The sequence below is a fragment of the Haliotis rubra genome, unplaced genomic scaffold (assembly GCF_003918875.1).
Source record: "Haliotis rubra isolate DU_JTF1 unplaced genomic scaffold, ASM391887v1 Scf606, whole genome shotgun sequence".
NCBI classification, from domain to species: domain Eukaryota; kingdom Metazoa; phylum Mollusca; class Gastropoda; order Lepetellida; family Haliotidae; genus Haliotis; species Haliotis rubra.
The window spans coordinates 1-63,224 of NW_025767309.1; the positions used below are offsets into that span (position 1 = coordinate 1).

At 39.9% G+C, this 63,224-nt stretch overlaps 3 protein-coding genes across 3 annotated transcripts; 1 reads left to right on the top strand and 2 right to left on the bottom strand.

The window, feature by feature from the left end:
- Positions 1-8: 8 nt before the first annotated feature.
- Positions 9-24,361, top strand: LOC124255704 (receptor-type tyrosine-protein phosphatase epsilon-like; the record flags this gene model as incomplete). The annotated part of the gene is made up of 26 exons (XM_046689612.1): positions 9-156; positions 1,209-1,340; positions 1,762-1,893; positions 7,428-7,565; positions 8,083-8,214; positions 8,307-8,444; positions 9,747-9,896; positions 10,316-10,459; positions 11,103-11,190; positions 11,468-11,496; positions 11,733-11,938; positions 12,292-12,379; positions 13,459-13,529; positions 13,969-14,005; positions 14,514-14,611; positions 15,029-15,157; positions 15,682-15,830; positions 16,623-16,758; positions 17,128-17,259; positions 17,586-17,679; positions 17,946-18,019; positions 18,402-18,536; positions 19,081-19,203; positions 22,189-22,337; positions 22,558-22,693; positions 23,705-24,361. Coding segments are annotated over 26 exons (3,063 nt in total), but the record flags the coding sequence as incomplete, so codon positions are not given.
- A 5,733-nt stretch (positions 24,362-30,094) lies between these two features.
- Positions 30,095-30,823, bottom strand: LOC124255682 (adenosine receptor A3-like). The gene has a single exon (XM_046689573.1). It carries the CDS (start codon positions 30,821-30,823, stop codon positions 30,095-30,097), a length of 729 nt encoding a protein of 242 aa, XP_046545529.1.
- Positions 30,824-35,120: 4,297 nt separating this feature from the next.
- LOC124255683 (protein draper-like) lies at positions 35,121-56,618 on the bottom strand. Its single transcript, XM_046689574.1, has 9 exons — positions 56,549-56,618; positions 50,564-50,758; positions 47,811-47,945; positions 46,959-47,096; positions 44,407-44,544; positions 41,916-42,053; positions 39,841-39,978; positions 36,378-36,515; positions 35,121-35,758 (listed from the first exon to the last, which is right to left on the bottom strand). The coding sequence occupies exons 1-9, from the start codon at positions 56,616-56,618 to the stop codon at positions 35,574-35,576; spliced, it is 1,275 nt and encodes a 424-aa protein (XP_046545530.1). The 3' UTR covers positions 35,121-35,573.
- Between the last annotated feature and the right edge of the window lie 6,606 nt (positions 56,619-63,224).

A 63,224-nucleotide genomic window follows, 5' to 3' on the forward strand; every position in this document is an offset into this window, starting at 1 on the left:
GTAGACATTGCTACTTCATCTGCAGCTTGTCGGGCAGGGACATACGGACCCGCTGTGCAAAGACGTGTAACGAGGGATGTAAACCAGGGTCGTGCGACCACGTGACCGGTGACTGTGACTGTAAAGATGGATGGACAGGTTGGCAATGCGAAAACCGTAAGTAGTGATAATTCAATCTACATCAATCACATGTTACTTTCCTTATGCTCTTCTTAAATGTGTTATTCATGAGTGAAACGATTGCTACTTAAGGATGCAAATCTCAGTACACGGTGTTTGCATTGAATAGATGGATTGGAAATACACGTGTGTTGTAAAATAATTTGAAAACTCTGTCCAGGCAATTCAATAGGAATATGTTTTATCTACATTAATAATCATACTCTCAGCATTACTCTCTAATAGCGGGTTAAGTGTTCATCCTGAATGTCTAGCTTGGAAATTCGCTGATAAACGTCTTTCGTTGCATGATAAGAGTATATTGATTGTGCCTCCATAAAGTGAGGTAGTGAGTATGATTTTACGCCACTGTTAGCAATATTCCAGCAATATCATTACGAAGGACAACAGAAATTGGTTGTACACATTGGACATAAATTCTGTGGGAAATCGAACCTGGGTCTTCAGCGCTTTCACCATTAGGCTACCCAACCGCCCTAATTTCGTGAAGATAGACATGAACGGGGCTGTACAGGATATGTAGGATATGGGATGTAGATGATATGTTGATATTATTAATATTTAAGAATTTGAAACTGCATGGTCTATATTTAAACATTTTGGTGTTGAACACCCCGCTGTTAGCTACCACAAATCATTTGGTATTGGTGGCAAAGGACGTTACGAGTGTATGTTGTTCACAAAAGCATGTTCTGTTTGGAATTATCCACGTTGATATGAAATACTCGATCCACTTTCAATGATACGTACATACTGCTATGGCAGTTATGATCTTCTGCCTTTAGTTTGGTGTGGGGAGATCTATTGTATCAACGTTTGTTCTGGTGGCTGTGCTGGGAATATCTGCTTGCTCAACCACAGATATGAGGGTACTTGGAAAGTGATGTCATCTTTCCGAGATGTTTGAGAATTTTGTACATTCGAATAACCGTCTCGTGTTTGAATTAGTGTAGCAGAAAGCAAACCATGGGTGTACACATTCTTGAATCCAGCAGTTTATACAGTAATGAACACAACTTGATCTGCAGACTGTGATACCGGGACATATGGACAAAACTGTAACGCGAGGTGTAACCCAGGATGTAAATTAGAGTCCTGCAACCACGTCACCGGTTACTGCAACTGTAAAGACGGATGGACAGGTGGTCGTTGTAAACAAAGTAAGCTTCCAGAATCAGTGATTGTGGTGAATGTCGTGTCTTTAAATGTTGGTTTATGACGAGAGTGTCATTCAGTAACGTAAGTCAATCTAATTATGGCATATCACTATTTAATCATTTATGTTTACGGTTAGGGGAGAGTCTGAAGTAATGAAGTCGGAAAATTGTATGAACTAATTATGCGGTAATCCCACTATCATGTGGGATACATACAGCGTGTTTCGCTGGTCATTCTTGATGGTGTAAAGTTTGTTGACATTTTTCTGTCAACTGTCATTGATTGATAGTGAGAGCGATGTACTCTCAGTGACTAAGAGAACGCTCTCCTTTCTAGAATGATAGATGTACGCACATTTGCCTACATTCGTTAAGCAGTCACACGTGACAGTGTCATCAGTAGACATTGCTACTTCATCTGCAGCTTGTCGGGCTGGGACATACGGACCCCGCTGTGCAAAGACGTGTAACGAGGGATGTAAACCAGGGTCGTGCGACCACGTGACCGGTGACTGTGACTGTAAAGATGGATGGACAGGTTGGCAATGCGAAAACCGTAAGTAGTGATAATTCAATCTACATCAATCACATGTTACTTTCCTTTCGCTCTTCTTACATGTGTTATTTATGAGTGACACAATTGCTACTTAAGGATGCAAATCTCAGTACACGATGTTGGTATTGAATAGATGGATCAGACAAAAACGTGTGTTGTATAATGGTTTGAAAACTCTGTCCAGGCAATTCAATAGGAATATGTTTGATTGATATTCAACAAGCATAATATCAGCATTACCCTCGAATTGTGGTTGAATTACTCATCGTGAATATCAAGCCTGGAAACTAGCCTGCAAACGCCTTTTTGTCGGATCTTATGATTAGATTGGTTGTGCCTCCAAACTCATAAGGTGAGTGAGTGAGTATGGTTTTACGCCCCTGTTAGCAATATTCACGGCGAGGGACACCAGAAATTGGCCATAAACATTGTACATATGTGGGAAATCGAACCCTGGTCTTCGGCGCTTTAACCATAAGGACTGTACACGATATGTAGGATATCGGATGTAGATGGTATGTTGATGTTATTAACATTTTAGGATTAGAAAATGCATGATCATTATTTAAACGTTTTGGTGTTGAACATCCCGCTGTTAGCTACCACAAATCATTTGGCATTGTGGCGAAAACCATTACGAGTGTGTGCTAGAGTTGATGGACAGGTGGGAGTTGAGTTGTGACGTTTTCAGAATCAGTCAGTGTGGTGATTGTCTTTTCTTTAAACTGTTGGTTTATGACGAGAGTGTCATTTTGGTAACGAAATGAAATTATTAAGTTTAGGCATATCGCTATCATGTAACCATTCATATTTACGGTTAGGGGAAAGTCTGAAGTGATGAGGTCGGACAATGGTATGGAACGATTGCACGATAATATCACTATCACGTGGAATACGTACAGCCTTTATAGCTACTCATTTATGACCTTGTTAAGTTTGTTGACATTTTTCTGCCAACTGTCATTGATTGATAGTGAGAGCGTTGTGCTCTCAGTGACTAACAGAACACTCTCCCCCTTTACAGAATGATAGATGTAAGCACATCTGCCTACATTCGTTAAACAATCACGCATGCATTGTCATTAGTAGACATTTCTCCTAACCCCCATCGTTCCACAACATCACAACACACTGCAATTTACTGGAATACGCTTGTGACTGGTGAGATATGCAAAGTCATAGGCCAAGAGTCCTATGCTCCATACTATCGTTAATATACCCGTCTTTAGCTTTTTCGTTTCTCCATCGTCCATGAGGTTTAAGCATTCGATCGGGTAATCCATTATTTGCAGCTGCCGTTGCTCCACCACTACTCAAGCTATGCAAACCAAACTGTTAGATGTTATCAACATAAGGCCGTATAGCATCAGTAAATATCTCTCTTAATCTTGTATATGAGGAACATTTCCTTTCTTGAGGACATATCCAAAAACACATTTTGTCACACCTCTGAAATATACTCATCCGAATCAGAATTAATAGCAGCCATAATGAAGATAATGTGGTAAACAAGCTACTGGACAAAGTTCAGGTTGTGTACGGCCTATAATGACCCATGCACAGTCTCTGTAAATGTCAGTCTTTATTTTTCAATGAAACGACGATAAAGGTAAATCACAAGAAATCTCATTACAAAAAGCCCACCCTTTCCAAGCAGCAGACCCGAACAGATACTTTCTGTTTGTCGAATCAGCTCTAGCTTCAGACAACATTGATGGGATATCATCAGCCAATGCTCCAACACCTTCTGGGAGATTACTCAACTCGTCTCTGTACACATGCTGGAAAGACTCTGTAAACACAGAAAACATAAATTAACGAAAATCAATGAACGGAGCAAGCATATTAAAATCTAAATCTTTCTGGCCGAACAAACCCCCTTGTAGCCTAGAAGCTATGTACGCTTCCTTAACTGTGGGAAGATACATCCAATCTTTGATCTGTGGAATGAACACATTTTTGCACATATCAACGGCCAGAAACATTGCAGAAGGCCATTCGGGAACCACTAAAGTACCAGCTGCACGACATTCCTTCAAATGCTTGATAACTCCTGGAATCAAACCATTAGGCGTAACGACCCAGCTCATAGTTCCTCTCCAGTTGACTGTGAAACAATCTACCGCTTAACATCCAGGATTACTGAACTTGCAATTGAAACGCTGCAACTTCGTACTGTAGAAAGAAGCAATCTATCCACATGATGAGGTCCCCAACTAGCATCGACTTTATAGAAAACATCCTGAGAAACACCCCAGTCATCACAATCAAGCAACCAACTCAAAAAAGTCAGCTTCTTGGTTAGTAAAACGGGGAATCCACTGAACCTCTAGTTCACCACTATACTTTATGCACAAATCGAAAATCTGTAGATGTTGCTTCATGCTACCCTTTGTTACAATGTTAACAACATTATGGTTACCAGTGAACCATTTAACTTTGAAATCAAACTTTCAAACACCAATTGCACAGTTTTGTGCTCTCTCCAAGTTGAACTGAGCCCAGCTTCTCCACTTGACCACTGACTACAACTCGGTACACAATCTACATTAACACGGTACTCTGCAAATCTAACGTCACTTGCATTTTAATTAACAACAGTTGTAGCAGTGGCTAATTGTACAAGGTATCTAAAATCATATTTTGCTATGTTCTTGTCATAGGTTGCGATACCGGGCCCACAACTAACTTCATGGCAATGATTTGACCAACTGACCTTACACAGACTGGCTTAGAAATACACTGAAGCAAAGTATTAATCGCAAGTTTAACCTTGTCGATCCTGCCTTTTGGGACAGAAATAGTCATCGGACTAGTGTCAATAACAAAACGTAACCATTCGATATTCCGGGATAGGACCCACAGGGATTTCTCAACTTTAGGTACAAAAACCTGTGATTACACAATGCCATCTAGAAAGTGGTCAAAGTCGCGGTAGCTGAGCGGGTTGGGCGGCTGACTTTGTGTGCTGGCGATTAGGTGCCTGGCTCTGAGGGTGTGAGTTCGAATCCCGGATGGGGCTCAATTCAGAAAGTACTAGAATTTGTACTTTACTATGAAAATGTAATCCCAAATATAACAAATGTTACGCACAAAAAACCTGCTGGAAATGTCATAGATGATGAGAATCCAGACAAAGTACTATCATCTAAAAAATGTCACTATTTTGTGTCCGTCTGACCTCCACTTTTTAACCAGTAGACACATGAGCCGCTGACATGAGTCCCAAGGGTAAAGCCATAAACTTATAGAAGCAAAGTTTTCGAGCTTTATCTGCCACGCGAAACCAAGGTAATCTGCTTGAACAGGTTAAATATCAATATGGTGATAAACCGAGTGGATGTCAATTTGTTTATGCTAATAACTGTTATTAATATAACACAAAGCAGTTTTCCAATCTTCACAGTTCACAGTTCTTTTAAAAACAAATACATTCACCCTGGACAAGTCAAGAATAAGTCGTTCTTTGCCCGATGGTTGAACAGAGAGTTAATGGATACACTGCGGTAGGTGATTCAAGGCAGGTCACGATGTACTGCTTCATCGGCAGCTGTTCAATAGCCTGCGTGACAAAATCATCGTATTTGAGAGCTGGCTCGTTATTGGGTGTCAAAATAGAAGCAGGAGTAGATATAAATGATTATTGATGCCCAAAAGTAATCAATTCAATAACAAATTTTGACGCACCAATTTGGCAACAAGAAAACAAGCTCTCTTTCAGCCGACCCTTGACAATTATTCCTGATATTCCCTGCTCATACTCATAATAGTCATCAGTTAGTTTGAATGAATTGATCTCAACATCAACACTGTGAGAATACTTAACTAACAAATGTTTACTGTTTGCTTATTGGGGTGAAGACTCCGCCTGTGACCCTCGGGGCTTGAGATGCGCTGACGTTTGTAGGAGCAATCTCGTCGGTAGTGAGAACTCGCCGGAGGTGAAGCATGAACCTGACCTTTGACTTTTGGCACGTCAAAGATGAGCAGGCTGGCTAGGCTGAAGAGCAGGAACAGGCTGGATAGCAAACTGTACAGGCCGAGTGACCGCCGACGAGCGGCGAGCTGACCTTGATGTGGAATATGGATTGACGTGCACGCTTCTAGCGAAGTTTCCTGACTGTCTTGTTCTCAGCCGAAGTAATCCTTTTGTCGTCGTAGGAGTTATGAGCGAGATCACTTGCAACATAATTTCTCACAGTTTTCCAGCCCCCTTCACTAGAATCCGCAATTTTAAAGTGTTTATTTCTTTTATGGACACATTGCTGACGTCAGAACCGTCTCAGCCTCTTCGTAACGTTGATTCTGATCCGCCAAAAGAGTATTCAAAGAGTCTATTGTCTCACTGTTGAAATTGAACTTTATTTTATTCCCTTCTCTTGACCACGTATAATCGTTCTTAGCTTTGTGTTTCTTCAAATCAGTAGAAGCTTGAGTAAACTCTTGTCGTAAAGCGCCAAGTTGGGAGTTGAACTATTCTTCCAATTGGTCAAAGTCAAAGTCAAAGATGTTTATTGTACAAAAGGCCTCGAGCCCATATACATTGGAGTTATACATATGCATTATACATATGGTGCAATAAGAAGTAATTAGTGATCCAAACAGCAAATCATGATACAAGCAGTAAATTATGTACAAGTAGTGAAATACGATGGACCTACAACACTTTTTATCAGATTGTTACGTTTAAAAGAGCATAATTGATATAGTACGACAGCTGTATTATTACATGCTGGTCAGTTGATGAAAGAAGTAGTTTAAATGCTAATGCAGGTGGCTTACATAGATAATATTCTGCTATATATTTCGTACGCAAATCTTTATACAAAGGACATACAAGTAAAAAATGGATTTCATTTTCCACATTTATATTACACAGTGGGCACATTCTCTTGCATCGTTCAATATAAAAAACGTCTTCCTTCGTTTACCATTATGTTGATCAAACCTAACCTAAAACGTATAAATGGATATCTTAATTTCTTTGAAGTTAAAAACGACAGATATTTCTCCGGCTGGAGTAGTGATTTGTATATTCTATAAGAGTCGTACCGTGAACTAGTATGTATTACTGAATATCATTCTTGATTAAACATATTAAGACTTCTTTCTCGAAACTGATTTAAAATCAAACTTGCATCACCAACTGACTGACTTAACCATACAAAACCATAACCATGTGAAAACAGAAGATTTCTTACATAAGATGCCCGCGTCACTTTACCAATGTTGTCCAAATGAACAAGCATGTTATAAGCCTTTTTGTGTAATCTATGTTCTTGCATACACAATATCTTAAACCAGAATTCAGCCGTTTCAAGATGGCGTCTGATTTGGCGTCGGTGTTCACTTTCAATATTCTTGCTTGCACAAGCGACAGCACGATAATTTGCCAACCTTATATATACCCTTAATCAACGCCACCTAGCGGAGTGACCAATCTCTTGACTGTAGTTACACACCGCTAGGACAAAGCAATTTCCAACTTCTTTATACATCAAACATTTGAAATTTCATTACTACTTGATCTGCAGGTTGTGTTGCTGGGACATACGGACGCAACTGTACAAAGACGTGTAACGAGGGATGTAAACCTGAACACTGCAACCGCGCCACCGGTGATTGTAACCACAAGTGTAAAGATGGATGGACAGGTTGGGAATGTCTGAACAGTAAGTAGTGATAATTAAATCTGTTATATCAAGCACATGCTACTTCCACTCCGCTCTTCTTACATGTGTTTGTTGTGAGTGAAACAATTTCTACTTAAGGATGCAAATCTCAGTGCACATTGTTAGTATTGAATGGATGGATCAGACATAAACGTGTGTCGTAAATGATTTGAAGACTCTGTCAAATCTATTCCAATAAGAAAAGTTTTGATCAACATTCACAATCATATTATCAGCATTATTCTATATTTGTGGTTTAATTGTCCATCCTGAATGTCGAGCTTGGAAATTCGCTTAGCACTCAACGCAATGGACTACTATAGTACTAACAAAGATCTGTTTGAGTGATGATTGGTAATACGTGTGTGATAATGACAGACAACTTCGGCTTCATGACAGCTTCATGAAGAATTATTATCTCTTACCGTAAGTCGTAAAGATTAAAAAAAATTTGGGCTAAGAAAGTTTTATGAATGTCACCCAGAATGTTTGTCTTTTTTATTTTCCTTTTGAAAAGAATGCAGGAACGGGCGGTATGGACCAAGATGTAACAACTGGTGCCGCAGTCAATGTAGGAGTTGCCACCATGTCACAGGGAAGTGTGCCGGTAACTGCCTTTCTGGGTGGCATGGGGAAAACTGCTCTTCACGTAAGTTTGTCTTTACCTAACGTAACAGCAATCAGTTTTCATAGGTATATTGTAACCTTGTCAGTCTTGTATGGTTCTGACTTTCTTTGCAGAATGTCGACCAGGCACATATGGCAAGGATTGCATGAATCAGTGTCATGAAGGATGTCAACCTGAGAAATGCGACTCAGACAATGGACATTGTGGCACTTCCTGTATAGCCGGATGGACTGGAGAAAACTGTGTTGATGGTACGATGAGTATGATCTATTGGCTTATTGTAGGGGTTTGTTGCATCAATTTTATGACACAGGTGACGATACTCTAAACAACAAACACAACATGCATACCTACATGAGGTTAAGTTTTCCCGAACCCACAGTCTTTTCACAAAATGTCGCCGCTGCTGAAATATTGCTTGACAGAGGGAAATTGACTGTTGGTGTGTTGAAGTCACCCTTCTTGTTATTCTGTCTTGTGTAGTGTTTCTATCGTTATGTATAGATCCAAATATCAAACATAATGAGGCTGTCTCACTGGTCTCCATTATTTCTAGCTCAGGTGGGTATATTAGTGGAAGTGTTCCCGGCTTTTTGTACCGTTAATGAACAATAGCAGATCATCGCTACTTTGACCTTCATTCAAAATTCCTTTGTTTTGTATCAGGCAAAGCAAGCAGAAACACCGACTGAACAGATCAGCAAGACGTGAAGCACAATTGGTGCCCTTGGGGGTGTTTACTTCTTGCATTATGCATTATCCCCAAATATGATGAATGATGAAGTCGAGCGTCTCACATATCGTTTTCTAAATAAACAGATCACGTATGCCTTCATATTTGGTAAACTGACTTGAATCTCTGAAAATATATAATGTAACTTTATCTGTGTTTACCTTGTTTGGTGGCAAATGTTATGTGTATCGTGTTTTTCCTGAAGGTAGTAATATTGGATGGTATTGTCTTTGCTTCCCGAAAAATGACTAACATTGTTAATCTTTGGGACATTGACTTTGCTGGGATATCTGTTGAACCAAGTTGCCATTTCTACGTGAACGAATTTCATAAAGCTTTCGAATCAAGTACATAATACGGAAAAGGTTTTATAATCGATTATAAGAATCGTTTTATAATTTGAGTGACGAGTGTGTGGAACAGGATGGGTGGGTTTTTTTCACACTGTTCGCTTTGTCAGGTTAAGAAGATAGACAGCCAAACATTCACGTCATAATGACAAGGTTAACCTTTTGTATCTTCAATCTACTTGGCAAAATTGTCAGTTCCAAAAGAATCTGATTATGAAATCAGAACTATTTTTAATGCCTCGTTTGTTAGAATTTATTGATGGATTTGTCAACGCATTTCGCTTTGGCCACAGATTTTTTGTGTGAATAATCCATTATCTATGTCTGTGTAACCAACAGTAAACACATCGCATAGTGTGACCTGATTGGAATATTGTATAGGACTGACATTGGTACACAAATTGCCAATTTGATCCCGGAACAGATACGTCTCTTATCCAATGTGAACATTTATTGTCACCAACATCTAGTCTGTTCCCCTTGGACATACGGAGAGAACTGTCTGCTGGACTGCTCCATGGGATGTGTCAACCAGACTTGTGACAGAACCACTGGGCGTTGTGACGTGTGTCTAGATGGATGGGAACACGAAGACCTGAACATAACGAGATGCGACAAAGGTAGTGATTAGGATACCCTCGAGGTACCTTTCCATATTGTTGATACACACTATATTAAGACTACAATATAGGAATTAAAACGTTTTACAACAAATCAGTTTTGCTGACTTTACCTTTAAAAAGGGTAAGGTCAATCACATGCATGTATCTATGACATGTTCATATTTCTTCCACACTGCCTAAATCGTGTATTCCTATTAAAGGGTAAATATCTGCAATTCAGAATGACACATTGATATCACCCACCATGGGAGCAACACATTAAAGAGCCTAAACTCTAGAATCAGTGTCAAGTGCGACTGATATCTGGAGTCCCCAAAGGGTCTTAGAGTGTGTCTGTTTGAAACATTGAATACATCGAAGGATGTGTTACGATGCATATAAGACGGCTTCTTTCAAAAGAATTGTTTGGGTTTCAGAGTGCGACAATGGAAGGTATGGCGAAAAGTGTAAGGAAGATTGCAACATCCACTGTATCAATGCCACGTGTCACCATGTGAATGGCTCCTGTACTCATGGCTGTCTGAACGGAAGAAGTGGCGAGTATTGTGCAGTTTTTGAAGGTAACTGCTAGGGCTTTCATTACTTATTAAGTCAGTATGGCCAACCTTTGAATAGAATAATCTGGAACTCCGCTTCATATACAACTAGATCATCACGTGCGAACATATGTGTTAAGTATTGGAATGCTATGCAGGGAGGAAACATACACAGCTCCCCCATTCTTTTCTATGAGCATAGTGTTTCAAGAAGCGATATATACTGAAGGAAAAAAAATAAGGGATCACATGTAAGCAAAAGTGTTCCTTTATTTTTTTCCAGGTTTCCTCACAAGCCTTGTATCGCACAGCTTGTGAAGAAACCTGGAAAATTTCGCTTTCATTTGATCCCCTCTTTTTTTTCTCTCAATATATATTGAAGCAAAGGGATTCTAGTCAAAGAACTGCGATCGCTATATAACCTGACAGGTACTTTCGTCTCACGGATTCATCATGTGAATCTTTTAGATCTGTTTTTATGGACATAGAATTTTCAGTTAATGAATACTTATTGAGTACCTTCATTTTCCATTTCCATATTTCTCGAGCACATCCCATCGTCGTCCTCATATAAACCATCCTCATTACACTCACTATGAGTATTCCTGTAACTGTACCTGCAACAGTGTTACCTCCTGTTCTACCAGTGTCCCTGTTATTATTGCAGCCGGCCCCCAGAATGTAAATCTCATCGTTGGACTCCTTCTCTTTCTAATCGTCATGATCGCACTTGTCATGTGTGTTGTTTTCTTTAGGTGAGTGTTTTTCTACTTATTTGTATGGACTAATAAACCAATAACCCAACTACAAACAATACAGAGACGAAACACCATGATCAGATATAGATCTTAGGTAGTGCGAATACTATTTAACACTTTCGTGTCAGAGGATAAAAACCAAACATGTGCAATGACATAGTTGAGAACCAGACAAAGTTCAGAAGCAAGAAATTATGTAATGCAAATTCTACATGTAATATATATTTTCATCGCCGAAGTCAATAAGTCGTACGTGTATTTTTGTTTTATTTAGAGAGCCGTTGAGAAGATTTAGGGACAAAAGTAAGTAAAACCAGATGAACATCAAAGTGTATGTGCATGGTCATTAGTCAGTGGTGACGGTCATTTTTGGAAATATTTCATAACGTGTTTTTTTATATATTTCTTGTTACACGTTTTTCTTTGATTTTCTATATTTCTTGTTACAATTATCACCGTGAATGGTGTAAACGATATCCATAAGATCACATGCAGTAGTTGGTAGCCGGCTTAATATTGCTCCCTTGTGTGGTTGTCAGAGATTGAAGAAAGGAGTACTAACGGGATTAACCTACCTATGGCAGCCCGTGGAGGCCAAGATGCATCGGAACATGTGGCCGCCAACGACGAAGACGAGGCTATCTATGTCAATGTCCCGAGTAGTGTTCCAGTGGCAGTCAGTGCCTTCAAGGAATTCGTTGCCAGGAAGAAAGCAACAAAGGAAATCTTGGTGAAAGAGTATGCTGTACGTATTGTGCAGGCCTGAGTCACGAACGAGTGGTCCATGTGCCTGAAACTGCGCCTACACCCTACTCCTGGGAGACAAAGATCAATGTTATGTTATTGGTTGTCTCACTAAAAATACGTATTATGCGTCATTTGCTCTTTAACATATATTTAACATTTACGTACAGTTTTCACATCTCCTTACCTACTTTCATTGAAATTGTGCTTGGTACTACCGGAAGAGATAGTCATCTTTTTCTTTATGCATACCTGGGGTTATCAATGATTTCCATCACTATATTGCATATGTGCATATGAAATATGTTTTAAGATGTATTCCGGAATGTTTACACTCTGGTGTTGAATTTACAGGAACTCCCTAAAGGCCTGACGGCTATTCACGACAAAGCAGTGACGCAAGTGAACAGCACGAAGAATAGATTTAAAGGAATTTACCCGTGTAAGACACGAGCTTATATTTTTCACGATATTGACATAGAACATGAATATCGTAAATTCTAATTATTTAGAGTCTACTGTCCATCGAAGACAGGTCTTTATTCAGTCCACTCGACTCACCTAAAATTCGTTTTATTACAGCTTTAAAGCACGCAATGACATATGTTCGTTATGTACAAATCTTTCTTAAGGATTGCACTTACAGGTGGAGGTGCGTTACAGGTGACATAGTAGTCTACTTAATCAATGGTTAATATATAATGATATTACACCATGATCTTCAAAATAATAACAGTTATTTATCACAGGATTTATAATTCCAATAACATTTCAATATTGAGTACTGAATGTAACTTAATGTTTCGTGACTTTTAGTCACGATATGGCTGAAGTATTGCCTGTTTGATTTTACGTGATAACTGTCACGTACATATTGTAAATGATAAATTTGTGCTTGTAATATATTTTTATGAAAGCATTAATACTACTTCTGTAGAATCTAGCTGCTGCAATATACTCATTATCCACCTGAAGAAGGGGCAAGAACTAGCCCAGAAATGTTGTGAAACTAAATCAAGAAGTTGTTATCCATAAGATTTGTCTTGTATTACAATATACTCCTAATAATACGATTCAAACGTTTTAACGAAAATAGCGGGGAACGATATTCTGTTGAATTTCCAATTGTTCATTTGTTTGCCTTTACGTAACCTTTGGCGTAGGTTCGAGTTTCCAATAATTGGATTCATAAAATTTATCTTCCACAGATTCACAACAATATGTTTTTAAAAAACGACTTGACGAAGCTCGGTATTTATCATTGCAAAATACGTTACGAGCGATAATTAGATAATTCCGTTCTTGTAAGTTGCCGTTACTTAGAACGAAATCCTATATTTTGATGTAACAATGCGAAGTCTTTAAGGGTTCAATCTGAAACTGAAATCACGACTGCACATGTAGATTATACTTTGAAAAGTACTGTACAGGCAGCCCAGGTGAGACAGGTTTTCTTTTGATGCAGATTAAGTACACCTGAATGTAAATAGTTACAGATTATAGGGTCATGATTTGTTTCAGATAACCACTGTCTGGTAGTTCTGAAAGGGAATGGTGGCAGCAGTGGCTACATAAACGCCAGCTACATCGATGTGAGTTGACGGGACTCCCTTCATCAACCCGCTGAAATACTGCTTAGTCAGCTAATTGGAAATGATTGTGAAAGCACCTATGAGTGTTTCAGTGAGTGAGTGAGTGAGTATGTTTCTGCACCGCTTTTAGCAATATTCGAGCAATATCATGGCGGGGGACACCAGGAATGGGCTCCACATTGTACCCATGTGGTGAATCGAACCCGGGTCTACAGGGTGACGCGCGAACGCTTTAACCATTAGACTACCCCACCGTCCCTATGAGTGTTTCAGCACACTCGAATATTAGATATTAATTTAATTAAACCACTTTGTTGCAAACGTTGATTTCCTCTTTAAACAGACACACTGACAAATGGTTGTAAGATGCATATCACTTTATTACCTATCAAGCTATTTAAAGGCTACTGATTCAATCAAGGTGTATTGTATTTTGCAGGGACGAACAAGGGGAAAACAGTACATCGCAACACAGGGTAAACAAACCTTTTGACATCTAAGTCTGAAAATATATATATGGCAACATTCACGCCACTTCCAATAGGGCAGTAATTTCTGAGATTTCCGAGTTCAGTAAAGTACAATGCCATTCAGGTCATGAGATGTTAAATATAATATCCTTCATTCTGTCCTGTTTGTCAACCCCTGAGATGGTCATGTGTTAAATGAGATATCCCACATTCTGTCTACTGTGTCCATCTATTTAACCTCTAAGATGGCCAAATGTTAACTACTATTTCACACATTCTGTCTACTGTATCCTGTTCTTCAATCCCTGAGATGGCCACGTGTTAACTACGATATTTGATTATATATCTTCTCAGTCCGTATACTTTATCAATAAACGTAATATTGTATTCCATCCTAAGAGAGCAGCATGTTGACTAAGATATCCCACATTCTATATACTGTATACTGAATTAATGAACCAGTTATTCTCCAAGTGTCAGTCACATGGTTACTAAACTATGACCTCGGTGCCAGGTCCTCTGCCTAACACTGTTGTGGACTTCTGGAAGATGATTTGGCAAGAACAGGCCCCTGTCATTGTCATGCTGGCCAATATCACGGAAGATGGGAGGGTGATATTTAGTTTCGATATCAGTTCAATGATAATAGTACTTTTGATGTAGCCAATGAAACAATCATCGCTTAATAATGTCAGTATCCTATTTCAATTTGCAACCATTATGCTTGCTGAAACAGCCTAAACGAAATAATTGATAAACAAGAGTTCCTTTGAAAGACATGTACTAACGGACACCTGCTGTTAAATGGCATACTAGTATGTGTCGATGCTACTGTTAGAGGAGGACGTGCATATCCTTTTCGTGGCAACACCTTGTGTCATCACTGTTTTACACCGATCAGTTCAAATATTTTTCATTGCTAACCTTTTGTGCCCTATGTGGAACCTGTTAGGGCAAATATGCGAGACTGCATATTAATTTCCTGGTGCTGACGATTTGAATTTAACATCTATGAATGTCTTCTGTCAGAGACGCTGTGAGCCGTATTGGCCCAATGAACAAGGAGAGGACACCAAGACGTTCGGCCCCTGGAAGATTACAGTGGCTGACTCCTGTCCTCTGGCTGACTTCACCATCAGAACACTCACGATAAAGAAGGTGGGAGTGACAAGTTCAATTTAGTTAGTTCAGTAAAGGTGTGGAATTAGCCAAAGACCCTTCCTTTTAGTTGAGTGACTCCGTGGTGCAGTCGATGGAGCATCTGCTCGGAGAGCCCTGAGGTCAGTGTTTCAATTACCGGCCCCATCTTACTGAGGACATTAAACGATGGTACTTGTTATCCTGCCCAATGCTCGGGATTAAAGAGATAACACAATACCTGTCGGCTTGGAGTCTGTATACATTAGGGTATCGATTTTAAACTGAACTGTGGTATCCCAGTGACATAGCAATATATCGTCGGACAATCGAAAAGACACAAACACCGAAATACCAAAAGCTCTGTGTAGTTCAGTCCGGAGGACTCTGCAAACACGATTCAAGGCATAGTTTGACTTTCCTCAACTTTTTTAAGAAGAAATGACCCTTCCTCACAAACGTATTGCTGACATATAGAATTGTTTGCTAATTGATATTAATTTAGGTTGAAGCTAGAATTATATACATAAGCATATCTTCCATAGGGAGGCATGCAGAGGACGGTGAAACATGTTCACTACATGGTGTGGCCTGACAAGGATGTGCCAGACAACACCATGTCTCTGGTGGAACTCAGGAACAAAGTCAGGACCTTCTGTGACTTCGCCCAAGGACCCATGGTCGTACACTGCAGGTACAGTCACACCTGGAGTGAGTGAGTGAGTTGAAATCTGACTTTACATGAGCAATATTGCAGCCATGCCGTGACGAGATCACAATTGAATTATAAATTTAGACTGAAAAAAAACATTAAAAATATAATTACTCGATTATCTCAGATTATATCTAAAGCTAATTTAGGAATACTCAGAGGTTAACATTATAATTCAATAATCCGAAGTTTGGCCAGAGTTCGACAGATGGAGTGTATAGAAGAGTGTATACGACTTCGGCTGGACATGTTTCACTTCAATGCTCATGACCTTTGTGATGTATATGTTCATATATCGTCATTAAACTTTAACTTCATGTATTCTTTAAAGCAGTCCCCATGGTCCCCAGTATGATGATCTACCTTCAGTTGCTGGTGATCTATAGCCCGTTTTTGTATATTGTACTGCTGTCTCTAATGATTTATTTTTATGATAGCGTACTAGTTTTAAATTAAGAGCTGTCATAATCTAGTATTTTTACTGTCCTTCGATGACAGGTTATTACGTTCTAAATTTATTGATTTTACTATTGCTATAAATTAAATTGTTCTCGTCACGATGTGGCTGCAATATTGCCGATGTGACGCTAAATATTAACTCACTCACCGACTCTTTAAAACAGTTTGTTGACAGATATTACCACATACGATACAAGCTTATAAATAATTTATATAGACAAATCAGATTTACGGCGTCTCATCTTTGTATACTGTCCGTAAGAACTAGAAGTAGACAGGCGTGGTAAATTATTACATCTTCCATCCCCTGCCCAGTGCTGGTGTGGGCAGAACAGGAACCTTGATTGCTCTGGACTCCCTGATAGAAGACGCTGAGACCGGAAACATGGTGGACATCTACGGCTGTGTCTGGCGACTCAGGAACTGCAGAGTCAGTATGGTACAGACACAGGTCAGTAGATGCAGGGAAACCTCACACGGTATTGGGAATAAGGGATGTTAGACGTACAGTTGAAAGCAAAGTGGATCCGGAAACGCCTCTACAAACGTTTTTGTCTGAACGCAGGACGATGTCATCAGTGATATTGCAGTGACATACACAGGAACATATATGAGATAGTAATGATTTTATTGTAAAAGTTTAATTATTTTATCTCTGTGTCAAGGTTTGTTTTTAAGATGTTTCTTAAATGTTCTGGTTATTGTATTGTTTTTTATGTTCACACACGTGACGCCAATGTTATATTGACATTTCCACTCAATATTCAAATGCAAGATTAATGACATTGACTGACTAACATATACGTATATTATTCTATAGTCCCAGTATGTGTTCCTCCATGACTGCCTCCTGGACGCTCTGTGCCATACAGTCCTCTCCACACCCGCCAGTCTCTATGGCATCGCTCATCAACAGCTAAAGAAGAACTCCAACCTTGCTGTTGCCTATCAGGTGGGTTATGTTTGCTCCAGTTAACCATGTAATGATGGACGTAATTGTACATCAGACATGAACATGCTTGATAACGGTACAAGAATCTCCATCGAAACGTCCCACTCAAAAGATGTTGACATCCATAAAATTGGTCATTATTGACTCGATAATTATCTATACGTTCGTTATATACATAGAGCTATTATGGTGCTGGGCACTGTTTCACAAAGCAGTATTAGCGCCACGACTTAACACTTATGTCGATAGTCGTAGCGCTATGATGGCTTTGAGAAACAGGGTCCTGGTTACACAGGAACTACAACACATTAACCTGTACTCTCCAGAAACTCTGCGAGTGCCCTGAGACTGACCATGTGAGTGACGCTGCCAGGGACCTCGAGAACATCGGAAAAAACAGAAACAAGGACATTCTTCCTGGTAGGTTTCACAGTGCCAGTCAAACCGACAAACTGGAATCTCGCTATAGTGAAAGATACCAACCAAACGTACAAATCCTTAACCTTTAGTTCAGTATGTACGTCAGTTCAACTGTAAGCAAGGGTAAGTCATTGCATCTTTCAATGGACAAATGAATACAATATTGATATACTGGAGACGAGATGCAAATAGCTATGCATGAATGCACATGTATACAAAGGTTTAAGATGAAGACTACTCTCAATCTCTGTACCACTTTATTACAGGAGACAAGCATCGCGCTACTCTGTCAACACGCGAAGCAGGGGGCACCGACTACATCAATGCAGTCATCGCTCCGGTGAGTATTTATCACTGTCCCGATGTCATACATCACTCAAACTCATTTTCACTCGCTGACCTGGTTGAAATCATCGTATCCCATTTGAACAGATTGATGCTTCTTATGCTGTTGATCACTGGATTATTTGGTTCAGACTCGATTATTTACAGACCGCCGCCATATAGTTGGAATATTGCTGAGTGCGGCGTTAAACAACAAACCAACCAACCAGCCAATATTTTTGTCACAAATGTGTCAATCTATATATTATCTGTCTGTTGTCATAGAAATCTTGAACAAACAAAAAAATATACTAAAATATATGTTTTTCATAATTTTCTAAGTAAAAAGTGAAGCATTGGTTATTCTTTCACATATCCCTTGGTGATTCACATTTCAGTCCTATGAGAAGCGACGCGCGTTCATCCTCACTCAAATCCCACTGACGTCCACAGTTGTTGACTTCTGGCGTCTCGTCCACGACTATGACGTCCGTGGCATCGTCCTGCTGGAGAACTACACCGACATGGACGCGGTGAGTCTTCGGATAAAGACCCGTGAAGATCCGGGTTAGAATGTACCTCCAGTAACCCATGCTTGCCGTAAGAGGCGACTAACTGGATAGGGTGGTCAGGCTCGCTGACTTGGTTGACACATGTCATTGTATCCCAGTTGCGTAGATTGATGTACATGATGCTTATCACTGGATTGTCTGGTCCAGATCCGATTATTTCCATATAGCTGGAATATTGCTGAGTGCGGCGTAAAACTAAACTCACTCACTCACTCACTCACTCACAGGATAAAAAGAACACGATACCATACGATTACCATAGAATAAAACATGTACCGTTTGCTACTGAACTAACGTAAAGCTCTGACAAGAACAATGAATGAATTCAGGTGGCACAAGAGAATACTTTTAACATCGTAATGTATTATCTTTTCAGTATGCTCGTGTAATATTTTACTGTGTGTCAGTTATGGTTTACCTAGCCTAACAGACCGCTGTGAGTTTAAGTGTTTTACTAACAAACAAGACAATGTTAAATTATCTATTTCTCCCGTTTTGAACTCAGAAGTGTGGCATGTTCTGGGCCAAAGACAAAAAGCCGACCAAGTTTGGTCCCTTCAGCGTTAGTGAAGGGAAGATTGAGGAACATACCGGCTTTACTATGGAGAAAATCTGTTACAGCCAAGGGGTAGGTATAAAGGACCTTGATGCCTGAAAACACACGTGAATAAATGCTTCATGGATGAGACTTTGGAGATCGTGAGTATCAAATGAGACTGATGTACCAATAAAGCTAAAGAATGACACGAAGGTATGTATTATATACGAGAGAGTGATCAAATGAGACTGATGTACCAATAAAGCTAAAGAATGACACGCAGGTATGTATTATATACGAGAGAGTGATCAAATGAGACTGATGTACCAATAAAGCTAAAGAATGACACGCAGGTATGTATTATATACGAGAGAGTGATCAAATGAGACTGATGTACCAATAAAGCTAAAGCATGAAACGCAGGTATGTATTATATACGAGAGAGTGAGTTGCTGGAAGTTATATGTCAAGACAGCGATGATATCAGCTGACGGATCAGAATTTCTTCTGCACTTCTCGGAGAGGTTCAGTCGCCCAGTAAAAGCGTTGACTCTTCAGGCCGATGACAGGGTTCGATTACAAGTATGGTGGACTGGCTTCCTCCACAGTGATATGGCTTGAATCGTATGGCGAACTGGCTTCCTCCACAGTGATATGGCTTGAATCGTATGGTGAACTGGCTTCCTCCACAGTGATATGGCTTGAATCGTATGGTGAACTGGCTTCCTCCACAGTGATATGGCTTGAATCGTATGGCGAACTGGCTTCTTCCACAGTGATATGGCTTGAATCGTATGGTGAACTGGCTTCCTCCACAGTGATATAGCTTGAATCGTATGGTGAACTGGCTTCCTCCGCAGTGATATGGCTTGAATCGTATGGTGAACTGACTTCCTCCACAGTGATATGGCTTGAATCGTATGGTGATAATGCGGCCTAAAACTCCATTCACTCCATTCACATTTTCGGAAAAGAACCAATGCATGTAGATATTGTCTTTAAACACACACGTGTAACCATTTCATTAGAAGACAGCTGTATATTTTAGTTCCTGAACATAAAAAGGTCATAATTCGGGTCATTACAATTCATTTTAGTCTGTTTCAAGTTACCTGCTACCTTTCTGAGACGTATGTTTAGTTGTCATGTGAATCTGACGTTAAGCTGTGCTCAAAGCAAACTTTCACTGCATAATTGTAGACGATGTTGGCAACAGCTTACGGTTTGACTTGGCAATTAATAAATGCAGTTTCTAAACGTGTAATGAAAAATGTTGTTCCGATGTTCCAGATGTTATCCGGCCTGATGACGTGCAGTGATCAGATATTTTTGCTCTGATGGTATACTTCCCATCAAAACTTTAGACTCACTTAAAACAATCATTATATGTTATGTATATATATATGGTTACATCGAAGATTGATTTCTCCACTAACTTGGGGGAACCAACTGCAGACCAAATATCGTGCATGTGAACAGCTTCATTTTGGTGTAAAGTTTTGTTTAGAAATCGCCAATTTACACTGATTTGTATCATTTATTGAACTCATGACAATAATCTTTTCAGCGTTACGAATTTCTTTTACAATACATCAGTTCATGTGTAAACGGTACCTTAAACATTAAGGACAATTTTGCAAAATTTATTTTAGGTAAGTTGCTATATGTACACCAGTGAGTCTAAACTTCTGATGGGTAATATATTTGCTACTTAATCTGATATACCGGATCATGTTCCGGGGCCACATGTTTATAACGTTACAGTATTTAACACTGTTATGGAGTAGTGATCTGACATAGGCACGCAGAATGCAAAACTGGAAAAATCGGTGCACTTGTTCGTGAAGTCTTCAAATTACATGTATATGTCAAAACGCCGTTTGCACCAGTACTAGAATGTGAATGACACATGTACATGGCTACAATATGTGAATCACACTTGTGGTGTCTCAGGCGTGATATTGCTGGAATATTGCTAAAAGCGATATTCACTCACTCACTCCGTTCGTGTGGTTCACCAGTTGTGTGTCGCCACGACCTGGGACGATGTTCATGCTTTCAGTCACTGTTGTTTGTGGCTCGACTTTATATTGAGGGTTGTCACAAAGTACAGCTACATGTACAATAAAAAGCACAGGTCGAATTTGAAAAACATTACTATGTTCAACTGCAATCCTGCGTGCCCTTTCACAAGACAAGTACGTTACCGAGAATGTGTGCAACACCGTGAGCTGTTACCGCTGCTCTGCACATCCTTGCCCGAAACTACGTAAATCTACGGATTCTGTACCGATAAGTTCTCCTCCATTCTTCCTGAAAGCAGAGGTTACTTGAGTACGTATCCTACAAAGATTTTATCGGGTTTGGATCCGGCAGATGAAGGAAGTCAACAGGGACACGATCTGTGTGTCCAACTAACTGTCTGTTGACAATCTGGAGAAGGCGACGTTGAAGAATTTGGTCGATGTACCAATTTGCAGTTCCGGACCACCATGTTATATTTGGTGAGAGAGATATGGCTTCCAGATATGGCTCCCTCCACTTCCGACCCCTAATATGTCAAACGCAATACGGTGAAAACCTTCATTTCGAAGTCATTAGACACGCCGTATTGCGTTCGAGCAGAAACCATGATTAATCGCTGAAAAGATCCTCGGAATCCATGCCTATGCGTTGTTGCTCCAAGGCCTGTGTTGTTGTCGATGCAGTAGTGGGCATTGTGTATTCATAGTAGAGAAATGTATGACAAAATGATCCACTGATTTTTAACTACTTACTTATAACCCTTGACACAGCACGATTGTCAAAACGTGCACGCGCTTCTTGCTTTTAATTCTTTTCCTTGACGTTTTCGTGCAGTCTTTCAAACGTTGTTCACTAAAGCTACATACGTTTACAACTGTTGCGTGTGTTTTTCACCATTCAAAAATTATTATATATTTGTATTGAATGTTTCATGAATATACAAAATCAACATTATATCCTGTGCGTTCCTTTTTTGAAGAGTGTATCACTGACTGCAGCATGCCTCAACTGATTTCCCTTTGATATATATGGATTTGTTCCTCCAAACAGAACGATGAAAGGGAGGTAACCGTGTTCCGTTCTCCCGCCTGGCCTAAGAAGAGTTCACTTCCGGAATCACCATCTAGCCTCCTCAGCTTGATCGACTTCCTCAGACAGTGGAACGCTGGTGCTCCTTCACCCCTTCTAGTTGTCTGCAGGTACCACTAGCCTGTACAGTAGCCATTAACTACATTCAATATCTCATTTTGTATAGTTACAGTCTATGACTGTTAGTGTTACACAATGTATACATGTAGGGATATATGCATAGTTGTTACCAACGTGGTGCCTAATAAGCCATTTTCGAGTTTTGCCATTTAGAGTTGTCCATCCTTTATGACACGTGACCAGGGGCATTAATGGCTTACTCTGTTTCAGGGACGGAGCCACCAGAAGCGGTCTCTTCTGTGTTATTGCCAGCGCAGTGCAGCGCCTGCTGTTGGAAAAGGAAGTCGCCCTCCAGCAGACGATACGCAGCATACGTTTTGTCCGGAAACAAGTTATTCCCAACCTGGTATGGAAATATTGATAACGCAGTCATTGGGAACATGGACATATTCCTTTTATTCGCAGTACGAGAACCAAAGCTGCATCAGATCCAAATCGCGCAGATTCTTGGTTTGCCTTCACCATATTGGTGCTTATTGGTTGTTGATTTTTATATCCGACATTTTGAGTCATTTCTGGCTCCTAGAAGGCTCAAATTCCGATATGCAACCCAAATACTGTTCGTAGCAACAGTTCATTAATTATGTCATTATATAACGAAGTATGACGATTTATGAATTTAGAGCATACTCGGCAGCAGAAGAAGAATGTGCCATGGGCATATCGTTCACAATGGTGACAGTGCATTAAATAATCATGAGTCTGACAACTCATTTGGCTTAAAGTACCAAGCGTGCTAATCGTTACTGGAACTTGCATGAATGTTTTCATTATATACTCTTAAAAAAAGTAGGGGAACTTCGTTTCTGAATTTACAGTTGAAACATTTGGGAGATATATCGCAGTCAATCAATGTTGATATGATCATAATGAATGTTTTGAGAGTGCATCGTCACATGTACTTCCTTATGACCATGCATGGTTGTTTGTACAGTAATCGCTCTTGAAAGATGACTGGTGTATGACGGAAATTGCATGTGAACGATATTCATTTTCAAACAAACAAAAAAAAACCGGCTAGAGACAAACACTAACACTTGTATGATGCAAGATGATTGTCAAAACTAATGGTCTACATCTATTTATCGACTTTCTTGAAAACCTTCAAAATCAAGAATGACACCAAATGTACGTGTATGGGGCTACTGCACTGTGCACGTGCACCCATGCGTTGTGTTTAGGGGTGGTGATAAAGAGAAATTGTGGTACGTTCATAAGATGTCTGTCTTTGAAAGGTTTGCTTACGCTTATACTTCCTACCTAAATTAAAAGTTCCCCTACTTTTCTCAAGAGTATAGAATCATTTACAGAGACTTGGCTTCGAAGTTATTACTGCATTTTTTTATTATCATTTCAGGAACAATTTGAATTCTGCTATGACTCTGTGAAGGCCTACATGGACAGTTTCCAGGAATACTCAAACTTTGCTTGAGATGAAGTTTCATTGAGTTAGTTCGCTAGGTGTTCTTTGTTGAGTTTTCTTTCTTTTTTTCACTTTGTTACAATTCCATTATGTATGTTTTCTATTTTATCGTTTCTTGAAAATGTATTTACAAATCTTCGTTTCTTTTTAATTCAGGTCGCCTGTGAGCATTGTTCACATGACCGACAATAAATGCGATGTCAGTAGCAATACAAATGTGAAATTCACATGCCTCTTTCCAGATGGATCTCATTACTGTAAATATTTTGTGAGAGCATCTTTCAAAGAACTGTTGTCAGTGTTATCACATAGCGAGGTGTATGTTAACATCGGGTGAACAAAGAACTGTTGTCAGTGTTATCACATAGCGAGGTGTATGTTAACATCGGGTGAACAAAGAACAGTTGTCAGTGTTATCACATAGCGAGGTGTATGTTAACATCGAGTGAACAAAGAACTTGTCAGTGTTATCACATAGCGAGGTGTATGATATAGCGAGGTGTATGTTATAACGAGGTGTATGTTAACATCAGGGGAAAATAGAACTGTTGTCAGTGTTATCATATAACGAGGTGTATGTTAACATCGGGGGGAAATAGGAGCTGTATTCCTAAATATCTCGCAAGGCTGATAAACTTGCTATTTTCAGATATTTTGATTATTTCTTTTTGTTTTGTTTTATTCAACATGTAGTTTTTAATACTTTTTCTTTTTATATTATATGTAGATAATATGTTTAAACTTTTTATAACATTGCAGTTAACACTTCCTCAAATATTACGAAACTAAAAAATCTGACTGTTCTGGAAAGTGTCTCCTTTGTTCTTGCTGTTTCCAATACAGATGTCCCGTTTATTTCTCCTGATTTAGGAACAGTTTCTCCATGTTAATTGTTCTGGCCTTAGAGTGTGTGTCAATTTAGATTTCATATATATAACAATAAATACAAGCGACAAACCGTCAGTAAGTTTACCCTCTATGCAAGAAGTGATTATGTCGGCTTTGGGCTCCAGTAAATGTATGTGTAGATCGCTGAGAGAAATATTCTGGGGAAAGTGAATTAAATCATGTTGAAACACAACGTTATTGTTAAATGATCTATCACGAATGTCACATTTAAATAGTAGGTATCAAATTTATGTTTAAGAGCATACCCGTAACTGTCACCTTGTTAATGACTTCTCTCCTGTGGATCTCGGCAAGTTACTAGGATGCTCCCGTAACTGTCACCTTGTTAATGACCTCTCCTGTGGATCTCGGCAAGTTACTAGTATGCTCCCGTAACTGTCACCTTGTTAATGATTTCTCTCCTGTGGATCTCGGCAAGTTACTAGTATGCTCCCGTAACAAATACAATTTATGTACAATGTTTAGAATTGAGAAATGCATTGAGTTTGATCTTTTGAATCGATTCTTTTTTAATGTTTTTTTAATTGCTTTTAATACTTGTTTAATATGTGATATCATTATGCTTCGTTTATCATTATCCTCTAAATAACAAATATAACCATAACATTTGATAAAATACCACATCAGTATCGTTCCGGACAACTGAAGCCCAGTTAAGAATGTTGGATCAAACGTGATTATTTTCAAGCAATGGATAGGGTTTTTGTCGATGACTTGAACCAACTGAAATCGGCAGTCGAAGAAATATGCAATGTCACAAGGGACAACCTTTAAGAGCCTTATATCGATGTCAGGTTTGCTTGCTCAATAATATTGTGTTCCGAGTGTGTCTTGATCAGTTTGGGGAAGTCTCTGCACGTGAAATGGCTGCAAATCATTTAGTGCTTGTAATGTAACTACTAAAAAGGAAGGCCATTCAAAGAATGACATATGTGATAAAAGTATTATTACCCATGTCAGGTGCTCACATGAAAGTATAAAAATAGATTCAATTTGTATTCTTAAGAGGGGTGGGGCAGGACATGCCTACCCGTTTCGCTTCTTTTGTCATCACTGATTTTCAGAGGTTGATTCATATTATTTTCACCACGGTTTTGCCGTTTACACCGACTGGAATCATATAGACATTTATTCAGAAAAGATATATTGAGATTTAAACATTCTGTATGAGGATGTAATCAACATTCAAACATGTTGTGGTAAGAGCCAATTTCAACAGAATTATATATACAAAACGCAATTTTCTCACAAATCAAACATAAACGTTAGAAATTGTTTTCCAGTTGTTTGGTATTTCTTTCAAAAAGTCTTGTATACGAACTAGACCTTAGCGAATGTGAACACACTTAACAGAGAGAAGCACAGTTGGGCAGAACATTCGTGAATGCCCCGAACTTTTCAGGCGATAAGATGGAAATGTTAACCAAGGTCAGGATATTACCACAACACCTTATGGATGTTTTCAGTTATTTTGCATGCATCATCTCAGAATATTACATTTGTTTTTATGTTCTTTTTTATACATTATATTCAAAAGGTATTTTTATATTACGTTTAACAAATAAATGCTTTTTAAGTATTTATGGTGTGTTGATTTATTGTTACAGTTGCTTGTATCAATAGAAACGTCTACTTTTCCAATTAATTACCAATATGACCACCATAGTTATGATAAGGTGCACTTCATTCTTCACAGGATTACACAGACAGACATTTAATTATAACATTGCACAAAGGATAACGTCCCAGTCCCTGTTTGTCGTAAGATATAACTACAGAAGATCGAGCGGTAAGGTACATTTATTTACCCAAGGTGGTAACCCTAGGTGTTAAAGTGACATCGTAACAGAGTAGACGGTTGATCATACTATCAACCACTAGGTTGTTTTCTGAACCAGACTGTATTATGAACAGCCTACCAATACACGCTCGAAATAGCTATGGTTCGTGAAGGTTCGGGTTAGATTGAGCCTTCAGTAACCCATGCTTGTCGTAAGAGGCGACTAATGGGATCGGGTGGTCAGGCTCGCTGGCTTGGTTAACACATGTCATCGGTTCCCAACTGCGCAGATCGATGCTCATGCTGTTGATCACTGTATTGTGTGGTCCAGACTCGATTATTTACAGACCGCCGCCATATAGCTGGAATATTGCTGAGTGCGGCGTAAAACTAAACTCACTCAGTCACTTGAAATAGCTATGAATGTGACGTAAAACAACAGTATTCCACTTTTTAACAATTTGAATTGGGTTGTATTACCCAGTATCACTCACAGAGCGGATATACGTATTGAGAAATGTGACATTAACAACGAAATAGTGCACGGTATTTACTTGGGTTAACATCGGTATCCATAGTAACGTAAAGTATGAAGCAATCACGCAGGGCCTGGGGACAAGTGGCTGATTTGCTCGAACTAAATAAATCAAACACCGTGATATTCAGGCTTGTTTATGTTCCGTTGGGGCAAGGATAATTTACCGTCAGAGCACCTTCATATCAATAATGGAACACGCTGATGGCTTTGATGAAATGGTGTAGTCTAAATAGTGTTGGTATATACAAGGATAAGCCTCTAGCATGTTATCAGCTTTCGCTCGTTGAATACGTTTTGAACCAACTCACTGTAAGATAAATGGTACCTGACAGACACTCGTGTAGTTATCTCTGTGGAGGTAATAGAAGAGTGTAGATAACATACAGTGTTGGTTTCTGGTCGTCATCCGTTAGCTCGTCACCCCGAAGACCCGGGTTCGAATCCCCACATGGGTACAATGTGTGAAGCCCATTTCTGGTGTCCCCCGCCGTGATGTTGCTGGAATATTGCTAAAAATGGCGTAAAACCAAACTCAGTCAGTCAGTCAGTTCTGGTCGTCATCATAACTAGTTTATTCTATTTGCTTCTTTTTGAAACCATTCTACTGTATCTGTATGTGTGGGGGCGGTGGGATAGCCTAGTGGTTGAAGCGTTCGCTCGCCACGTTGAAGACCCGGGTTCAATTTCCCACATGGGTACAATGTGTGAACCCTATTTCTGATATCCCCCGTCGTGATTTCCTGGAAGTCCGAGGTAACACCGTACTCACTCAATGTATGTTTTCTTAAACCACAGAGACAGAATAACGACAGACGACTACACCAACCTTACTCCCACAATAAGTGAAGAGGATGAATGGAATAGGACAGTATACTGTCTAATCAAGGATATGGGGAGGGTATAACTGAGAATAGTACCTTGTATTGTCTTTTCGATCATGTAGCGATGGTATAAATGAGAATAGTAACTTGTATTGTCCATTCAAGTATGCGTGGAGGATGTAAATGAGAATAGAGCCTTGTATTGTCTATTCAAGTGAGTGGGTGAGTTTGGATTTACGCTGCTTTTTGCAATATTCCAGCAATATCACGGCGGGGACACCACAAATGGGTTTCACACATGTGCCCATGTGGGGAATCGAACCGTGGTCTTCGGCGTGACGAGCGAACGCTTGAACCACTAGGCTACCCCACCGCTATGGTCTATTCAAGCATGTAGGGAGGCATCCTCGATAATCTCCAGGGTATACGTTACGATCGCTCTTCACTATACCCTGGATGCATCCTGGGCTTGGCCCGATGATTTTATTACCTCCCTTTGCTGGCTTTTTATCCAATCAGGTGTCTACGCTGGGAAGTTGGGCGAACCAATCACAACTCACTTTCGCTTCTTAAATTATTTAGCCGTTTAAACTTGGCAACACAATTGATGCAGAGGTACTCTGAAAGAGGTGGAAGGAGTTCTTTCATATATTTTTTTAAAGTTTTAGATCTGTCAATATGTCTGTACGATTTCCCCAAAATCTGAGTGTCACTGCGAACAAACCTTCGCGACTGCGACCGCTATCTTTGTTGACACTGGCAAGCTCGGATGTAACGGCGGTTTAGCTGATTGGCTACTGTGAGAATGCGGAGCCAGCAAAGGGAGGTAATATAATTATCGGGCCAAGCCGTGGATGCATCCAGGGTATAGTGAAGAGTGATCGTATCGTGTACCCTGGAGATTATCGAGGATGGTAGGGAGGGTATAAATGAGAGTAGTACCTTGTTTTGTCTACTCAAGCATGTCGGGTGGGTATGAATGGGAATAGTACCATGCATTGTCTACTCTAGCATGTAGGGACGGTATACATGAGAACAGTGCCTTTGATGGTCTACTCTAACATGTAGTGAGGGTATAGATGACAATAGTAAAAACTCAACTCACTCACTCAAAGTAATCGACATTTCGCAATACATCAATGAGCAAAAAATACATTTTGAATGAGACTTAACAGTGTTTATTAGTTTAGTAGAGTGTGTATGTCGACTGAAATTCAAACATGGATTAACATCAGCGTCGACTGTACGACCAACAATGCCAAACTTGGTGTAAAAAGTATTAAATGAACTGACAACATCTTTAGAGTTATTACTAATGACCAGTAAAGCGCAAGACAAAAAGAACGCTGAAGTAAACACATGTAGTACATATAAAACAGTACAAGTAGAACATCCAATATCTTCATACTGCCTTGTGGTTAAAGCATCCGCTTGTCACACTGAAGATCTGGCTTCGATTCCCCAGATGAGTACAACCCATTTCTGCTCTCCCTCATTTTTCCGAAATATTGCTAAAAGAGGCGTAAAACGATACTCACTCACCCACTCCTCCTTGCAGGGGTTATTGGTTTGTGTCCTCTGCCACTACAACTAACGCGTCATTGAAGAAAAGAACTTAAGAGAAGCAACACGACGTTTTGGGGTATATTCTTACTCCTTCATCAGGTGAACATCCATAAGATTCCTACCCGTTGTTGATTTTAACGCTTCTGTTCATGCTCTTGTTATACTTGATGAATCTTATTGTATCATCTCCATGCCTCTCACCTGATGAAGGATAAAGGAGTAAGAATATATTCCGAAACGTCGTGTTCTTTCCATAAAGTTCTTTCCTTCAATGAAGTGTTAGTTGTATTCCTCAAAATATAGAAGTTGACATCGATAACATTCTTGAAAATACTACATCTAAATGCAGTTCTAAGACTTTAACACTTCATTGTATCAAAATGTCATATGTGGGCATCATTCAGATGACTTTAATATGTAAATTTCTAATAAACCGCAAGGGTCAAACCATGAATTAAGACATTAATAGTAGTACGGATGAGGACTGCCTCGTCCTAGTCATAACATCGTGTCCTATTTTGTACCTCCAGATAATTCCACTTGATACCACAAGGCGACATGTTATTCCGTCTGGGTACTATGCATCACTTGAATCTTCCCAAAAGGAATCAATGTCTCCTTTGCCTCGGGCAATCTAACTTAAAAGTAACAGCGGCAAACTCTTTCAGTATTTTTTTTAGTCATGAATTAATTTCAAGACTGAAATTAATTCACGACTCTCTCTGGGTCGTGTTCCAAATCGCCCTTGACCCGCTACTTGGATTGACCTTTGACCCAGGACAGCGAAGTAGTCGCTTACATCCTTCTCTAAAATCCTTTTTCTGCCAGGCGTAAACGATAGGATTGAGAAGAGAGTTGGATATTCCGAGGTATACCGATGTCATTCGGACGTATGTTAGTACGGGATGATAACTGAAGATCTGAATGAGCCCGAGTATGGCAAAGGGAGTCCAGCAAAGAGAGTATACAATCAGTACAACCCCCATGAACTTGGCACCTCGCAAGCTCTGTTCTCGTCTGGCGGATCGAGTTTCTCTGTTGATATTACGACGCCGACTGTGGGCGACGTGAAATATTGCAACGTAGAAACAGATTTCGAGGATTGTTGACAGTATTTGTTGACAAGATCCAAATCCGATATACCAAGCGCGGACAACACGAACAAATTCACATTTGGGGTAAATGTCCCAGTTGTTGACGAAAAATGGTACCGCTGCATAGCAGAAGGAGTAGATCCAGGCAACGGCGACCATGACCTTGACGTTTCTTATTGACATTATTGTGTGATACTGGTTGTTATACACGATTATCAAAAACCGGTCTATTGTCGCAAATATGCCGCTAAGCAGTGACACCGTCGTTAGGAAACTCATCAGTTCCATTTGAAACATGCAAAGAAACTCTGTCGAATTCAGTTTTGGTAGTAGGAAGAACAGCATTTGAAAAAGCATGTTAAATGACATGCAAAAATCCACAACCGATATGTTATAGACAAACACATTCGTGTGAACTTTAAATCCCAGGTAGCGTTTGTACACTATCAACACAACGAGGTTACTTGTAAACATGAAGAACCAGATAAACGGCTGAGCAATGGCGAAACCCATCAAAAGGGGAGGTAACCCTTGCGATGGGGATCCACCGCTGGTGTTGGTGGTGTTAGGTGTTTGGGCCAGTGGATCCATCCTTGCAGCCATGGTTATGTTGGTGACTGATCTAAAACAATATAACCATCTGTTACCAACGAGCATTATGTTACAATCAATCGATACAATGATTCTTTTATGTTACATTTGTTCTGCTGCATTTAACTTCAGTAAATAGATATGTTACCTAACAATTTCAATGAAAGTTCTTTTCTGCAATATGTTCTCACCACACTTCTCTGACAGTGAAATAGAGAATAAAGATGGCTCTTTGAATTTATTATCGGCCTTATCATTTCCAAAACATTCTATCCATTTAAAGTGTTTTCCGAGTCTAACCTCGATGAAGCTGCCAACAGTGACGTTTGTGCTCATTGTAATCGGTTTCCGGGGGAAACTGAGACCGGATATACTCTACCGAGCTAGGGTAATTAAACACAGAGAAAACACTATTAATACTATCAAAATAAGGATATATTTGCTGTGTTTATTTGTTGGTGGACCGAGGTTTCCCAGATTTCATCATATGCCTAGTTGAAGGCGTCTATTGAACTACAACAGGAATGATTCGTTAGACACAGTTTCAACTGAAACTGTTGTGAACATATTTCTTGGGCGTTTTATTTTCTTATCAGCAGCTGAACATTTGCACTTGTATTCAGAAATAAAACAGCGTTTTATTTTCAACAAAATCAATGCTTTTATGTCACTGGGTTTTTTGGTTCATCGATCACTTGATTGTCTGGTTTGTTTACAGGCCGGCAGTCTTACTGCTACGATGTTTCAGGTAACAGACACTTACTTGTTAATGTGTTGCAAATTGTCCTAGGAGCGGCTGCTATCGCGAACACCTGGTGGTGTCAACACTGATTTTCAATGACCCATTCATAAAATGTTTTTACGATATTTTGTCTTTTGTTCCCAACGGATAATCGATACAATTGTTCATTGTTGATTGCGTTTTTCGTTTACTTTAGCAGGTTCTGCGCTTTGATTCCGATTTGTTTCCATGTTAATAAAAGGGCATTGCAGCAAATCAAGGCCATTATTGTGCGTTGACGTTCTCCATGTAGTTTGGTTAACTGACGCAACAAGAGGAAACCGTAACGGAACATCTGACGTAAAAAACCGATAAGGTTTGTTTCATGTGATCTTAATGTGAAGACGTTATGATGCTACGTTTCACCCGGCCATGTCAAGCCTCGGGTAATGGGAATCATAAAACAATTTCAGAGAGATGCCGGTACCAAGTTCAGCGAGTCCAATCTTTGCAAGTTTGGATGACAAATTATTTGCTAGTAAATGGCTCCAGATACGTATATTTGGCATCATATTCAAAATATATGCATATGTTACATACAGTTAGACCAAGGGTAAATGGGCTACAAGACGAGCTCTTAATATGACATTATTATTTGATAGGAAATGGCTCCAGGTACGTATATTTGGCATCATATTTAAAGCGCATACATGTCATATATTCAGTTATGCTAATTGTACATGAACTCTCCTTACAGCGACAAGGCTGATCCAGCGCTGAAGCTCTGTGACTTGATTTGCGTGTCATCAACCCTGACGCAGTGGAAAGTTGTTCTTAATTTTAATCACATGATCATCTGGTTCAAACTCGAGTACTTGTATATCGTGCTATTGCAAAAAAATAAATACAAATTTAAAATGAGAGTTATTTTCGTGGTTTCACTGTGTCCCCATCAGTGTTAAATGCATGGATAAAATCTCGGATGCCATGGATGAGATTCTGCATTGAACTGATCCCAACTGATTCAAACTAATAGAAAATAAGTAAATGATATATAGTTAGTGTTCAATATTGCTAGTGAGTTAAAACTAAGACATTGCATTGACGTTATTTCATTCATATAGCTCCCGTAATTGCTTATCGTGTCGAATCAAGGGCAGGTATAGAAACTAAATTACCCACCACTCACAATGGATTTAATGAATGCACATTCTCACCTTCTCGCAAACACCTGATATCCTCCCTATCTGACAGTGATTCATAAACGCGCTTATCTGCTAGTTGTTTGAATCATACGATGGATTCTTTTAGCTGAGATTTCTAACGACAAGGCGTTTTTTCCGTTTACATTGAAGTATGTATCACAGCCGTTATTACCATACCTAGGATCAAGTTACTATCCGTAAATTGAGCTACACCTTGTTTTGCTTGTTCAATCTGCCCTTGCTAAGGGCAAGACATGCACTATCGACCTTTTACAGGTATATTCTTACAAAATGAAGAAATCTAAGAAATGAGATGTTGCATGACTTTCTTTACGCACGCGTTACTGCGTTTATGAAGTTTACATTGAATCCGAGAGACTTTCAAAACAACGAAACATTTTCATTGCTATTTGAAATTATATGTTCGTACATAAATAAAGATACACATTACTCTGTGACAATATCCGACAACCTGCATGATCAATATATCTGACATGTAATATAGAATTTTAACTGGCATTATCCATTTGTTCTCAACAGAATATTAATATTATGATATAGTTTTGATTAAGATATTTTAGATTTCCACTTACCTGTTAGTCACGCGGACATGAAGAAAGATGATAACAAGCCTGAAAGGTCTCCCCGAATGATGCAGATCAACTATCGACCGTTCCCTAACTGTTTTCTGCCATAGCCACGGGCAAGCATCCCGGGACGATTAATTGACGTGATGAAAACGACACTATTCAGAATAAACAAACTGACAAATTACATGTCATAAAATATTAGGCTGTGGTATCAACAGGAGCACGATGGCGACAAGGCGATATTGACGGGAATAAATTCTACAGGAAGTCATTGTAGTGACATTTATGCCTAGGTGAGCGATGTTAAAGGGCAGCATTGTGATTTCTTGGGTGCCTTTGCCCTTCTGTCAGACCATACATAGCAGTTGATTCGCAGGCCTCCTGTGAGTTTCCCTGACATAAAGAATATCAAATCAATTAATTGTGTAATTAACTGTGTTTCTAAAACAATTTTTTCACTGATATGGGTGTTATAACGGATATATCCTTCTCGAGTCGTATTTGTATTTTCCTCTGTATAACCTTAGCAAACATATTTATTCTTAATGACATCAGCATGATTTCTGAGGCAATTTCCTTCTTCTGATTAAACATTCTAGATTTTCTATGTATTAAGAACTGTATTTTGTTCACCTAAGCATGAAAAGTTATTGCTATAGATATGAAATATTGTATAGATATGATAGTACACCATAGAACCATCATCACCATGACACAGTCGCGTTTTGCAGTATTCTGTTTCTCTTGCATGGCCGACAAGTGGCCAGTTGTCTAAGGCGTCACAATTGTTGTGGAGGGTTGCCTTCCTTAGACGTTCAGAAACGGATGTCGTGGGTTCCGAATCCCGGTTGGCCGTGATTATGTTGCACAAATTCCGTGTTCGTTTCAATTAACGTCGGGGTTTTATGTACTGCATCAAGCTGACACGTAGCACGCCGGGATACATACTAAAATACAACAACGTTAGAGCAAACTCGCGTATTCTTCCAGTTGAGTTGCGAAGTCGTGTAAGCCCGATAGGTTGCAAAGCTTTATATTTAGATAATATTGAGGGCTTGCCCAACAAATTTGGCAACAATCATGTGTAAGCCCGGGCTTTTTATTATAATGGTAGCTACGCCCCTGGAAGTGAAACGATTCCGCTTATTTCCATTCACTGAAGAATCAACACTTGAAGATCAGCTCAAAGATGCAATGGATGGACGTAACAGATACCATTACATTCTACATTAAATGGTTAAAAAATGGACCCAAAAACTCATCTACTCAGTCAATCGTTTCACATTTTATTTTTATTTGAACATTTGCATTTAAACATTTCGGTTGTATGCAATATACCGTATATGTATACACAAAACACATCACGTATTCGGCACCGAAGGGAGGTGTGGTAGCCTTGTGGTTAAAGCGTTCGCACGTCATGTCGGAGACTCGAGATCGATTCCCAACATGGGAACAATGCCGTGATCTGGCTTGAATGTTGCTTTTCGCTTCATAAAACCACAGTCACTCACTGTCAATGAAAGCGTCCCTCGCCCACATCTTGATAATTGTTTATCGAAAATAACACCCTCGTTCAGTGTTTTAATCAAAGTGATAAGTGATACCTCAGAGTCGGCTTCCTCACATATAAAGCTGTCAAGCCATTAGATAAATTCTGCTCGTCGCCACCTACGTCACTCACTCATTTCAGATACAGAGCAGCAGCAGTGATTACGGAATTCCAATGGCGCTGGGGCGGTGGGATAGCCTAGTGGTTAAAGCCTTCCCTCGTCACGCCGAAAACTCGGGCTCGATTTCCTACATGGGTACAACGTGTAAAGCCCATTTCTGGTGTCCCTCGCCGTGATATTGCTGGAAATTTGCTAAAAACGGCGTAAAACCATACTCACTCACTCCAAAGGCACTGATAAAATGACAGATGGTCTTCAATACAGTCTTTGTCTTGGTCAGTCTTTCCACTCAGCCTAAGGTCTCTGAGCCTGATGCTACCCAGCCTCAGGGGTCAGAAGGGCCTCGGTGTTTGTCCCAGGGCGTGGTATCTGCTTCTCGTCCCTCCTCCATTTGAAGACAAGGCAGGTGAAGAGGAGGCAGAGGTTACAGAAGACGATGGATGCCGACACGACCATCACCGGCATGACTGTAGCGCTGGGCAGGTCAAAGAACTCCTTTTCTACAGGACGAGCATAATGTGAAAGAAACGTATTCAAGTGAGATGCAAGGTAGATAAACGATCTCCAAAATATCGGTTTATACATGACGTAGTTTGTTCCACAGTCCCTTTACATAGATATACACAAAGAACCTAGTTAAGCACCCCCTGACATATCTCACGATTGAATGAGTTCCGACCGTAGCCCTTTGGAGCATATCTGGTACATGATTGGGCGTCGTGTGCAACAAAGGGATCCTCCTGTACAGAATATGGCCCACTTGGAAGCTGCTTTACACGAGGAATGGCGTAGACTGTCCCTTCAGAGGATCAGGAGGCTGACGGGGTATGAGAAGGAAAGTGCTGGCTGTCATACATGATGGATTCCAAAATTGAATTATTTTGTCAAAGGACCATGCGGGTCAGAAAAACTCATGTATTTTCCAACCTGGTCACCACGACTTTTGTGTACTTGTTGAAAACCCATCATCGCAAAAATACAGGGGTGCTTAATTAAGTTCTTTGTGTATACATATTTTTGCCCGAGTTTTTGCTTCGGGTCCCTTTTTATATCGCTTTCGCAAATGTTATCTTTTCCCAAGCAAAGTAAAAATGTGAGCATCTTTCATTATTGACCTACCTATATTACAATATGTTCCGGAGTATCCAACAAAACAACCTTCGTCACACAGACCTGTCGCGGGGTTACAAGCCTCGTTCCGATGACACAGCCCACATGTCTCGGAACAGTTGTCTCCCCATGTTCCGTCCAAGCATGCTGGAGAAGACCATTTATAACATAGTGGTACTCTCATACACTTGATCTTGATTACAATATATAACATAGTGGTACTCTCATACACTTGATCTTGATTACAATATATAACATAGTGGTACTCTCATACAGCTGATCTTGATTACAATATATAACATAGTGGTACTCTCATACAGTTGATCTTGATTACAATATATAACATAGTGGTACTCTCATACACTTGATCTTGATTACAATATATAACATAGTGGTACTCTCATACAGCTGATCTTGATTACAATTTATAACATAGTGGTACTCTCATACAGCTGATCTTGATCTTGATTACAATATTATAACATAGTGGTACTCTCATACAGTTGATCTTGATTACAATATATAACATAGTGGTACTCTCATACAGTTGATCTTGATTACAATATATAACATAGTGGTACTCTCATACAGTTGATCTTGATTACAATATATAACATAGTGGTACTCTCATACAGATTGATCTTGATTACAATATATAACATAGTGGTACTCTCATACAGTTGATCTTGATTACAATATATAACATAGTGGTACTCTCATACAGTTGATCTTGATTACAATATAACAGTATAACATAGTGGTACTCTCATACAGTTGATCTTGATTACAATATATAACATAGTGGTACTCTCATACAGTTGATCTTGATTACAATATATAACATAGTGGTACTCTCATACAGTTGATCCTGATTACAATATATAACAGAGTGGTACTCTCATACACTTGATCTTGATTACAATATATAACAGTGGTACTCTGTTACAGTTGATCTTGATTACAATATACCACATAGTGCTACTCTCATACAGCTGATCTTGATTACAATATACCACATAGTGGTACTCTCTTACAGTTGTTCTTGATTACAATATACCACATAGTGGTACTCTCATACAGCTGATCTTGATAACAATATACAACATAGTGGTAATATCCTACAGTTGATCTTGATTACAATTTTATAACAGTGGTACTCTGTTACAGCTGATCTTGATTACAATATATAACATAGTGGTACTCTCTTACAGTTGTTCTTGATTACAATATATAACATAGTGGTACTCTCTTACAGTTGTTCTTGATTACAATATATAACATAGTGGTAATCTCCTACAGTTGTTCTTGATTACAATATATAACATTGTGGTACTCTCATACAGCTGATCTTGAATACAATTTATAACATAGTGGTAATCTCCTACAGTTGATCTTGATTACAATTTAGTTGTAATCAACTTGTTTATATGTGGCGACTGTTTTATTTTATCATGTAATATATCATATAAAATAAAGAATGCTGCATAATGAATTAAGCATAATAACGAACTGTTGTTTCACGCTAAAATTCTATATTTGGTGAATCAGCCTCCTAGGGGTGTTCAAGCAGACAGTATATATAATCAGAGGGAAAAGTTACTGCGACATGGATTTTCTGTTGGGAATCATTTATTGGATTTGAGCCAGAGAAAACATTAAAATGGTCGAAGAAACACAACCAAGCACTTGTTGTTTGAACTGCACGAAATTTGCAATGGCCAGCTATGTTTACTTCAAAATCAAGATAGCACAATCCTTATCATTTTCATTTGTCACCTGAATCCCCCAACAACACTACAAGATGTCCAGCAAATCCACCCTCGAATAAGGAATGATTATCCCTTGGACTTTTATCGACGTCTACTCGAATTCGTTATCATTCTCTTATACACTATACCCACATGTTGGAGTAGACAGTCTATGGATTCGTTATTATTCTCATAAACACTATACCAACATGTTGGATTAGACAGTCTATAAATGTGTTATTATTCTCATAAACACTATACCAACATGCTGGAGTAGACGGTATATAAATGTATTATTATTCTCGTATACACTATACCAACATGCTGGAGTAGATGGTATATAAATGTATTATTATTCTCGTATACACTATACCAGCATGCTGGAGTGAGTATATACCTGTTCTTTTATTCTCATATACACTGTACCAACATATTGGAGTTGGTGGTATATGGATATGATATTGTTCTCATATACACTATACCAACACGTTGTAGTAGACGATATATAGATGTGATATTGTTCTCCTATATTCTATACCAACATGTTGGAGTAGACGATATATAGATGTGATATTGTTCTCATATCAACTATATCAACATGTTTGAGGGACGGTATATAGATGTGATATTGTTCTCGTATCAACTATACCAACATGTTTGAGGGGACGGTATATAGATGTGATATTGTTCTCATATCAACTATACCAACATGTTTGAGGGGACGGTATATAGATGTGATATTGTTCTCATATCAACTATACCAACATGTTGGAGTAGACGATATATAGATGTGATATTGTTCTCATATCAACTATACCAACATATTTGAGGGGACGGTATATAGATGTGATATTGTTCTCATATCAACTATACCAACATGTTTGAGGGGACGGTATATAGATGTGATATTGTTCTCATATCAACTATACCAACATGTTGGAGTAGACGATATATAGATGTGGTATTGTTCTTATATCAACTATACCAACATGTTGGAGTAGACGATATATAGATGTGATATTGTTCTCATATCAACTATACCAACATGTTTGAGGGGACGGTATATAGATGTGATATTGTTCCCATATCAACTATACCAACATGTTTGAGGGGACGATATATAGATGTGATATTGTTCTCATATCAACTATACCAACATGTTTGAGGGGACGGTATATAGATGTGATATTGTTCTCATATCAACTATACCAACATGTTTGAGGGGACGATATATAGATGTGATATTGTTCTCATATCAACTATACCAACATGTTTGAGGGGACGTTATATAATGTGTTATTATGATCGTATGTAGATGCGTTATTATTCTCATATAAACCTAACACATGTTGGATGAGGCGGCATATACACTATTCTCACATATTCCCTGAGCTTCTTAAGAATTATGGTGCTTCGGTTCCAGCATTCACCAGAGTGGTTCACCGGAGATAAATGTCAAAGATTTGTACCACTTTGTTTTGGGTGGCGGGGTAGCCTTGTGGTTAAAGCATTTGCTCCTCACACCGAAGACCCGGGTTCAATCCCAACGTGGGTACAATATGTGACGCCCATTTCTGGTGTCCCGCGCTGTAATATTGCTGTAATATTGCTAAAAGCAGCGTAAAACTAAACTTTCTCACTCACTCATTGCATCACTTGCGCTGTCACACTTGTTAAAGAAGACCATATTACATATTATACTTCCACGGACCAAGCATACTCACTGTGATCGCACTTGCCACCGTGCCATCCAGGTTCGCATCCAGAAGGGCATGTGCCGTTCGTCAGGTCGCACTGAACGGCGTCCGCACAATGTCCGCACTTGGAAACACAGTTGGCGCCATAGTAACTCTTGTCACAAGCTTCAAGAAAACGTTGAGTATTAAAGTACGAACTGAGAATGTATGGATGTCAATTTCTGTAATATGAGGAACACGACGTCTTAAAATGTATTCTTAGTCCTTCATCACATGATGAAGTAGTCTTGCACAAGTCTCTAGGTAATAATTTATAGTTTAAATGTGATTATCCAGTAACGCATTTTCAAAATTCCTCCTAGGCTTCTAGGCTTATTTCTGCCATAGCTTATAAGATATACTGAATACGTAATGGTTTAAAATAAATGGATGTCGACGAACACGTTTCGGAGTATATTCTTACTCATTCATCAGGTGACTGAAAAAGTAGGCAGCAGATAGTATATAAGTACATAAGAAAAAAAGTTGACATCCATAAATTCACACCTCATGTGTATAACTTCTAAATAGCGTTAATAAAGTAGCATTGAAGTGTACGTGAAGCCAACAACAGGTGCTCGCATTACACGCTTAAATATCATGTTTGTTTGTTGTGTTACGGCGATCTCGGCAATATTCCAGCTATATCTCTGTAAGTAATCGAGTCCAGACAATCCAGTGATTGACATCATGAGCATCGATCTAACCAACTTTGATACGATGACATTAATCAACCAACCCTACGAGTCTGACCACCTGACGCCGTGAGTCGTGTCGTATTACAAGTACGGGTTGCTGAAGATCAGTTCTAACTCTCATCTTCAAGAGTCAAAGACATCATCTATATACTAGTATTACATACCTATTTAATCGTACAGCTTAGACGAATGGAGGTTATTTTGTGACAGATGTTATTCTACTTTGTTTATTTCGTGATCAGAAACTGAATGATGACGTCAAACGGAGAATAAAACGTCTCTTGCGCGGAGTGATACCAAGGTCACGGTAACCTGTATGCGCAGTTTCACTAGAGACGTTTAGAGTATCTGCGTCATACTAGTGCATTTCGACTATGCATTGAACTCGATGATAGCATGGTTGGAGAGAAACAACTGTTGTTTCTTTAATACTTTGACATATTTTCGTTCAATACGTAAGGTCCACAGGCACAAGCATGACGTTCTATATATGTATACCGTCAACACGATGTAATTAAAGGTGTATATCAATGAACATGAGTAAACCAAGTGACGTATTGCACACTTAGAGATATCATGCATATCACGACGTGAACATAGGCGCGTATTCGCGTACGAGTACAGTAATATAGTGTGATTTCAGAAGAATATCTTATGTTAGTAATTACAGAACACTTTCTTTGTGTTTGCATTATATTACTGTCCACTATCGCCTTATGGCCGATTTAATTATGTAATTATATATTGTATTATTGACAGCAGTCATGATTACAGTATACATAACCTGGTAACACTGTGGCTGAACCTTTACCGTATTATTTTACGGTAGTTGTTGTTACCGTCTTCCGTAACATTTACGGTATAAATACTGGCAGCACGGCTGCCGAACTTTTACCGTAAAAAACTACGGTAAGGTTTTACATTGTACGGTGTGAACAAACAAGTATATCAGTACACTTGAGGCCATAGTGTTGGTCCTCATTACATGCTAATAAGTGCAAAGACAACGACACTAGGAATTTAGGAAAGCAGTAGATTCCGGTTACAGCGATAATGAGGTGTAACCAAGCCTCTCTGTTACAGTCGTAATTCAGATGATAGCTCTGTTTCGTTCACAGGGGTTCGAATGGTGTGTTTTATGTAATGAGTGTAACGGGAGAATTTTCTAAAAAATCCATTTCTTCACCGATTTCGTTCACATTTGGAATATACGTTACTCATAACATATAAAAACATTATACGGTTGCAAAAATCTAGATTTTTATTTTAAATAATTATTGTCCAAACAGTGATTCGAACCCTGTATTTTCGTGTATAAATTGATTGATTTGTGGAGGGAATAGTGCTGAGATATCGTGAACTCACATTGATGACATGTGGCACCAGACCAGCCCTGCAGACAGCCTGTAGTGCCACAGCTTCCGTTGTGTCGGTCACAAGGAGGGTGAAGACACTTCCCACACGTCTGGTTGCAGTCAGGCCCGTACCGACCAGGCATGCATTCTGTAGTGAAGCAGAGTAGATGCTGCGGAATGTGACGGAGACGCTTTCGTTACCGAGTACCCCATCCCAAGAAACAACCGATCCCACTTCCCCTAAGACTCATCTACTCAACACCCCTGTAGATTTATATGCTGTGCAGTACACTCCAATCATCACTACAGACTCACCTACTGTACAGGACACAGTACCACCACCACCACAGACCCACCTACTGGACAGAACACCCCTCGATCAAAGACTCACCTGCTATACAGAACACCCCTCCACCAAACACTCACCAACTGTACAGAACACAGCACCACCACCACCACAGACTCACCTGCTATACAGAACACCCCTCCACCAAACACTCACCAACTGTACAGAACACAGCACCACCACCACCACAGACTCACCTGCTATACAGAACACCCCTCCACCAAACACTCACCAACTGTACAGAACACAGCACCACCACCACCACAGACTCACCTACTATACAGAACACCCCTCCACCAAAGACTCACCTGCTATACAGAACACCCCTCCACCAAAGACTCACCTGCTATACAGAACACCCCTCCACCAAAGACTCACCTGCTATACAGAACACCCCTCGACCACAGACCCACCTACTGTACAGAACACAGCACCACCACCACCACAGACTCACCTGCTATACAGAACACAGCACCACCACCACCACAGACTCACCTACTATACAGAACTCCCCTCCACCAAAGACTCACCAACTATACAGAACACCCCTCCACCACAGACTCACCAACTGTACAGAACACCCCTCCACCAAAGACTCACCTACTATACAGAACACCCCTCCACCAAAGACTCACCAACTGTACAGAACACCCCTCCACCAAAGACTCACCTACTGGACAGAACACAGCACCACCACCACCACAGACTCACCAACTGTACAGAACACAGCACCACCACCACCACAGACTCACCTGCTATACAGAACACCCCTCCACCAAAGACTCACCTGCTGTACAGAACACAGCACCACCACCACCACAGACTCACCTGCTATACAGAACACCCCTCCACCAAACACTCACCAACTGTACAGAACACCCCTCCACCAAAGACTCACCTACTGGACAGAACACAGCACCACCACCACCACAGACTCACCTGCTATACAGAACACCCCTCCACCACAGACTCACCAACTGTACAGAACACCCCTCCACCAAAGACTCACCTACTATACAGAACACCCCTCCACCAAAGACTCACCAACTGTACAGAACACCCCTCCACCAAAGACTCACCTACTATACAGAACACCCCTCCACCAAACACTCACCAACTGTACAGAACACCCCTCCACCAAAGACTCACCTACTGGACAGAACACCCCTCCACCAAAGACACCAAAGACTCACCTGCTATACAGAACACCCCTCCACCACAGACTCACCAACTGTACAGAACACCCCTCCACCAAAGACTCACCTACTATACAGAAAACCCCTCCACCACAGACTCACCTACTATACAGAACACAGCACCACCACCACCACAGACTCACCAACTATACAGAACACCCCTCCACCAAAGACTCACCTACTATACAGAACACAGCACCACCACCACCACAGACTCACCAACTATACAGAAAACCCCTCCACCACAGACTCACCTACTATACAGAACACAGCACCACCACCACCACAGACTCACCAACTATACTGAACACCCCTCCGGCACAGACTCACCAACTATACAGAACACCCCTCCACCAAAGACTCACCTACTATACAGAACACCCCTCCACCACAGACTAACCAACTATACAGAACACCCCTCCACCAAAGACTCACCTACTGCACAGAACACCCCTCCACCACAGACTCACCAACTATACAGAACACCCCTCCACCAAAGACTTACCTACTGGACAGAACACCCCTCCACCAAAGACTCACCAACTTGACAGAACACCCCTCCACCACAGACTCACCAACTATACAGAACACCCCTCCACCAAACACTCACCAACTGTACAGAACACCCCTCCACCAAAGACTTACCTACTGGACAGAACACCCCTCCACCAAAGACTCACCAACTTGACAGAACACCCCTCCACCACAGACTCACCAACTATACAGAACACCCTCCACCAAACACTCACCAACTATACAGAACACCCCTCCACCAAAGACTTACCTACTGGACAGAACACCCCTCCACCAAAGACTGACCAACTTGACAGAACACCCCTCCACCACAGACTCACCAACTATACAGAACACCCCTCCACCAAAGACTCACCTACTGGACAGAACACCCCTCGACCACAGACTCACCTTCTATACAGAACACCCCTCGACCACAGACTCACCAACTGTACAGAACACGCCCTCCCAGCCAGGTTCGCATCCAGCTACACATCGCCCATGTTGACTGTCACAGCCTGTATTTGAAACACAGTGACTGCAGTTGAGGGCACAGTTTTCCCCGTATTCCCCGAAGTCGCATGCTGAAAGGCAGGCAGGCAAGACAGACACAGTTACGAAGAATAAACACGCTGTAAAAAATACTCACGGCGCCTCATTTCAAAGGAAGATATGATAACATCAAGTTCAAGATGTTAAGGGTATAGCTGGTTATCTAGTTATCCAATATTAGATATTTGTTATCTTTCTGTGACTTTCTTGCATGTGGCTATACTAGGGAAGCGTATTTGTGCCACCGTCTAAAAACATTTTATCACCTTAGCAGAAGATGCTTTCGTATAATTAGAATTGTGCGTATCGTTATCTGTTGTCTTGTCTTGCATAGTGTCTTGCGTTGTATATACTCGGCGTCATTAATGAATGGTCAAGCTATTGGCAAACTATTTCTTAAACTTGTGAAATCGGGCAGCACTGGGTAGTTTATTTTTAGTCGGCCTCATTTCAAATTGTCACTCTATGAGCGATAAATTGCACAACATACATTCATTCAAAATAATCGACACATGTAAATGAAAGAGTAGCTTTACTGATCGTTCTGACAGCTGTTTTGTTAATGAAAAACATTTATTTATTTAGCTTTAAATCAGAGCAAATGTCACAACTCATAAGGTGTATATTGATTAGTTCAGTGGAATGTCTATCTGCTTGGGTATACTAAAAGTGGAGCACCAGTGGGCTGCAGTTTGAGACCATCGGTGTACATGTATTAGGGAGCGTTGCTGTGGGCACAACTGTTCGCCTCTGTACAAGAAGATGAAAAGAAGGCGATGCAGACAGAAGGCATCTTCAGTTGCTGGGAGTTTCTGCCCCCGAATATTCGTCTTGCCTGTCTCTTCACACCAAAGTGCAGTCAGTGAAGCTTCCCATATAGGGATCCCACACACTTAATGGCTGCTTTGGCTATTCTCGTGGGGGAAATCATACTTGACAACCTAACAGAGTAAGGTTGAAACTAAGCAGCCTTCTGCATCATTAGTTGTGAGACAGTGTGATTTCAATGTCAAGAAAACGGAGCTGACAGTGCCACGTTCAGACAGACATAAAACTGGTAGTAGCATCTACTGTTGAGCCATACTGAGCAGCCCATACATCGTTTATGTGCACAGGGATGTAGCCTGTCAGTTGGGTGTGGTTCCTGTCAGGAAGACGACTTCCTATACTTTGATTGCTGGCCCATCGTGTACCCACAGGACATAGACATAAGCACCATCTTCCGTTGCAGATACTGAAGTGTGTATTGTTCTTGTATCTGTTTCTTCCGGGTTAGAAAATATTTTCTGAATACCATGTGCTCTGCACCGCCTGCAGCACACATCCCAGTTTCAAGCCAGCAACTCCTGAACTGGGTGCCGTTGTACAAAACAACCTTAGCGCTAAGGCTACCTTAAGTCTATGTTAAAGGTACGGGAGTTATGGTCACCTTAGCGCTAAGATCGTTTTGTACAACGGCACCCAGGACGACATCTATTGGTGTCTCTCGCCTTCAACTACTTGTAAGTCATCTCGTCTGGACCAAGGTATTTCATAGGCATTGTGAGCGGTCCGATATGAAAGAACATGGGGACGTATTTTGACCAAGGGAAATGATGGCTTCCTTTGTTCTCTTCCGTGTAGTGTACAGAGTAAATGGTTAGTTGTGCCATGAGGATAGAGTTGAATGATACTGTTAAACTGCTGGTCAGCTGTCTGAACCGGCATCCCAACACAACATAGAACCCAACACAGGAAGTGTGTATTCTGTTGCTTGCTTGCTATAAAGGCAACGTCTAGCTATGCTGAAGATCAGGGCCTAGATTTTCGAAGCTCTCTTTGCGCTAAGATAGTCAAAGTTAATGTTAATGTATGGCACTTACGACTATCTTAGCTCCCAGTTCAATATATATTAAAAGGGCAATGATGTTTCTTCAACTTGATATTTCCGACCGGAACATTACATTATTTGGTGTGTTTTTTACATTATGGATACTTTGTCCTCCTTCATTTTCTCAGTAGCAGATGACAGGAAGTTGTCTGATTATAGCTACTTGCATAACAACAATTATCAATATGGTGATTAATTAAAATCACAATAAACAATGATCAATTAATCCTAACTGCACTTCCAAACTCACAGGAAATATTCACATATACCTCCGCTTGATGGGATAATCATGACTATGTTAAATAGATTGTGGATACAAATCCATCCCGATAATTTCGTGTGGGAACACACATAAAAGTGTAACCTGCTAAGTGAGTAGGGTTAGCAAAATAGCTTTTTCTTAAAACGCCATCAAAACGCCATCGTAACAGTAGTAGTAGATCATCAATTCTGACCACATCAGAAAATGTGGTTATGCTGGTTTGGGGATCTCAAAACCTAAACTACTTATAAGGCTTATGTTGCTCCACTGTAAGGGGGAAACCAACAGCGTAGTACTACTTTGGAGAGACTTACAACGATCACATTTAGGACCTTTCCATCTTGATGCGCATCCTTTCACGCATGTTCCGTTTGTTGGAAAACACGAAGTTCCTTCTAGACAATGACCACAAGTTTCACTGCAGTTTTCGCCATAAGTATCGATGGGACACTCTGGAATATGAACATACGAAAAACATTGCATCCAAAAGAATCAATACCATACCATTAGAAAAACAAACATAGTACAGTCATATAACATTATCTTACGACTGCGCTGTATGTCAACATCCGTCTAACACTACTCGATTTGCTGTCCCTCAGCAAAACAGAAGCCTTGAGTTCGCAACAGAAATTCGTCATGATTGTGTTAGTTTTACAGCCCCACAGTCATCCTTGCGTGAACAACGTGGTACATGACAAGTCACATCAAGGATTTTAGCTGATGTGACCCTGTCCAAATTATTGTGATTGTTTCTGTGATAGTTATTGTTCTATGTAAAGTATTTTCATGCTTAAACACATTTTTCTGTGATCACTCTGTTCTAACGTCAGGTGAATATAGTTATCCCCAGAAGAGTATTTTTCGTAAAAGGTGTGGTAAAATATTAGGTGTACAACCTGGGCTTGTTGACACTGATTATCGTTGAAGTTGCTCAAATGTCAATCACTGGATTGTGTGGTCCAGACTCGAACAATCGCAGGCCACTTCGATTATACACAAAGAACTAAGAACTAAGAAGTTAAGCATCCCCTGACATATCTCACGATTGATTGAGCCCCGATCTCCCTTTGGAGCATATCTTGGACATGATTGGTCGTCGTGTGCAACAAAGGGATCCTCCTGTACAGAGTGACATCAAGCAACAACTAAACAAAGAGACTTACTGGCGTGACAAGTCGGTCCGGTCCACCCGGTTCCGCAGCCGTTACGACATTCCCCTGTGCTTGTGTCACATGCCTCTCCACCACGACACCGACCACAACGATGAACACAGTTCCTTCCGTACGTTCCATTGCAGGCTGGAACATGACAAACTACATGTGCAAAGATTTCATATATCTTTTTTCAATCAGCATTGTATTTATTGTCATCGATACCATTTTCTTTGTCTTTAGCCGGGGGTGCAATTTGCGGCAATTCTCTCTGCGGAGTAGCGCTCTTTGGGTATGCAAACGCCATTGACTTCATACTGACTCACCATTACATATAAACTTTCAAAGCGGAGTCACAAACCAAATGATTGTCAGCTAGCAAAATGTATATAGATCATCTAAATAAATCTATAAGCCACATTATCACATATGTGTATGGAGTGTATAGATTGTATTCTGCATGAAATGGAGGAAATAAAGGACGTCTCTCAACATATAGGCATGGGATAATCAATCATTTAACACCCGGGTTTATTCGCCGCCATGATGTTGCTGGATTGTTGCTGGGGCATGGAACCAAACTCAATGACTAAATGTCATAAGGGACCGTTCATTATTTATGGCAAGGGGGGGTGATGATGATTATTATTCAGAAGCATGTACAATGTGAATGACCCTCCCCATTGCATATCATGTACAAAATCAATGACCCCCCTCTCCCTTCCCATATTTTGTAAGCATAATGTTGTAGTATTTTTATGTACAAAATTGCTGAACCCCCCTAGTACATGTGTACAATATTGCTGCCCCCACCCATTCCTTCCTGATGAACAAAATATAAAAACAGAGAACAAAATGGATGAAACACCCTCCTTAAAATCATCATAACCCCACATGAACAATGGTACAACGACCTAATCCATAAATTATGAACGGTCCCTAAAATGGTTTGTGTCCTTAACCGTGACGTTACTGGAATATTGCTGAAAAGCGGCGTAAAACCCTATTCACTGGTTCTTCATACTCTCACTCACTTTTGCCCCACATCAAAATGAAGTCTGACAACTAATAATGACATCCAAGTCATGGCTCTCGATCCAATGACCCTAAAGATTTCCTAAAGTCTGTCATCAAATTGTCACTCATGTATAAATCAATCTTTGCGATGTACCACCATTGTTAAAAGCCTTGTCCCTTTGCTAGACAACTCGACCTGAAGTGATGAAGAACTAGTCAAACTTCCGGCATAACCTAATCGCGATGTGCAAAGACTTTATGATCACATGACCCTCAACAGATGTCCGAGGTGATGTCAGATAAACAAGGCCATAGCACTTGCTTTGAGGGTTCAAAACGACATTCGTAGCAATGCCTGCCATTCTTGTGTTATTAGATCTTTCCTCCGCTTTTGATACCATCGACCACAGAGTGCTTCACATTGAAAAGAGACTTGGTATCACCGACAAAGCTATATCTTGGATTGAGTCCTATATCTCTGGACGGCACCAATCCGTTCACATTGATGGCACAACATCAAAGAAAGAAGAACTGCATTCGAGTTCCACAGGATCAGTCCTTGGTCCGATCCTGTTCACAATGTACACTTCACCACTTGGGGATGTCATTCGAAAACATAATCTGCAATTCCATCTGTATGCAGATGACACCCAATTGTACATATCTTTTAGACCACAAAGTAAACCATCAGTTGAATTCTCCTTTGCTGAGGTGGTTTCTGATATCCGGAATGGATGGCTATCAACTGAATTAATGATGACATTCCACTATTAAGCATCTTCAGTCACCACAGACATGCATTAAGACATCTCTCACTGCCGGCTTTCAAAATTTGATAAGAAGCGACGATACATATCTCCATAACCAGTAAACTATCAAAGACAAGGTCGGCGGTATGGTGTCCCACCATAATCATACCGCATAGGATAAAAGATGGTGTTTGTTGTTTCCTTCCAGAGGTTCGTCATTAAGGATACAAACACGGGCTGGTCGGCTCGGACTGTGTCCTACATGCGCCTCTGTTAAGCTAGACACATCCGTGTCCCGTATTACACAATGAGTAAAAAGTATGTGAGTTTAGTTGTTTCCCGCGTCATTAAGGATACAAACATATGCTGGTTCTGATCAGAATGTGTAGGTTCTATATTTTAGCTACAATATAAGTAATTCCCAGCACACACAACATGTGACAACTAACAAAGTGAGTTAAAGAGTTTGATTTAGAAATTTAAACTAGAAATTACGAATGGTGTTTACTGGAAAATAATACTCTTAATTATTGGGGATGAAAAAGCTGCCGACCATAAGGACCCATAGAAAACAAAAGCTCAGCTATTCCAGCAATGTGGCGGCAGTCTGTAAATAATCGAGTCTGGGCCGGACCATCCAGTGATCAACAGCATGAGCATCGATCTACGCAATTGGGGTACGATGACATGTGTCAACCAAGTCAGCGAGCCTGATCCCGTTAGTCGCCTCTTACGACAAGCATAGGTTACAGAAGACCTTCACGTTTCTACTACATAATGAATTCTTCATGCCTAACTTGATTACTAATTATAGACTCACATACAGAAGAAACCAAGCTGAACTTTCCGGATGTCCCAAAACTAACTTAATGAAGACTTCAAGTCTGATATACAGAATATTCCAAGTATGCTTACCGAATACCACAAGAGTAAATTAATGAATACTTCAAGCACATTTAATGAATACTTGACCTACTGAATGCTTCACGACAAACTTACTGAATACCTCCACCTCACATACTGTAATGGGCTTATGGAGGTTCATGATGCCCACATATCGGCCGGCAACAGGTTTGTCACATGTGAAAGACGTCCCGTTACCGTCGTAGCGCAGCGTCGTGCACGGCACTGACCAGAAGAGACTGTCCTCGAAGTCGCTCACGTACACCCCCCATGTCCGGATGGACACGTTGCCTACAAGATATAACACCTCAGATATTCTAGGATGTAACGGTGAAATGATAAAATGGAGAAGACAAACGTTGATGATGGTGACGATGACGGTGACGATAACGACAACAACGATAAGTGCTATTTGATTTAGATACACAACGACTCGGTCCTGTTTATGGCCATCCTTGATAAACCAGTGCATTGTATATGCATTTTGTTATCAAAAACACATGTTACCAATTCGGCAGTACAGCATCGATTCTAGTCTGGGTCACATGTCACGGTGCTGAAATACTGTGCTCCTCAGACATAAACTGAAGTTTTCAAGAATTTTACCTGGGTCGCATATAAAAATATGTTGCCGATTACACTGGAAACTCTAGGTTCATAATTTATGAAAAGATCACGCCACCACAATTATATATATGTTCTCCTGCATGACATTAAAAACCTTTTAGTCGTTCAAAACCAAAAAAAAACTACCATGTCGTCACTTTAAATCGTTTTCTAAAATGTTATGTAAAAGGTTTGGAGTAAAAATATCAGATATAGTTCATCAGAACCGAAAACAATCATTCGATTGAATATCAGAATCCGTCAAATGAAGTCTTTATATCTTCAAACATATTAAATTCAAATTTGAATATATTTTTCTTATTTCCAGTACATGGATACCCGCTCTTATCCTCATGCTGTGAACTGTCTGTTTTACTTGAAGATCTAACATCCATCTTCCTGTCCTGTTGGGGCGTGACGTGATACACGTAGTGACGTCACCGTCTGTAGTCACGCCCCTTTCTGCCATCTTTCCCGATACAGAAGCAGACATGTTGAACACTATGTTCCCTGTTCAACAAAGCAAAGACTAAATGTCATTGAAATTGGAAATGAAATCGTAAAAAGAATAAGTGAAAATTATTATCATTTCTAATAATAAAAGAAAACAATCAGGTGTGATTTAGAATTTATTTTCCTTTTTAACGAAATGTTCAGTCATTGACGCAGCCAGAATTTATTTTCAAACTGAAGGACTATTTACCAGTAATGAGTATAAATATCAGAAACCTGTCTTTGATTTCATTTGGATAAATCACTGTTGGATGTGACAAGAAGAGCCTTTTAACACAAGTTTACGTCTGGTCTGTTTACACGGCAACCTCACAGACAGTTTCTATAAGCTCTAAGACTTACTTCTTTGACAAGCTTCTCCTGACCACCCTTCCGCGCACCCGGAAGAACATTGTCCTGTGACGTCATCACAGTTTGCGTTCTTCACACAATGGCACTGATAAATACAATTGTGTCCAAAATGGCCATTTGCACACCTTCCTGAAATATTTAAGAATAGACAGCTTGTCAACTCACATACAAATTTAATATCTGTGTTTGCCCTTAACCCTGAAAAATTGCAGGTCCAAAGGACTCAGAACCATAACAAGTTGTCGGTCCCGATCAGAATGGGTAGGCCCTATATTTTAGCTACAATATCAGTAATTCCAAGCAAACAAACGCTGTGACTACTAACAAAGTGAGTTAAAGAGTTTAATTCAGAAATTTAAACTAGAAATTACTGAATGATATTTTCTGGAAAATAATACTATTAATTATTGGGGATGAAAGAGCTATGGACCATAAGGACCTGCAGAAAACAAAAGCTGTGGGTCCGAGTGGTTTTCAGTTGGCATAGTGTGTTATCAAGAACGATTCTACACATAGGGCATACTGTGTTATTTAGAACGATTCTACACATGGGGCATACTGTGTTATTAAGAACGATTCTACACAAGGGGCATACTGTGTTATTTAGTACGATTCTACGGATAGGGCATAGTGTGTTATTAAGAAAGATTCTACATATAGGGCATAGTGTGTTATTAAGTACGATTCTACATACAGAACATGGTTCTCTAGCGTTGTAATTATGTGTGGAACTTAATATGAGTCGGTTTGGCGTACGAACACTATAACCGCTGAGATATTCCGCTATTCTTGTAACGTTACCTGACCTACAATATGATCTCAAAGCTCAACATTGGCGCTAAGTATAGGTTTCCTGCAGTCTTAGTTTACTTAGACTGAGGTTTCCTGCAGGTTCCCTCCAAAATGCGGTTTTAACGAGGAGATTTGTCTTGGATTATACGTGAACTGATTGTTGATAAACACAATGAGTATTGAACACTCCCAAGGCAAGCTCAACATTTGTAAGCAAATATATTCCTCTATGTGTTATGGAGAGTTTATCACGAATCTGTGCGTTATTGAATATACAGGAATGGGTCTGATCGCGCTGTCATTTTTGAAAAATACTTCATTAATATGACCATGTGTGACGTCAACCAGTATGCCCTGAGGCACACAGGGATTGACCTTCCGCAGGGAAACCAGCGATCAACTGTTGACAAACAGTGTGGCTGTCCTCCCTGGGGAAATCTTGGTCTTTCAGGGAAATCAGCAATGACTCGACGTTCTAGTCAGTTAATTAATGTGTTAGTAGCTACACCCGCGGCGCTAGTGAGGTATTCGGGGTAGCCTAATGGTTAAAGCGTCCGCTCATCACGCTGAAGACAAGGGTTCGATTCCCCACATGGGTACAATGTGTGAAGCCCATTTCTGGTGTCCCCCGCTGTGATATTGCTAGAATATTGCTAAAGCGATGTAAAACCATACTCACTCAGTCAGTTATGGGTTGGTAATAGTTTGATATGTGGAGTTTATCAGTGGTATGTTCAAGGGAGGTGCGGGTTTCGTTCTTGCCATTAGTATTTGTTCATCATATTGTTATTGAAGTGAGAACTTCTTTTGCATACGTAATTCTTAACGTACTCCCATTCTATTACTACTTTCTCAATGTTTGACAGAATGATCATTTCATGTTTGACTCATTCGCTGCTCACCGATAAAAAAGCGGGTAGAATTTGGAAGTGAATCTGAAGAAGCTGCTTCACATGTTCTGTGAAAGTCATATCTCTGGTAACTCTCCTTACGGAGGGGCGGTGAGATAGCTCAGTGGTTAAACCGTTCGATTAACACCGAAGTTCGATTCCCCACATGGGTACAATGTGTGAAGCCCATTTCTGGTGTCCCCAGACGTGATTTTGCTGGATTACCTAACCACCTGAGCCCCGTTTCACAAAGCTCTCGTAAGCCTAAGATCTCTTAACTTTTCCCGTAGCATTCGTACCTCCTTTACTGTAACAATGACTTACGATTGTCGTAGCGCTACGAGAGTTTTGTGAGCGTCTTTCTGTTATGGAATAGCAGACTACGGATCTGTGCTGCAATAGTTTCATATAGCCTATACATTGATGCCAGGGCCCCGTTCCTCAAAGCGATCGTAGCGTTAAAATGATCGTAACTCCCATATATTAAGATAGACTTATGACTGTCGTAGAGCTAAGATCGCTTTGGGGAACGGGGCCCTGGCATCAATGTATAGGCTATATGAAACTATTGCAGCACAGATCCGTAGTCTGCTATTCCATAACAGAAAGAGGCTTACATTCTTTACTTAAAAGGTATCAGATAAACTGAATAGATCATTTAGAATACGAATGAAAAAAAAAAAGATAAATGGTCTATGTGAATAAAATATCATTATAACTGGATAAATACAATGTTCAGGGAACTTTACTTTCGTGCGGCAATCTTTTACTAAATTATCAGCAATATCTCCAAGATCAGTACAACCTGACCACAGAGCATTACTCAGAGTGGACACTCTGCCAGGTGGGAGTGTACAATACGTGTACGTGCAATACGTATACGTACAATACGTGTATGAGTATTCTTGTTTGCGGCTGTTGCTATAGTTACCATCATTATCGTTTGCTAACTTTGAAACAATTAATAATTTAGTGATGTCCCATTCGAAATACTAATCACGTGTTCTATTTTGAGAGCAACAAACAATAAGATACAGGGGTATGAATACATATTCAGTGTATACATCTTTAGTTCAATGGAAATTAGGGGAAATGAATACATGTTCAATGTGTGCATCTTTTGTTAAATGGAGATTGTAGGATGTGAATACATATTCAATGTGTGCATGTTTAGTTAAATGGAGAATGAGGAAGTGAATACATATTCAATGTGTGCAGCATTAGTTAAATGGAGATTGTAGGATATGAATACATATTCAATGTGTGCAGCATTAGATAAATGGGGATTGAAGGATATGAATACATATTCAGTGTGAGCATCTTTAGATAAATGGGGATTGAAGGTTGTGAATACATATTCAGTGTGAGCATCTTTAGTTAAATGGAGATTGTAGGATATAAATACATATTCAATCTGTGCATCTTTAGTTACATGGAGATTGTAAGATGTGAATACATATTCAGTGTGTGCATCTTGAGTTAAATGGAGATTGTAGGGTATGAATACATCTTCAATGTGTGCATCTTTAGTTCAATGGAGATTGGAGGATATGAATACATATTCAATGTGTGCATGTTTAGTTAAATGGAGAATGAGGAAGTGAATACTTATTCAATGTGTGCATCTTTAGTTAAATGGAGATTGTAGGATATGAATACATATTCAATGTGTGCATCTTTAGTTAAATGGAGATTGTAGGATATGAATACATATTCAATGTGTGCATGTTTAGTTAAATGGAGATTGTAGGAATGATGAATACATATTCAATGTGTGCATCTTTAGTTAAATGGAGATTGTAGGATATGAATACATATTCAATGTGTGCACCTTTAGTTAAATGGAGATTGTAGGATATGAATACATATTCAATGTGTGCAGCATTAGTTAAATGGAGATTGTAGGATATGAATACATATTCAATGTGTGCATGTTTAGTTAAATGGAGATTGTAGTGTGTGAATACATATTCAATGTGTGCAGCATTAGTTAAATGGAGATTGTAGGATATGAATACATATTCAATGTGTGCAGCATTAGTTAAATGGAGATTGTAGGATGTGAATACATATTCAATGTGTGCATCATTAGTTAAATGGAGATTGTAGGATATGAATACATATTCAATGTGTGCAGCATTAGTTAAATGGAGAATGAGAGATGTGAATACATATTCAATGTGTGCAGCATTAGTTAAATGGAGAATGAGAAAGTGAATACATATTCAATGTGTGCATCATTAGATAAATGGAAATTGCAGGATCTGAATACATATTCAATGGGTGCATGTTTAGTTAAATGGAGAATGAGAAAGTGAATACTTATTCAATGTGTGCATCTTTAGTTAAATGGAGATTGTAGGATATGAATACATATTCAATGTGTGCAGCATTAGTTAATTGGAGACTGTAGGAAGTGAATACATATTCAATGTGTGCAGCATTAGATAAATGGAGATTGTAGGATATGAATACATATTCAATGTGTGCATCTTTAGTAAATTGGAGATTGAGGAAGTGAATACATATTCAATGTGTGCAGCTTTAGATTAAATGGAGATTGTAGGATATGAATACATATTCAGTATGTGCAGCATTAGGTAAAGGGATTTTGTAGGATATCAATACCTACTCAATGTGTGCATCATTATTTAAATGGGGATTGAGGATATGAATACATGTTTAGTTAAATGTAGATTGCAGAATATGAATGCATATTCAATGTGTACATGTTTAGTTAATTGTACATTGAGGGAAGTGAATACATATTGAGTGTGTACATCATTAGTCCAATAGAACTTCAATGTATTCAGAGTCTACATCATTATATCAATGGAATTTGAGGGACATGAACACATAGATAGATTCAGAGATATGAGTAACTAATAAGAGATTAAGTGATATGAACAGTATACAATAGTGTACTTACTTTCCTCCAGAGTGGCCTTCCATACCATGCAGCACAGCAGGGCAATATACAAGTACACGGTACAGCCCATCACGACACAGTAGCCTCTCTCACGCCATCACTATCTGTACAACATCCAAAATAAATATAGAAGCCATATGTTTGTCTGTCTGTCTGTCTGTCTACTCGTGTCTGTACCAGACAATCCAGTGATTGACATCATGAGCTTCGAACTGCGCAATTGGGATACGATGATATGTGTCAACCAAATCAGCGAGCCTGAAGCCCCGACCCCGTTAGTCGCCCCTTATTACAAGCATGTGTTCATGACTAACCCTGATCTTCACGGGTATGTGCGTATAACGTATTAGTAACAATCTTTAAAAAGAAGAAATTAGGGTTTTCCTTCACACAGTGACGGAGTCTGCAAGATTGTTCACAACGCCTGTACGTGAAATATCACACTGTGATAGAGTCTGCAAGATCGTTCATGAAGCGCTCTGTGACGGTGTCTTAAGCATATAACTTAAAACTCTCATCTAAAAAGTGAGAGTAGGTGAGTATGGCTTTAGGCTGCTTTTAGCAATATTCCAACAATAATATCACGGCGAGTAAACCAGAACAATAGATGGGAATTTGACACCATGTGTATAAATATAGACCAACGTATAGTCTGTGAACTACCCATGTACATTCTCTTAAAATAGAAGGGACAACAACTTTCTAGACTTCATAATGTGTATCATCTCGGCTGGTTCTTATTGAATAAAAATGCATACATTCAGCTGTTGTTTGGTAGGGCTTGTGTTGGTATCACCGTTTAGGCTTTCCGGTGAAGGACAGATTCACGTGGTAAACAACATTGTACTTTCAAACCACTACCCTTGTATTATCACCCTATGGTCCACTATACAGTCGGCTAATGCAGGGCTGTATATACAGCGTGTGTGGAAGTAATTTCTTACAGATAAAACAGAAACCATTTCATACCAAAACTTATTTTTATTGTAAGATATCCTTTACATGCCCACAGAGGATGGACAAATCTCTCTAGTTAATCATCTGGTTACAAGCCATCATGTGTCCTTGCTACCCGAGAACAACACTTTACATCCATTAGAAGCTTGAATTGGTCCACAATAACGGTTTTGTATTTTCCTGCAGCGATCTAGCATGACTTTAACCAGGCCGTTACTGACAGTCAATATATATACGTACAAGAGACAAATGACAGCGTTATATAACATACTTACATTACTAAAACTGTGCGGACCTTGGACGTCGTCTCGCGATCAAAATACGTATATGGACTTTTGAAGAAGCTTGAGGGATTGCCCGTACTGAATGCATACAGTGCCATTGTGATATATAGTCACACTGTTTATGAGTAGCACCGTGTATACAGGTACCTCGGATCATGTATTTGACGGTGACCCTGGCAAGCCTGGACAAAGGAAGCTCTTCGGATCTGAACGGCATGCATGCTTTCGTTTGTCTGGCGGTCGCCGGGGAGAATGTCATATAGGGTATTTTGAGTTAGTCTTGTTTGGCAGTCGGTTTGATGACGGAACTATTACCATAAGATACCACCAAACTGCAGCTTGAGGTTGCAACCTTGTCAAAACAAAAAGGTTTAAAAGCTGGGCAAAATTGTATTCAATGGACTGCGAACCAAAAAAGACACCATAGGAAAGTATAGTTGTGATCATCGATATTATTATGTAGTGAGATAACCCAAGTTTATATGGTTTCAAAAAGAAATAGTAAAATATTATGAAATTTCAAAATTCATTGCGTGTTCTAGTTGTAACTATGCAAGTTTTCATTCTTTCTGGTCATCCTGCCATTTACTGTGTGTGTATGCGTGTGTGTGTGCGTGTGTGTGTGTGTGTGTGTGTAGTGAGAGGTGGTCCCGTCGCCAGTTCGTTGTACTAAGCTGCTACCTTAACGCTTCCTTAAAATTCCGATGGCCGTGAGTTCGAATCCCAGATTCGGTGCGACTGCTGGTGACGTGTTAGTTTGCAGTTTCATACAAAACTAGACCCGTGAAGATCCGGGGTAGAATAGGTCTTCAGCAACCCATTCTTGTCATAAAAGGCGACTATGCTTGTCGTAAAAGGCGACTAACGGGATCGGGTGGTCAGGCTCGCTGACTTGGTTGACACATGTCATCGGTTCCCAATTGCGCAGATCGATGCTCATGCTGTTGATCACTGGATAGTCTGGTCCAGACTCGATTATTTATAGACCGCCGCCATATAGCTGGAATATTGCTGAGTGCGGCGTAAAACTAAACTCACTCACTCATACAAAACTACATCATAACTTCTGGTCCTTTGTTTTCTGATCCTCACATAAGGTGAAATCCACTTTATCTCCATCCACATCAACTACATGTACATCTTGGTTCATAGAGTCGCTAACCATATGTACCTCACCTAGATTTCAGTATGTAACGAGTGAGGTAGAATGGATTTTACCCCGCTTTCAGAAATAGTCTTCTTTTATGTCGGAGCAGACGCCAGAAGCGGGGAGAATCAAACCCGGAATTTTGTCGTTTTAACCACTCGCTCACCCAAGCCCGCTTCTTAGTATGACAACGTCACATCTATCAATGTGAGCTACCGCTCTATGACTGTCAAGCTTTCTTATGAACATATACGCTTGTCACAGGCAGGAAGTCAATGCCACATCTGTGCCATGCCATCATATTACATTATCACAAGACCCGTGAAGATTCGGGTTAGAACTGGTCTTCAACAACCCATGCTTGTCGTAAAAGGCGACTAACACATAGGGTGATCAGACTCGCTGACTTGGTTGACACATGTCATCGTATCCCAACTGCGTCGATCGATGCTGATGCCGTTGATCACTGCATTGTCTAGTCCAGATTAAATTATTTACTGACCGCCGCTATATAGCTGGAATATTGCATGTGTCTCCCGTCGTGATATTGCTGGAATATTGCGGCGTAAAACTAAACTCACTCACTACACTGGCAATGTTGGGGTATAACTTTCTAAATTGTTGCTAATTTATGTGCGAATGAAAACGTTAACTGTGACAGTTAAGAAATAAGGAATAAGTGAGCGAGTTTAGTTTTACGCCGCTTTTAGCAATATTCCAGCAATTTCACGGCGGGGGACACCAGAAATGGGCTTCACACATTGTACCCATGTGGGGTTTCGGCGTGGCGAGCGAACGCTTTAGCCACTAGGCTATCCCACCGCCCAAGGAATTAGGTAGTACATCTTGGAGATAAATGTAAACGTGTACTGGGATGGGTGTTGGTTGGTGTGCACTGCTGAGAGTGCATTGTTTTTTTGTGATATCCGGAATAGCACGCTGATGTTTTAAACAAAATTCCTCTGAAAACGTCGTTGACTATATGGATGTATATGCCTATTTTGAGTGACTAGATACTGATCGTAAAAAATATGGATCATGAATATTAGTGGGTGTATAATTTGCAATGAAGACTGAAAACAAACTTTCACAAAAATATTCATCATCCCTATCCTGTTTGTTCAGAATTTATTTTTTAAGAATTTAGTTTCCTGTTTCGATGTTGATTGTGCCACCTCCGGTCGTAAAACAGAGAAGTTAAATCAAGGTGGCATCCGTCAGTATTCAAAACAAATCCAGCATGGGTGATTGAATGTTGTTGCAATGTCGCCTTTTACTCCCTCACTCACCCACTCTCACACACGGGGCGGTGGGTAAGCCTAGCGGTTAAAGCGTTCGCTCGTCACGCCGAAAACCCGGGTTTGATTCCCCGCATGGGTACAGAGTGTGAAGCCTATTTCTGCTGTCCCCCGTCGTGATATTGCTGGAATATTGAGTGAAAAGTGGCGTAAAACTAAACTCGCATAATTTGTAAACACGTAGAAACATACTTGTGAGTGCAACACAATAATTTTGTCAAAGCCAATTCTCATCTACATATATGAACTTATTACAAGACACGTGAGCTATTGTTCGTGAGTGACACTCTAAACGTATCGTGACCGGGATACAATACAATATAATACTTTCAGTTCAAGCTACAAACAAGGAAGACACGATGCCGACCGACATCAACACTGTAGCCACAGATTACACGAACATCTCATTGCAAATTAGCAACGAGAAAAAAAGCTTTGCATTCAAGAGTATTACAGTTATAAAATGCAACTAGATCTATAAATAATATAATAACAACACCAATTTCGTACATACAAAACAATTTATGTGCTCAAAACTCTCAAATTGTCTACAGAGAGGCAAGAGCCGGGTTGGTACTGAGCCCTGCAACTTGACAAAAAGGACAAAGGGAGATAACTCCATTAATCTGAATTTGTTTCTACTTATAAAACGTTTATTTCAGAGCAGCCAATCTATACATTACTATATCTAATGTGTTATTGCAACTTCTTTTGAGTAGTATATATACAAAAATAATCTAAAAAGATGAATCCAAGAAATATATTCATGTGTAAAGGTTTATTCCTCAGCAATTAACAAGTTCAATACTTTCATCCAATACAAACGTTTCTGCCTATCAAAAATAACCAGATATCTAGCATCTGGATGAATATGAACTAATCACCTTTTCCTCAATGTTCACCATGATGTCTATAGAAACACTTCTATTTGTGTGTTTGTTACTTTTGTTGTTTAACACACTCGGCAATATTTCAGCTACATGACCGCGATCTGTTAATAATCCAGTGTGGACCAGACAACTCAGTGATGGACAGTGACTGATATTGATCTACGCCGCTGGGATCCAATGACATGCATCAACCAGTCATCAAGACCTGACCACCTGATCGCATTAGTCCTCTCACAACAAGTACAAGTTGCTGAAGACCACAGATCTTCATCAGAGCTTTGTGTACAAGTATTCCAACAATACATCATCGTTTTACCATTTTAGGCATCACCATGGTAACCATAATATTGACATGATTAATGCAGTAACTAAGTATAACAAACATCATATACCGTAGAGTTGTGTATATGGCACCTTCCATCCCCACCTGTGTATGGTCTCAGGACTGTGTCATATTTGCCCCCCTCTCTGGTTATGTAACATCTTGTCATGGTCCCTCTTCAAATACTAGTACATAATCAATGACTTGCCCCTTAACAGTGTTCAAATTCATAAATTTTCATTGAGTGAGTAAGTGAGTGAGTTAAATTTTACGTCACATCAGCAATTTTTCGGCCATATAGTGACGAGAAACATTTGGTTTAACTGTAAGAAATATCTGTCGCAAAGGACAGTAAAACATTAGCAAGTTATCACAATTTGAATCTAAAAACTAACCATTTCAATTGATAAAAGACTTTATTCAACAGAAAGATCAATATTACATGTAATACCAATAAAATACGAGCTATATACCACCAGTCACCAAAGCCAGACCGCCTTATGGGGAATTTTCAAATGAAATAAAAACAAATAGAACATGCCCAACTATCCATGCCACTGGGGCATTCTTCCCCTCCCCACAATAAATGATGCTGTTAAAGTACTTGTTCCCACAAAACCTTTTGATTTATTAATCCCTCCCAAAGTGTGCCAATATATATGATCCAAACTGGTCACATATGGCTTTCACATGTTATTCTTTGTTAAATTAAGATTACAAAGAAGACAGTGTTTCATTACGGTGCAGTCATGGTGTCCATTGCATTCACAGTGGCCTATTGAGTGAGTTTAGTTTTACGCCGCACTCAGCAATATTCCAGCTGTATGGCGGTGGCCTATTGAGTGAGTTTAGTTTTACGCCGCACTCAGCAATATTCCAGCTATATGGCGGTGGCCTATTGAGTGAGTTTAGTTTTACGCCGCACTCAGCAATATTCCAGCTATATGGCGGTGGCCTATTGAGTGAGTTTAGTTTTACGCCGCACTCAGCAATATTCCAGCTATATGGCGGTGGCCTATTGAGTGAGTTTAGTTTTACGCCGCACTCAGCAATATTCCAGCTATATGGCGGTGGCCTATTGAGTGAGTTTAGTTTTACGCCGCACTCAGCAATATTCCAGCTATATGGGGGTGGCCTATTGAGTGAGTTTAGTTTTACGCCGCACTCAGCAATATTCCAGCTGTATGGCGGTGGCCTATTGAGTGAGTTTAGTTTTACGCCGCACTCAGCAATATTCCAGCTGTATGGCGGTGGCCTATTGAGTGAGTTTAGTTTTACGCCGCACTCAGCAATATTCCAGCTATATGGCGGTGGCCTATTGAGTGAGTTTAGTTATTCCAGCTATATGGCGGTGGCCTATTGGGTGAGTTTAGTTTTACGCCGCACTCAGCAATATTCCAGCTATATGGCGGTGGCCTATTGAGTTTAGTTTTAGTTTAGTTTTACGCCGCACTCAGCAATATTCCAGCTATATGGCGGTGGCCTATTGAGAGTTTAGTTTTACGCCGCACTCAGCAATATTCCAGCTATATGGCGGTGGCCTATTGAGTGAGTTTAGTTTTACGCCGCACTCAGCAATATTCCAGCTATGGCGGTGGCCTATTGAGTGAGTTTAGTTTTACGCCGCACTCAGCAATATTCCAGCTATATGGCGGTGGCCTATTGAGTGAGTTTAGTTTTACGCCGCACTCAGCAATATTCCAGCTATATGGCGGTGGCCTATTGAGAGTGAGTTTAGTTTTACGCCGCACTCAGCAATATTCCAGCTGTATGGCGGT

Excerpts from the sequence above, each read along its gene's own strand:
- LOC124255682 (XM_046689573.1), bottom strand. The coding sequence starts at position 30,823 with ATGCTGTTCTTCCTACTACCAAAACTGAATTCGACAGAGTTTCTTTGC.
- LOC124255683 (XM_046689574.1), bottom strand. The coding sequence starts at position 56,618 with ATGGGCTGTACCGTGTACTTGTATATTGCCCTGCTGTGCTGCATGGTA. Across the intron at positions 47,946-50,563 it reads ATGTGAGGTGGAGGTATTCA|CCTGCAATGGAACGTACGGA; the intron begins GTAAGTTTGTCG and ends GTCATGTTCCAG. Across the intron at positions 47,097-47,810 it reads CGGACCGACTTGTCACGCCA|AGTGTCCCATCGATACTTAT; the intron begins GTAAGTCTCTTT and ends TTCATATTCCAG.